At 35.7% G+C, this 72,089-nt stretch overlaps 2 protein-coding genes and 1 long non-coding RNA gene across 5 annotated transcripts; all 3 read right to left on the reverse strand.

Annotated features, from left to right (window-relative positions):
• Positions 1-19,814: 19,814 nt before the first annotated feature.
• On the reverse strand, positions 19,815-22,416 carry LOC113688900 (L-idonate 5-dehydrogenase-like). 2 transcript variants are annotated; one of them, XM_027206721.2, is made up of 6 exons: positions 22,105-22,416; positions 21,549-21,616; positions 21,176-21,412; positions 20,674-20,964; positions 20,380-20,567; positions 19,815-20,274 (listed from the first exon to the last, which is right to left on the reverse strand). In XM_027206721.2, the coding sequence occupies exons 1-6, from the start codon at positions 22,208-22,210 to the stop codon at positions 20,082-20,084; spliced, it is 1,083 nt and encodes a 360-aa protein (XP_027062522.1). In that variant the 5' UTR covers positions 22,211-22,416; the 3' UTR covers positions 19,815-20,081. The 2 variants fall into 2 exon arrangements, with proteins under 2 accessions (XP_027062522.1, XP_071906880.1); XM_072050779.1 differs by lacking the exon at positions 21,549-21,616 and having other exon boundaries at positions 22,105-22,409.
• Positions 22,417-24,288: 1,872 nt separating this feature from the next.
• On the reverse strand, positions 24,289-26,349 carry LOC113689302 (zinc finger BED domain-containing protein RICESLEEPER 1-like). Its single transcript, XM_027207093.2, has 3 exons — positions 26,125-26,349; positions 25,122-25,339; positions 24,289-25,021 (listed from the first exon to the last, which is right to left on the reverse strand). The coding sequence occupies exons 1-3, from the start codon at positions 26,347-26,349 to the stop codon at positions 24,289-24,291; spliced, it is 1,176 nt and encodes a 391-aa protein (XP_027062894.2).
• A 13,076-nt stretch (positions 26,350-39,425) lies between these two features.
• On the reverse strand, positions 39,426-42,484 carry LOC140007709 (uncharacterized). Of its 2 annotated transcripts, XR_011815068.1 has the most exons (3): positions 42,177-42,484; positions 40,086-40,227; positions 39,426-39,958 (listed from the first exon to the last, which is right to left on the reverse strand). It is a non-coding gene; the product is annotated as an uncharacterized lncRNA (long non-coding RNA). The 2 variants fall into 2 exon arrangements; XR_011815067.1 differs by having other exon boundaries at positions 40,086-42,484.
• Positions 42,485-72,089: the final 29,605 nt, after the last annotated feature.

Raw genomic sequence — 72,089 nt, forward strand, 5'->3', positions numbered from 1 at the left:
ATGAAAATTTTTACACAACTAATTAAACATATAAACATCATATTCAAGCCATTAGATCATCAAAAATTGGCCTTAAAATAACCGAACAAGGCAGGGGCAAAATCGAAAATTTCTATCCCATGAGTTCCTTGAAGTTTCTACTAATTATACGCCATTAATCCACCATTTCAAACACTAAACCAACATTATAAATATCATCAACCACAAAATCAGCAACAACCCAAGAGTGGGAGTTCATAGAGCCCACTTTCCAATATTTTCCAACAAACACAACCACCCATATGGTTAAAGGTGTTAGACAACCTCTATAAACCAAGATTAGAGTGCTGGATCATTACCTAATTTAGTTGAAGACCAAGGCAGAATTTTCGGTTCTTAGAAGCTCCAAGAAAACTGTGAATAGCTCCTCCTTTTGATAGCTAGATGAACTCTCCAAGTGACAAGCTAAGTGATCTTCAATTTTGGTGTGAATCTATGAAGGTTTTGTGCAAGAATTGAGGATGAAAAATGACAACTTTGTGTTGTGTTTTGCTGCTAAGAATTCGGCCAAGAGAGAGACTAAGAGAGAGAGTGTTTGGTCCAAATTTAGCTTCTTAAGGAAGACACAATGTGTGGTGCACAATCATCCCCAAAGTCAATTCTCAATAGGGCACGTTTGGGCTCGATTTCTCTCGCATTTGTTTCACTAGTGCATTAAACCTCTAATGCACTTATATTCATACAAGCATTAAACCTCTAATGCACTTATATTCATACAAGTATTATCCACTCTTAATTGTCCCAAAATAATGGCCCAAAGTCCCTCAATTAATCGCGCGCGTGAAAACGCGTATTTCCAATTTAGACGCAATAAAGTGAAACCTTCAAGAAATTCTTGTAACGATCGTACCACTAACTATCATTTGAGTACTTAAACCTAAAATTACCTATTTTAGAACCATTGTACATATCTCCAAATTTTCAAGCTTATTGTACTGCTAAATGGCTAAAGTTTTATAACACGTTTACACTATTTACATTAATCGAGCTTTCAAAAAAATTAATTTTTGAAACAAGTCACTTTAAAAATATAATGGAGTCATAACTACATGTATTTAAGTCCAATAAGGCTAGAAAATAATAATCGAAGCAAATATTCGAGTAAATAATTAAATGAGCCAAAAATAGGAGTCGAAAAATAATAATTTTACGAGTTCTCACAACTTTGGTAAAACAAATGGAAGTGAGCTCCTAAGAGTTCCCGTACACTTCTGGAATGTATCTTGTGAATATTCGGGATTTACTTGAATGTTATTGCTTTATCTCTCATGTCAGCTTTATTGTTACTTGAATTACCTGCTTGTATATTTTTTTTTTCTTTTCTTGGCCTCACGAGCATCCGCTCACCCCGTTAGACTTGGTTTCTTTAACAGGAGCTGAAATGGAAGGAATTATGGAGAGGTCAACTTGATGGCCTTTGATTAGAAGTTTGAAAGTATTCATTTACACAATTTTGGAAGCTGTATATTTTAGGATGGTACAATATTTTTGGTAGTTTTGATGTAAGACTTGAACATTTAGTAAGGAATTGATATTTCTCTATATTTTCGACTTCTAGTATCGACTAGTTATTTTAAATTTGACTTAAATTTGTACCGAGTTCTGGCGAGAGTTGGGCTGGCGTCCCGCGGATACCCTGGGGTTCGCCCTTGGGAGAAGTGGAGGCGTCACAGTTGGTATCAGAGTTAGGCAGGTGTCCCACGGATACCCTCGGGTTCGCCCTTGGGAAAAGTGGGACCGTCACAGTTGGTATCAGAGCTTAGGTTTCAAATCTTTGTAGAGTGTCCTAGGTTTAAAAGTTTAGGATGCCAGACTGTGGGACTTGATTGTGTATTAAGTGCAATGTGATTTTACCTTAAGTACCATTTTGCTCACAAAACACTATAAGACTTTAATCTTCAAGTTAGATTGGGGGAGAATCAAGATTAGGAAATTTAAATAATTAATTGTTGAGTTTGAGAGTTAGGAACTTTGCTTCCTTTATCCTTTTGCTTGCCAAACATTCCGAAAAGAAAAGTTGAACCATTTGAACCACTTTGGACTCCACCTTGAACTTGAAAGTGAGACATCTTTACATTCTTTTTAGTTTGACTTATTACCCTAACTTGTATAGGGATTTTCATCTTGAATTTAGTAAGGAAAACTTGTACTCGTAGGAAGTTCTTGGCTAAGAATTTAGAAAGTGGCTTAGGCTTTTGAATGGAATTTGAAATTTATAATCATTCGAATGATGTGGCCTGGTATTGTGAATCCTTCTAGTTTTGTTCCTAGCTAGACTTATGATTTTTCTTTGGATCATGCCTAGTCTAGTAGAGGTGGTGCTGCCGTGAGACCTTTTGTATTTTGCCTACATGTACTCATATATTTGTGACACTTTCTTACCTATGACCTGTATTTGATACTATTAACTCATTTTATGAACATTAACATGTGACATGAATTCTAACTTATGCGAATAGTTATGTTTTGATTTAAAGTGTTCTCGCAATGTGCACCTGTTTTTCAATTCATGTGCTTATGCATTCTTCTTTTATTATGCATTTAGAATCTTGCTAAATGAATCGGCGAGGACGTGGATGGAGGCGTGGGCGTAGGCTTCGGCAACCCCGCACTCCCGAGAGAGGTAAGGGATCCGTGATTGGACCAAACCAAAACCCTAGAAATGAAGAGGGTGACCAAATGGCTACGGCCATTAATCGCATGACCAATATCCTTGAGCGCTTAGTTGAGCGCCAGGGACCTGAACCAATCAACCAACCTAGGGACCAAGAAAATGGTGAAAATAGAGCCCTGGAGCGATTCCTGAAGTTCGCTCCACCTAAGTTCCATGGAGGATCTGATCCCGAAGTAGCGGAAAATTGGTTTGAAAGGATGGTTAATATTTTCACTACTTTAGATTATAACGAGGAAAGGCAAGTAAATTTTGCTGTTTTCCAATTTGAAGGGGCGGCACGCTCGTGATAGAATGTTGTTAGTGCAAAGTGGGAAAGAGAACAAACTCCTTGGACTTGGGTAAACTTTGAGAGGGAGTTTAATGTCAAATTCCTCCTGCCAATTGTACAGGAAAAGAGGGAGGACGACTTTATAAAGTTGAAACAAGGATTATTAAGTGTGGCCGAGTATAAGGAACGATTCACCAAACTTTCTAAATTTGCCCCTGAATTGGTAGTCACTGAACGGAAAAGGATAAGAAGGTTTATTCAGGGGCTAAATGTAGAAATCCAAGAATCCCTAGCGGCTGCCCAGATTACCACTTTTACGGATGCCTTGGATAAGCCACAGAGGGTAGAAAATGCTAAGTCTCAATCTAAGACTTTTCATGCTAGAAAGAGCGGTAACCCAAGCGATACCCCTAAATAGTTTGAGAGGTCTACCCAACCCCTTAAAATAGAAAAAGGGGCCGGAGGAGTGAAGATGCTTGAAAAATCCGAAGAAACTCCATCAAGTAAAGTTCCGCCAAAAGAAAATCAGGGTAGGCGAGGTTAACAAAAAAGGAAATTTCAAACTAGTCAAGCCGTGACTCCCCATATAACTTGTGGATACTGTGGCAAGATTAACCACACTGAAGCCGACTGCTAGAGAAAATAAGGAAAATGTCTGAGATGCGGTAGTATCGAGCATAAGTTTTCGAATTGTCCTAGAGCTTCTAAGGGAGAAGGAAATTCTCAACAACCTGCTAAATTCACTACAAATCAGTCGAGTGCCAGAAGTAGTGATTAATACTGATGATTGTAAGAGAAATCCAAATAGTGGAAACTTTACCAGTGGGGATGAACCTAACTTTACTCGACAAACAGGGATTGTAGTTTTACCTTAGTATAGACTAGAACTTTTGGAAGACAGTAATCGTTTGTGTAGGGGATGCTATCCTTTTGTTGGGTATTGCGACTTTACATATTTTGATCTTGTTGCTTCCCCTTTTTCTTTTGAAACGATTTGATGAACTTATTATAATTTAGTGTAACTACTATGATCTTTTATGGCATATAAAAATTTACCTTACTTTTAATTGATTTTATAGTGTATATGGATATGTAATCAATTGCTACAAGCCCTTAGACCTATAATAAGATCATGAATGGCACCTGAGAATATTTAAGTTCAATAAGCGTGAGTTTTGAAAGTGACAATTAAAAGTGGTGAAAATTGGTCACGGGAGGAGAAAGTATTTGGGATTATTTATAAATCAAGGTGTGAATTTCGAGGACGAAATTCCTTTTAAGGAGGGAAGGATGTGAGGACCCGAAAATTTTCTTATTTTTATAGAATATTATTGGGTTATTTAAATAATTATTCACTCATTTTCTCCGAATTATTTATTTCGATCATTTTAAATCCATTTAGATGGAACAACGTCTCTTTTATGTTTTTAAAGCGTTTCGTTGGAAAATTCACTTTTCAAAAAAAAAATTCGTTTAGTTTGGAACAACGAGTGCACATTTTTCGAGACTATACTTGAATCGGGAGTGTATTAATATTGAAAAATTAAAAATGATTAATAGTAGATTAAGAAAAGTTAATTGAGGAATTAATACTCGACTCATATAAGAACTCACAAATTTACCTATTTTAAACTCCTGTTACGAGATTATTTAATTATTTATTTCGCCAATGGTCCCGAATATTATTTTCTATTCTTATTAGACCTAAATACATGGAATTATAGTTTCATTATATTTTTAAAGTGACTTGTTTCAAAAATTAATTTTTGGAAGCTCATTTAGTGAAAATAGTGAAAACGTGTGTGGAAATTTTAATCGATCGAGGGTACAATAAATTTGAAAAATTGGAGACTTGTACAATGGTCTTAAAATAGGTAATTTGATGTTTAAATACTCAAGTGATAATCATTAGTACTATCGTTATAAAAATTTATTGGAAGTCTCGCGTTATCACGCTTAATTTGGAAATGCGCGTTTTTACGCGCGCGATTAATTGAGAAATTTTAGACTATTAAGAATGAATAATATTAGTATAAATGAAAGTACATTAGAGGTTTAGGGCACTAGTGAAACGAACTCGAAAGGAATTGAGCACGAAGCGCGCGTATACGCGCACTATCCTTAGTTGACTTTTGGAGCATTTTGGGCCACACATTATTGAGCTCCTCATGGGTGCATCACACTAGATCAAAACCCTTCAATTCCTCAACTAAAGTGGCGTGCAACATCTCTTCTTTTCCCTCCATTTCAGCCATGCATCTCAAAGAGCAAGAACCAAACTTGCTTCATCAATTTTCCTTCATCATTTCTTCACCAAATCTTCTCCAAATCACACCAAAATTTAACTACACTTAACTAATCACTTGGAGAGCACTTTGAGCTAGGAAAGGAGGCTGCTCTCACGGTTTTTCTTTGGCTCAAGAAGGCCAAAAATTTCTACCTTGAATATCTAGTGAAGTAAGTGACGATCCAGCTTTAAAATCTTGATTTATGGAAGTTCTATTGCACATATAAGCTCATGCATGTAAGTGGGTAGCTTTATTTATGTTGGATTTTGGTGTGTGGACTCTATGAACTCCCACTTTGGTTGATGAACTGATTTGGTGGTTGATGATGATAATTATGTTGGTTTAGTGTTTAAATTAGTGGTATAATGTTGGGTTATTGTTAGAAACTCCAAGATGGTGCAATGACCAAAAGTGACCATTTTGCCCCTGCCTTGTTCAAGCACTTTAATGCCAAATTTTGATGTTCTAATGGCTTTTTTATGTTTTTTACATGTTATATTAGTTGTGTAAAAAGTTTCATTGAAAAATAACATGATTTGATCACCCAAATGTCGGAAATTCGAAAGCTTGAAAATCTGGAATTTGAATCCCGTCACTGCCCAGGCAGTCTTCTTGTTTCAGCGATAACCTGTTGCTCCGATGTCGGAATCGAGTACCGTTTGTGGCATTGGAAACTAGATATCCCTAGCTTTCCGTTGGTATAAAATTCATGTCCTGGTTCTACTTGATCTAGCCAAACCATTCATTTGAAATCCACTGTTCTGTTTCGTTGCTTCCTGGAAGGCAGCTCATGAGCTGCAACTTAATGCTCACGAACGAGCTGGTTATGGACTGATTTTGAAAATGGTTTATTCTGAGAAAATGTAACCTTATGAGTCTATTTTTCAACACCACCAACCACGCTCAATTCTGAGTTGAATTGAGTGATTTATGATCAAAACTCGAATCTAGTCTGGTGAAGGAATACCTTACATTTGGACAGATTTGAACTAGCAATGATTTGGGACTTGTTATTCGAAATTTCTTGGTGTAAATCACCTATCAAATGTACCTTGGATATATTTTAGATATTACCTACTGGAATGAATCATGTTTGAGTCATTTCTTGGCCAAATGTTTGGAAAACGGCAAAACGAAAGCTCAAAGGCAGCTTAGCCTTCGAACTTCTTGCGATTTCAACGGTTTTGTTAACCGACTTCCCGTTCATATTTTTCTATGAAATTTGGTAAGGGAGTGGCCCTTATATGGTGGTATATTCATACCAAATTTGGTGCCGTTTTGAGTCCATTTTGCTACCAAACTAAAGTCCCAAAGTTTGGAACTCAAATCTGGAAACTAGCTTAAGAGTTTTGTTTTTCCTCCAACTTTGAGCGACCGTATCTCGGTGCTCAAAACTCGGATTCTTGATCCGCTTGTTCTGTCCTAAACTTTACTTGCAACTCTAATTGAGTTATAAAGTTCGGAAGCTGGTTAGCAACGTATGAATTTTACCGAATTTCCAAAGTTAGCAAAAAACCAACCCCAGCACAATTCTGAGCACCCTGAAACTGTAAATTTAAGCCCATTTTTTAATGCCTTCCACTTAGATTCATGGAAATGTATCTTCTAATAACTTTTAGTACTTTCAAAAAGATTTCCAACGGTACCAAGTTTTCCAATTTTGGACCTACAAAGAATGAGATACGATTTTTCAAAGATTTATGTCAAAACAGAAATTTTTCGAATTCCAAGGAAATGGAGTTTTTTAAGTACTCCTTATTCCTTCGATATTATTCAAATATTTTATCCTTGATTTCCATGATGTAGACTTAATTTCTCTTGTACTTTGAAACCCCGCTTGAGAGTCTCAATTTAGGATAATTAAGGCTCGTTTCACGAGATTTTTCTAAGATTGTACTATGATACGATCTTTCTCAATAGTGGGGATATTTGAATGATAGTCTATTATTATTTGTTCAGGCGCACACGAGAACCTTCAAGAGGATTCCACGGTGGACGCTTGAACTTCAAATTGAACCTACTTACTCTTGCTACTTGGTGAGTGTCAAGTATGTGTTAAATGCTTATGTGATTGAGATATTAGTTGTACAAGTATTATACATGATACGTAAACTTGCCGAGCCGAGTGTGTACTTTATCGCACTCGTTCTCATTTGAAATGAATAACTCATGCTTGAAATGCTGAAATATATTAAATGCTTGGATATATCAAATGCTTGAATAACATGAACACGTTTAACTCGTAAGTTCTGAGCGGAAGCATGTACCACACCGGTTCGGGTGGGAGGTGCCTCTCATACCGTCTCAGTGCTAAAATCGGTTCCCTGAGCGATAGCATGTATCACACCGATTCGGGTGGGAGGTACCTCTCATGTCGACTCAGAACCATAAATAATGATTGGTAATTGTACATGAATATGTTTAACTCGTGAGCTCTTAGCGAATAGTATGTACCACACCGATCCGGGTGGGAGGTACCTTTCATGTCGTCTCAGAACCATAAACCTTTCTAAGTCGATTGGAGCGATGTCTCATCGACCACTGAGCGATAGTATGTACCACACCAATTCGGGTGGGAGATACCATAAACGTATAATCGATCACTGAGCGATAGTATGTACCACACCAATTTGGGTGGGAGGTACCTCTCATTCGACTCAGAACTATGAGCAAAGCATAAGTCAATTGGAACGATGTCTCATCGACCACTGAGCGATAGTATGTACCACACCAATTCGGGTGGGAGGTACCTCTCATTCGACTCAGGACCATAAACGTATAATCGATCACTGAGCGATAGTATGTACCACACCGATTTGGGTGGGAGGTACCTCTCATTCGACTCAGAATCATAAATGGAATAAGTAAAGTTCTACGGACTATTGGATAGGACTTTGGTAAAACAAATGGAAGTGAGCTTCAAAGAGCTCCTGTACCCTTCTGGAATGTATCTTGTGAATATTCGGGATTTACTTGAATGTTATTGCTTTATCTCTCATGTCAGCTTTATTGTTACTTGAATTACCTGCTTGTATGTTTTTTTTCTTTTCTTGGCCTCACGAGCATCCGCTCACCCCGTTAGACTTGCTTTCTTTAACAGGAGATGAAATTGAAGGAATTATGGAGAGGTCAACTTGATGGCCTTTGATTAGAAGTTTGAAAGTATTCATTTGGACAATTTTGGAAGCTGTATATTTTAGGATGGTACAATATTTTTGGTAGTTTTGATGTAAGACTTGAACATTTAGTAAGGAATTGACCTTTCTCTATATTTTCGACTTCTACTATCGACTGGTTATTTTAAGTTTGACTTAAATTTGTACCGAGTCCTGGCGAGAGTTGGACTGGCGTCCCGCGGATACCCTGAGGTTCGCCCTTGGGAGAAGTGGGGGCATCACAGTTGGTATCAGAGCTAAGCAGGCGTCCCACGGACACCCTCGAGTTCACCCTTGGGAGAAGTGGGGGCGTCACAGGTACACTCACCAGTTCTAACAAACCACTTCAAACGTTTTCATCCCAAGGTAGGGTTTTGATCACCGTGAAACCCTAAAAAAACCAAAGTAAAACAATTGAAATTTCCACATCCAAAACTAAGTAAACGGAATGCACAAATGAGGCTCGACTACTAGTCGTATGCCTATTCAAATGACTACAAATACAAAGAGATAAAGGTGTGGTTTCGGAGTAAAATTATAGCAATTGGTTCTACAACATGAACAACCCTCAAAACCCTATATTTCTATCAAAATTAACTCACACTTGAAGGAACCAAACGATTTAATAATTGGACAGCACCTCCCCTTAAATTCTCTATTTTTCCATCCTACACTCAACACCAAACTCATCTCAAATCAACCACAATTCCATATACAAATCATAGGCTATAAAACATACCTTTCGGCATAATATACGATTCTTATAGCATTTCGAAGCCAATACATATACCTACAGTTCTTATGAACACGTCCAAAGCCAAATCATACATTTTCATGGTCAAAAATCGAAATCTCAGAGAGGACAGAAAACTATCCGTGAAACAAGGCTTGTGGGCAGTCAAGTGTATTTCGGTCATTTCATAATCTACAGTGCTCCGATTGAGCTGAAATTTTGTAGGCAGCTATTAACACCATTTTCTACAACTTTCATGTTTTGAGCGAGAGCTGATTCAGCCTCTAACATAAATGAATATACAGTGCAAAAACAGGGCAGATTACTACCAATTAGAAACCCTAATCTGAAATTCACACACCTAAGCTGAAATTTTCTTTGGGCAAGTTAAACTAGCCTATAAAATCTCAAAATATCCCATAACAAAGCTATCAAACAGTGGCCAACTATTGAACATCACATGAGGGCAGAAATTTTACTCTAAAACTGAAAATTACCATAATACTACTTTAAACCAAGAAATCTCTCTCAAAACTACGTATTTAACAACTATAAACCACTACTATACAATTATTAGAAGTAAAAGAGGGGTTCTTGAAAAGTTACCTTAGAAATACTAGAAAGATGATAACTTTGTACTTCCCCCTCAAAAATCACTCCACCAACACCTCTAATCCTCCCTAGCTAGCACTTTGTATGGAGTACTTTGTGATTTAATCAGTTGGAACTCAAGATTGAGACAAGAAATTGAAGAGAAGGATGAAGTTTCTCTTTGGTTTTTTCCTCTCCCTTTGTTCGGCCAAGCCAAGAAGAAATGAAGAGGGTTTTTGGTAAAAATTGGTTAATTAAAAGGTAAGATGGTCTTGAGTCAAAGTCCAACTTCCAATGATTTTGTAACAAATGGTACTTTAGGGTTTCAATCTCATCCTTTTGTCTACCAATACTAATTAATATAGCTAACCTCTAATCATCTCCTAACACCTTGTAAAATAAAATTCCTTTAAAAATTTCAACTAATCGCCAAAATTTTTATCACACTTAGCGCACTAGCGGGTCCTACGTCTATAATGCACTTCAAACTTATCATGAACTAACTTATACTAGAAAAATTATTTAAACCTATACTCACTTATAAAAATCTTTGAAAATTTAATATAGTAAAGTAAAATAAAGGAAATGCATGCAAAAATAAAATAAAATAAAATAAAATAACTTAGGGGAGTTTTACGGGTCCTCACAGATCACGAGTCATGTGTTTTAAACACTCACTATCAATGAACCACTTTAACTTTTTGGTGGTTTTCTTTAAGCATATATACACATAAATTCACGAAATAATATGTGGTATCTTTTCATTTTTGAGTCCATGAGAGTTAGTACTACTTCTAACCATCCACACAGATCTCATGTCTCTCCATACATTTTTTCTAACATAAAAATCATTTTTCATATGTCCAAATTGACAACAATAATTACATACAATGTTAGTGTCCTTCACACAAGTAGATTTGATAAATTTAGTTCCTCTTCTTCTATAAACAGTAAACTCATTTGCACCAAGAGTAAATTTTTCTTTTTGTGTTTGAGAAAAATTTTGCTTTTCACCTTGGAGGAACTCGTTCAAATCATCCATTCTTTTTTTAAAATCATTATGTTTTATCTTAATCTTTTCACAAAGTTTTGCTTTATCATCAAATTTCTTTTGCAAATCCATATCAACCTTAAGCTTTTTCCAAGTCATTATTTTTCTTTTTCAATCTTTCATTTTCTTGAAAAAGTTTTGAGTTTTCATAAAGTAATGCATTGATTTTTATTTTCAAATCTTTATTTTTTGCATAAGAATCTTTCAAATTTTCATGCAACTTTACAACAAACAATTCAAGATCATTATCATGTTCATCATCATTTTCAAGAAAGGAATTGCATGTTGATTTCTCATCATCACCTATGGCCATGAAGGCCATTTGAGCGGATTCCTTTTCTTCTTCAATCTCTCCATCAGAGTTGCATTCATTTCATGTGATTTAGAAGTTATTGAATCTTTGTCTCCTTTCTCCTTTGCCTTCCTTCTTCTTTTTCATGGGACATTCATTCATGTAATGTCCAAATTTGTCACATTTATAGCATTTTTCTCCTTACTTTTTGTTAGTCTCTTGCTTCCCCTTTCGTCTTTGGTAGTTGAGTTGTTTAGGATTGCTGTTGTTAGATCCTCCTCTTCTAAATCTCCTCCTCCTAAAGATTCTCTTGAACCTTTTGATGAGGAATGCCAAATCATTATCATCAACTTCAACATCTTCACCATCGAAAGAGAATGAGTCATCCTTCTCTTGAGAAACTTTTAATGTAATGCTCCTTTTCATCCCTGCATCTTCTTTTTCTTGAATCTTGGATTTGAGTTTTAATTCATAAGAGGTTAGAGAATTTATAAGTAATTCCATAGACATGGTACTCAAATCTTTGGCTTCTTCAATGGTCGTCACCTTATTATCTCAATCTTTGGATAAAACATTTAAAATCTTCCTATTTTTCTCACTTAAGATATATTCCTTACCTAACACTTTTAAATCCTTAATAATGTCATTGAACTTACAATACATCTTATATATGCTTTCATGAGGTTCCATCTTAAAGGATTTGTATTTAATGACCAAAAGAGAATTCGTTTCCTCTCTCACACTATCACTACCCTCATTTATCTCCTTCTATTTGTCCCAAATCTCCTTAGCCGTTTTACAACCTTTGACCCAAGTTGACTCATTTGCATTTAATGCATTGTACAAAATATTCATGACTTTTGCATTCAATGTGAGATTATCTTGTCTTGGTCGGTCAATTCTTGCCTATTTTTGGGTCTAGGTCTAGTAGTAGCTGCATCTATGGTAGGGGCCTCATAGGGTCTCTTATTTACTATATATCACAACTCAATATCTATCGATTGTAGAAATATCTCCATTCTATCCTTCCAACTCACATAGTTTACCCCATTGAACATAGGAGATCTAGTGATGGATTAACCCTCTAAAAATAATGCATTATTGGTTGCCATGGATCACTCCTAAACCGATTGAGTTTAGCCTCCAGGAGACCAAATTCTAATACTAATTGTAAGGTCCAAGTGCAACATAAGAGGGGGGTTGAATTAGGTTGATTAAAATCGTAAATTGGTTTATGGAAAATGAAGTATAATTTAAATTTACCAAGTTTTCGAGGTGATCAAACACTTACATGAAGGACAATCGATAGAGAGTAAATAAGCGATAGCAATGAAAGCTTAAATAAATAAATGAAAAAGAAAGTGCAAACTAAATGAACTACCAAGTTGCTCCCAACTTGAAATCCAATTCTTCACTAGAAAGTGTCTTCAATTTGATGAACACCAAATTGTACAAGGAAGGATCTCCTTTTGCTCACTCCAAACACTTCTTGGTTGAGTCAAAAGATTTTACTACAATGTTTGTAAACCCTCACTAAGCTACACACTTGAGTACCTACTCACAATTGAAAAGCTATATTTTTTATCTACTACACAAAGAGTATAATAAAAATTAGGTGAGTATTTTTGTTCAAAATCACTCTTGGAAGATTGTATTCAATGTGTAATTCAATATCTAACAACTTCAGATTTAACGGTATTTATGTGTCCAAAAAGTATTTTTTTTTCTTCTCCAATGGTCAACCGTTAAATGCAGAAGAAATTAGCCATTGGGAGTATCGGACATCTGGTGCACTTCTGTGCATCCGCTAGAGTTTATCAATACCTATTGGACAGCCCATGAAGTTTGTGCATTCCAACATGTCCTTCCTCTGATAGAGATCATAGAGCAAAACATTTTTCTTCAATTTTATTGAACAGCTGATCCAGGTGATTTGCATCCGACATTTCTGTCCGATAGTTTCTCTTGACTATTGGACGTCTTACAGTTTTGCGGAATGTCCAACAGCTTTAGTCTGAAACTTTCTCGATAATTATCGGATGTTCAATCTAACGATGTGTGCATCTGATAAACTCAGCAGCGTTTTGCTCCTTTTGGTATAAGTCTTTGCTTCTTTTGTTTGCACTGGACACCTATTTTGGACAATTTCTTAGGCAAAATCATTAGTCTAAATCATCAATTTGTTTGGTTATCATCAAAATCAGGGATTAAGTTCAACACCAGTTACATTTCAAAGTTGCATGACGAGTATTTTTTCTGAATTGATTGAGAATTGCATTGAAATTTTTATGAATGATTTTACTATCATCCCAATTCTTTTGATCACTTGTCTAAAGTTTTGAAATGTTGCATTGACACAAACTTGGTTTTGAATTATGAAAAATGCCATTTCGTGGTCCAACAAGGCATAGCTCTAGGACATGACATGGTTCCGTTGCTGGGACTTCTCCAAATATGAACAACCACTATGAAGGTTATTACAAAGGATGCCTTATTCGATGTTGGAGATGAATGCGAAATGGCTTTTGACAAGTTGATTCGGCACCAATTATACAATCATCAAATTGGGACATGCCTTTTGAATTATGTGTGACACAAGCCAATATGCTGTAGGAGCTGTACTTCGGCAGAGAAATGGAAATAACAATCACATTGTTTACTATACATCAAAGACGCTAAATTCTACCCAATGCAACTATTTTACCATAGAGAAGGAGCTTTTAGCTATAGTGTTTGCTGTCGGTAAGCTTTGATCATATTTGTTAGGGTTTAAAGTAATAGTTTTTTTTTATCATGTAGTCATCAGGTACCTATTGGTGAAGAAAGAATCCAAGCCAAGACTCATATGATGGATTCTATTGTTGCAAGAGTTTGATCTAGAAATCAAGGACCGAAAAGGAGCTGATAATTCTGTGACAAATCATTTGAGCAGACTTATGTCCGAGGAAGGACCATTTCCAATTAAGGAACCCTGGTTTGATGATATTGTGAATTTTCTAGTTACTGGAATGTTACCTCATGATATGACTAAGGCAAAGAAAGACAAGATAAAAAATGATTTTAACTATTACATATGGGATGAACCATACCTATGGAAAATAGGTTCTAATTAGATTATTCACAGCCTAATAAAGAAATTCATTCCATACTTGCCTATTGTCATAACAATGCATGTGGTCGAGATTTTGGTCCTAAAAGGAAAGCTAGAAAAAATTTAGACAGTGGATTTTATTGGGAAACTCTTTTTTAGGATGCTTATAAATTTTACAAGAGTTGTGAAAAATGTCAAAGGGTTGGTAATTTATTCCATAGGAATGAAATGCATCAAACTCCTATTTTATATTGTGAGATATTTGATGTATGGGGAATGGATTTTATGGAACCCTTTCTTAGCTCTTTTGGCTTTGTTTATACATTGCTGCTTGTGGATTTTGTTTTGAAATGGGCAGAAGCAAAAGCTACTCATACTAACAATTCTAAGGTTGTTGTAGGATTTCTCAAGTCTAACATTTTCAGTAGGTTTGGAATTCCAAGAGCCATAATTAGTGATCAAGGTAGTACCCATTTTACAACTGAATTATTGGAGCACTAATGCAAAAATATGGCGTACATCATCGAGTAGCACAACATATCATCCACAGACCAACAAGCATGCTAAAGTTTCAAATCGGGAAAGTAAGAATATCTTGGAAAAAATGGTTAAACCTAATCGAAAGAACTCGAGTTTGTGATTGGAGGGTGCACTTTGGGCATGCCGAATAGCATACAAAACTCCATTTGAAATGTTACCTTACATGTTGGTATATGGTAAGTGGTGTCATTTGCCAGTTGAAATTGAACATCGTGCTTTTTTGGGTAGTTAAGCAGTGTAATTTAAATGCTAGCAAGGTTGAAGCAGAAAGGAAGTTACAACTCCAAGAGTTAGAAGCTTATAATAATGTATAAAAAGGAGATTGAGTTAGAAGCTTATAATAATGTATAAAAACCGGACTAAGTACTTTCATGACAAGTTATTATATTGCAAGTAATTTTTTATTGGTCAAAAGGTATTGCTCTCTAACTCAAGGTTGAACTTTATGCCAGGTAAATTAAAATCTAGATCGATTGGGCCATTTGTTGTATGAATATTTTTCATCATATTGTTATTGAAATTCAAAGTATAGAGACTAACAATTAAGGTGAATGGTCATAGACTTGCGCCTTTAATTGAAGATTTTGTTGCCTATACTATGAGGAGATTCAACTGATTGATCCAATTTACCAGGAAGATTGATGCACAAAGAGTTAGACCAGCCAAAGACGTAAAAGAAAGGTGCTACTTGAGAGGCAATCCAAGCGTTTATATTTAATTTTTGATTCATTTTGTGGTTTTCTACATGTCAAAAAATTTAGGTTTATTTCATTTCTTTTCGGCAGAGGACGTTTTATTGTAGGTTGCAGGTGTACTCTGTGATGAGTGGAAGAGCCATTTTTTACTCACAATTTCATAGGTTGAAGACTTTCCCTTATAAGACGTGCCCACACCTAATTTTGTGTAGTATTTTAGAGCATGAACAGCATCTCCAGAACACTGTCATATAAGGCGTGCACACGTCTTATGTTTAGTTTTGAATTTGAGATAAAACATGCCCACACCTTAGTTTCATATGGTTTCCTAGCAACATGGAAAGATTTTCCAGAACACTCCATTCAACAGCACGTGCCCACGCTCTATGTTCAGTTTGAATTGGAGATTTTAAAAATTGAATGATCAGAAGAGTCCTACTTGTACACTGCTGCCACGCCTTAGAAACAAAAGTATTTTGAAAAAAAAAACAGAAACATTTTATCTTATTTTATCGAAAAAGGAGATTAAAGTGACAGAATTTTGTTGGCATTGGAGGATGAATGGTAATGCATAATCTATATTGTTCATCTTGCGGATTATTCACAAGCTAAGCACAGTAACTCTCTTGAAATGTAATAGAAGACTTTAATCAATAATTTTTTTTTCCCGTGGCCCTGCACTCCAACCTTATTCTTCTCAGCTTATTACTCGTTTTGGGAGTTCTATAATTGTAAAGGTACATTCCTTCATTAATAAAGGACAATGGAAGTGCCTTGGGGTAGGAGATTTACATTTCAAGTGCACAACTTAATCAACTTAATACCTCTAACCGTGGAAAAACCTAAGTACATCCAGATAAATATGGTAAGCTGGATTTTGGGTTCTGGGAAATGTACAATTTGTAATCTAAGGTGAAGGGGCCTCCTAGACATGGTGAAAATGTTGAGTGAAAAAGGCTGGTTTGGTAAAAAAAAAAAAAAAAAAAAATTATGTTCCTAGATTTAATTTTAATTATTACTTTGGTTATATTGTGGTAGAAGACTACTTATTAGAGATTGATTAAGAAGTTAGGGCTATAAGACTTACACTCTCCGCTTGCATTGTCACATATATGATGAAGCAATAGATCGTTTTTTTTTCTTATTATGCCCCCCATTAGCACTCTCGTCTTTATCGTTGGAATGACAAGTTAAAGTGGTTGAGTAGGGATTGGAATCATTCTTGTTTTGTTGGACAGCTAAGAACAATTTTAACTAAACCCCGGCAATCTTAGTGAAGTATGACAAAAGATTGCTGTAACTTTTTATTTTTCGATAGTTATACGTCTTGTTTCCTACCTCTAAGTGTACTCAGACATAAAGGAATGAAAGTTCTGAAAACCTTGCCTTTGGACTTTACTTTGGTTTTAGACCATCTCTTCTCTCCTCTATGGTATTTATTATAGTATCCTTTTGCCAACCAAGATTGTAGTTATTTCGTTGTTAACCTATAAATGCATGTTATAATAGTTTATGTTTGTGCAATCATTTGTTCAACTTCTAGGAAGTTATGAAAGTTGTGACAAACTAATACTTAAGTTTGTCATTTCTTCTTTATATACCATGTTATATCTACTTTTTCTTGGACTAGGATTTCTTTCCCCACTTCGCTGTTGATTTCTAAGTAATAGCTGATAAGGAAGATGATTTAAACTTTTTTTATCCTAAGCGATTTCAGGTTGAGCTTGTAATCAGGGGAGAGAAGATGACGGTAGCATATGACATTATTATTTCAGGAGACAGATGAAAATGCCTAAATGGTAATTATTGTCTTAAGGATGTTTTGTTGATAGTATAGGCTGCTTCTTCCTATGGCACCAAATTGGCCTTTCTATTACGGACGTGCACTTCGTGTGGATGATGTTGGGTTAACATGAACTATGTTAAGTTCATTTTTTTTTCCCTAAAAGGTAGTGATCCGGTGGTGAATACATGCATAAATAGAAAACTAGCTATCATAAATTTGATGACAGGGGATTAGGTTGGTTTGATGAAAAGGTTTAGGACTTTATGCTCTTTCTCGATGATAAGCTTTGTTAGTTTTTGCTTAGGCTTTTATGTTTTTTTTTTAAATTATTTTTAATTGATAGTTCTGGTGTTTTTTATGTTTAATATTTCCTCATCCAAAGGAAGATTACTCCTGCTTCAATAGTGGCTTTTTTTTCGGTTTTGGTATTTCTTTCATAGAAATAAACTTCCAGAGCTTTTGTTGTGTTTGACTGAATTCTCAATTTCGCTTATTCATATGATTTGGATTTTAACCTACCCCTTTTTTTTTGGATATATTGCCAAGAAAATTAAAATAAATGATAAAACTGAAAATAATGCAGTTATTAATCATGTGAAAGTCATATTATGTGTTATTAATAATTTATGTGTTATTAATAATTGTCAATCATGTTTATATTAAATATGTTCTTCCATTTAGAAAAAATGCTATTGATAATCGTCAATCATTTTTGTCTTTAACTGTGTTCTTCTACTCGCAAAATTATTGAATCTTTATGCTCTACATAATTCTTGCTTTCTATAGTGCCTGGGAATAATTTTTTTATAGTGAAACTTGATAATGTATTTGCAATATTTTAGGAGTGAGTGGAAGACAATAAGTTGCACGCTGCCTGATACATCAACTGCTGAGTCCTATGTATTATTTATGGACTATATTCGATATGTATCTTATTCACTTACTAACCAGTGGCGAAAAATGAAAATAATAAAAAAAAAATCTACAAATATTATGTACAGGATGATGAATAAAATATTCACCAGAGAAAGGGATGGGAAGCACCATGATTATGTAATTGTACCTGATTATTATTTGGGTACAATTTGCCGATGAATAGTTAAATACTCAATTGATAATTAAATTTTTAATTAGTAGTTCTGGCTGAGAATCACATTTACTTGGAATTGTTTGCTGCCGCTATATTGAAGAGAAATGTCATGTTTAAAATAATACAGGAATTAACCCTGACATTAAAAGGTTCCGCTTTTTCCATTTTTTTGTTTTAAGTTCCCATATTGTGAATTTGTTGGCTTTGGTTGGTTTCTTTATGGCTTTGAAAAAAGTAATAGTTTGGAAGGTTGGAGTGGCATTCTTCGACTCCGCAAAAATAAACGGCTCTGCACACTTGGGAACAATCTTTGGCTTTTCCTTACTTTTTGTCAATGATTGTATCCAAGACTTCTTTATTTTATTTTTTTTTGTGCTGTTTTTGGCTTCTAAGTGGTGTTTTAGATGGAATTGAAATAACCCCCAATTACTGAAATTAAGGGTATAGACAATTTGATAAACTAAAATTTGGTTTTCCCTAAAATATGAGATGATCAAATAAAGGACTACAATTTGGACTAGTCCTTGGAATCTATAAGCAGCATACTCCTCTATATGACGAACTACCTGAGAAACAATATACTTTAGGCTGTCAAAATTGGTCCTATGATAATTTTTGTGGAGATTATTGTCAACTCTTGGTAAGACATTGTGAATAAATTTTGCTCAGCTTTTAGTCTTAAGTTTTTAATTCGTAAGGAATCCTTAGATGTTTCTTTTGATACTGCCCATAGATATATAGTTGCATTACTACTTCTTGGTTGATTTTGGGTTGGCAAAGACACCCAGTCTATATTGCCCTACAAATGTGTTGATTTTATGCCAAGTACTTGGGAGTATTTGGTAAGTATAGAACACGCAATGAGTGCTGTTTTTTTTTTTTCCTTATCTTGATGCTTTGTTCTATGACAAAATATGTGTCATGTGCAATTTTCTAATACACTCTTCTTTGTAAATGTGAATGATGAAGAGTACGGGTAGCTCTAGCCTTGGATACTATTGGAGTTATGATTTTGAATTTTCTTCCCCTTTGTAAGATTTTTTAGCAGGGGAATTAGAAATAAATCCATTTTATATTTAGTCATTTATTTGTATTTACAATTAATTATCCTAATAAATCCATTTTCTTCTACTTTTATGGTTATGTCTTTTAATCTTTCAATACCAATTCAATTAGTTGAGATGCTATTTTGGATTAACGTAACTTTGTAGAACTTATTTCCTGTTGTCAAGTAAAAGACTTTCATTAAACATTTGGACAACACATCATAGTTTTTTACACTAATTTTGATATTCCGTTTTGTTAAAATTGCTCTGATGTGTAACTGGGCATGACAGGGCATTCTGCAATTATCCGCCGTGCAATGGTGATTTAGAATTGATGACGAAAAAATCTATTGTCAAAGCTAGACAAGCATTTACAGATGGAGATCTGATTGTACCTTTCTTGCCTCATGTTGTAAGGTAAAACTAGCATTTTCCTGGCAACGCCTGGTGACCTTTTTCAAGCCATGGATAGTGCTTATTTCACAATCGAGAAGGACGTTTCTTGCACATATTACCAATATTACAAATTGTATCCTAATTTACAGCAAGATCTTTGAAGGCAATTGCAACTCTGATAGCAACTTCAATATCTTAATCGCAGAAATCTGCTGTTATTTATTTAGCACACAGAAAAGGGAAGGACATTCAGATAGATTTGGTGGCTGGCTGGCCATGAAGCCCTGGGGAAGAAAAGCCAGCCAGCTCTCTCAGTCTGACACTTTTAACGCACAATTTGTCAAAGCTATAGATTAAACATGACCTTGATGGCATTACCACCCCGGGCTGTGGTTTCAAATGCTTTCTCCACATCCTGCTGGCTAAAGCTAAATCTGTGAGTTATGAGAGGCTTCACATCTATCTTGCCAGTCCTTAAGAAGTCGATGCAAAGTGGCCACGTATTCCTGTACCTGAATATGCCTATAACATCAACTTCCCTGATCAATAGAGAACAACGACAATTATGGTCTGAATATCTAGAATATGAAAACCAGAAGCTTTAGAAAGGGAGCATCATGGAAACAGGAAAGTTATCAAGTTACCTTGCGGCAGCTGGAGTAAGAGGGATACTCATTTGGCTCTGGGCAAGCCCCACGAGGCATACTTTCCCGCCGGCACGAGTAGCACTCAGGGCAGTTGTCATGGTCTTATCCACACCAACACAATCAAAGCTGACATCAACACGGGCACCGATTGCGTTTTCAATCTGAATAACTTCATCCTGCACATCCTGAAACCACAGTATATTTGCATAAATTTAGACAATCTGGAAAAGCGAGACACAAATTAATTTATGAAATCTTATGTGTCAATGAAGTTGCACAGATGCTCAAAACCTCAATCTTCGTGGAAGCTAGGATTGTTCCATCTGCACCAAGCTTTTTGGCAAATGATAAGCGGCAATCATCTATGTCAACCATGACTATTTTGGGGGCTCCAAAAGCTCGAGCTGCCAGCATACTAACCAGACCTATTGGACCTGCTCCCACGATCAATACTTTAGTCTCTGGACCAATATTAGCACGCCGACAAGCATGGACTCCTACGCTCAAAGGTTCACACATCGCCCCTTCTTCTAAGCTTACATTATCGGGTAATTTGAAACACAAGTTCGCAGGATGGAGGACCTGGTTCAGCAAAGAAAAAGGAAATACATTCTACTGAATCGATGACAAATCAAATCTTCGACTATTAATAATCCAAGTTTCCCCGTCACTTTCAAGCTAAGCAGGGCAGAAGAGATAATTAAGCTCGATGAATCTCTAGTTTCAGCAATTGAATTAACTTGAATAGGATTAGGATTCAAGATTCAGAACAAAAATGCTATGCTGAAGTTACCATAGTGGCTAGAGAACCATTAGTTGGAGGAGAGCCAAAGAATTTCATTTCTGAGCAGAGATTATAGCGGCCAACCCTGCAAGAATTGCATCTCCCGCAACTAATGCCTGGTTCCAAAGCAACACGATCGCCCACAGTGAGAGACTTCACTTGGCTGCCTACTTCTTCTACGACACCAGCGCATTCATGCCCGATTACCATAGGCTTTTTTACCACAAAATTTGCGCACCTCATGTGCTGGATGGAACACACGACGAGAGTAACCATACTATCAGCTTTTAATAATGTTAAGGCGAAGCACCAAAAAATGCAGTAGTCACCGTTATATACTAGCATATGTTTAAACTTCCAAAACTTGAACTGTGTGGTTTACCTTGAAGTGATGGACATCACTTCCGCAAATCCCAACCGCTTTGATGCGAATTTTGGCGTCATGAGGGCCTAAATTCCGTAACTAAACCAGTGAACTCACATGAAAATAATAGATTGTTTTATGCTCAATTGACAGTACTCATCATTTTCTTATATAGATTGAATTGCTTTTTTCATAGCCATCGATAGTTGTGGGAAGTATGCAATAGCTTTATATATCAAGAGCAGAACGCAGTCAGTCACTGGGCTACCTAATGGAACCACTAAATCTTGTTAGATGATGCTTCATGCTATCACGTGAAGAGCGATGACCTCAAACAGTAGAAACAAATTGTATAATTTTGTAATTCACAATTAATATTTCAACTTGATTTATTAACTCTGGTACTAAAATTTGAGAGGACAACTTTGAGGTGACGAAGAATTTCTGAGTAGTGAGACAGTTCCGACAACTATGATGCAGTGGATCAGGAAATAATACAATGATAACTCAAGATAATACAAATTTCAAGACATTACCAAATAAAAAACTGAGAGAAGAAGGAAGAAGAAATTACCAAGTGGCGGGAGAGTGTAAGGTTGAATTCGAAGCGTTTTTATCCCGACAAGCCAAGCTGCCATGTTTTCTTTTCCATCTTCTTCGGTCTTGTTTTCACGAGACATTGGATCTCGTTCTCTTTGTGTACTAAGTATACACAAGGTTCTTGATGGTGGTGGTGGTGCTGATCAAGCTTATCAAGTTTATCATTTGAACTCTCATTCTTGTCGATACTCGTCCTGGATTTAGCTTTTGTACGTTTCTTCTTACTTTACCCGCTGGATTTAGCTTTTCTCTATACTAGTCATCCATTCCTTTTCTCCGCTCCGCTGATAGAATAGTGCATATGCCAAGTAAGCAAATCTTGGTCCCAAGGGCAACCATTTCTCTGCTTCTACATTGACTTAATGCACTTGCTGACTGGGATACCATTTTGGACGTTGATTATATGGTGGAAAGTGGGATGAACTTCCCACCATGGGCAGAGCTACTACAATCGCTACAACTCAATGTGGGAGCATTGTCCAAGCCGTGTGGGTCCAACTAAGTTAAGGCAACCGGCTATAGTAAGTAAATTATGTAGCAGAAAAATAAAAACTGTGGGGCTTTCTAAAGGATAACAAGAAATGTAGATATACATTAGACTCAATTGATAAATTAATCATCATCTATATTGTTGAACCATGCGAATTAAATTAACCTTTTGTGATCATTATCACTATCATTAGTATTTATCAGTTAATAGTAATGGATGTTTTTGTTGAAACCCATAGAGTGTTTATAACTAAAAATATAGATATAGGTTTATATTTTTTTTCCCTACTTTTTTTCTAAATTTTTTTCACTCTTTTTTAACTTTTTATTTTTAATTAAAAATATCAATTACATTGGTGAGTAAATATTGACTTCCTATTAAAATAATAGTCAATCACAAAATGAGCCTATGATATCCATCAACTCATTCCAATTAAGTATTAAACTTAATCAAACGAAAAGTATCACTATGAATAATTTTGAAACTCATTCCTGGAGGAACCTACCTAACAAATGCCTTCTAAGTACATGAAACAAATTGACTTATGCTAAACTTGATTGATGGCACAATTTGTGTAGACAAATTTTTTTTGTGAAAATTCATGAAATATGCGATGCAATCCCCAAAGCATGATCAATTGTAAGTAAAGAAAAAGAAAAATCAATGAATGATTGCCTAACTGATTCTCATGTTAATACCTAAATATTTTTTTAAATCTAGTAATATTTCATTAGTTGACACCTGTCACAATCATCATTTGTATCATGGTACAAATTTTCTTTGGTTATTTACCAATGTAATATGTTTTAATTTTTATTACAATGAAACCTTATTACTCATGTTTAAACAATATAGGGGGACTTCAACTCCTACATGCACATATCCAAAAATTTAATTTTCATCAAATTTTTAATAACATTTTTGTTGATAATACTAACATTTACCGCTTTCGTTAATTGCCATATAATGTAATCACATCTAAATTTCTAATTCTTCCATTTATCATTACACTCCACTTAATTAACTTATCTTTCTACAATATTTATGAGTCATTAATTTTTTCGTTTCAAGTACAAAATGGTAGCACTATATTTAAAAAGTTCACTATTTTCTTTATTCCCAATCCTCTTTTCTTTCATGTTTCTTTGATACCATTCAATTGTCCAAGAGTTAAAAACACTTTCTTGGGTGAAAACAACTTGTGAATGATGCAACTTTTGAACGAAATCAGCTTGGGAAATCAGCATGTGAATGAATCAGCTTGCACCTTGCAACATCAACAGCCACCAAATCAGGTTGTGAATGATTCAGGAAGTTCAACTTCCTCAAATGTGATTGATTCGACCGCATCAAGTGATTCCTACAAAACAAAAGTATGAAAGTTATAAAATTCTTGAAAATCAGATATAATGAAACTGTAACAACAACAAAAACCTCCAATCAATTACTTATGCGAGACTTATTCTTTAGGCCATGAAGACTGCGGATCCAATCGTTGCCGCAAAGCAACATTTGCACCGTCTCAACTGACATAGAAGCTCATTGATCATCAATTACTCTACCTCCGGCGCTAAAGGTAGATTCTGAAGGCACAGTTGTAACAGGAACGGAGAGTATATCGGCAACCATCCTCGACAAGATAGGAAATCTCAATCTTTCCCCTTTCCACTAAGCCAAAACATCCAGATTCGCATTTGCATCACAAGCATACCTACTTTCCTCTAAATAAACAACCAAATCTGATTTTTCTGGTGGAGCCCTGTTAATTTCACTAACATGCATGTGAAACTTTTCTTTACCAGTTAAAATGGCTGGTCCAATTATTTTACTAGCTTTCTTACTAGAAGAACTAGAACCTTCATTTTGTCTCCTTTTTACAACCTGCCTCTGTTGTTGTTCAGAATGGGAAACAATGTGACAATCAATATATTCATTGTAAAACTCATAAAGAATGTCTCTAATTTCAGCCACGAATCTAGGAGTTGCATCCTCACCATAAATCACCAGAAAAGCATGATTAATAAGAAACATTTTGTATCTCGGATCCAAAATTGCACCCAAAGATAGCAGCACATTACTTTTCCCCCAATACTTATCAAATTTAGTAGACATACTTCCAGCCATAGCTCGAATATGCTCATAAGGGTCAAGAGCTTTTTTATTTAAAAGCTCTTTAATCCTATAGAGCTCCACAAGAAAAATGTTAGCTGTTGGATACTCGGATCCAGAAATCATATCAGTGATTTCATGAAATATTCCTAGAAATTTGCACACTTCTTCCACTTTCATCCACTCAAAATTAGTAGGAACATGGTGAAATCTGGAGTCAATGTCTGCATATCTTGGAAAGACATCCTTGAACTCTAAACCCAAAGCTAACATCAAATATGTGATATTCCACCTTGTTGGACAGTCCAAAATTAGCTTTCTAGAGGGCAACTGAAGCTGTTTTTTTAATTTTAGCAAATTCAAGAAGCCTAGATTCAGAATTGTTTAAGTACTTTATCCATTCTCTAACAACATCAATCACACTACCAAGTTGACCAAGACCATCTTGCACTAAGAGATTAAGTATATGTGCACAACATCTAACATGAAAAAAATTTTCTCCAATATTTAATCTCTTTCTTAGAGAAAAATCCTCTCTAAGTCTCCTAATGCACATATCATTGTATGAAACATTATCAACAATTATGCTTGAAACCTTATTCTCAATCCCCTAATCAATAAAGCACTTACTTAGAGCATCAGCTATAATAACTCCAGTATGAGGAGGAGGAACATTGCAAAAATTCAACACACGCTTTTGTAACACCCAATTAGAATCAACAAAATGACCAGTCACAACCATATATTGAATTTTTTTTACCAGATTTTCACAAATTTGTGGTAATACTATTCCTACCAGCACCTTTCAACAATGATTCACAACCATATATTGAATTTTTTTTACCAGATTTCCACAAAATTGTGGTAATACTATTCCTACCAGCATCTTTCAACAATGATTCAACAAAATGACCAGTCACAACCATATATTGAATTTTTTTTACCTGATTTCCACAAATTTGTGGTAATACTATTCCTTTTTCAATTGTATAAGTACTAATGCAATCTTCCTTTACAGTCTACCGATTAATCTTTTTATAAAATGGAGAAGCCGCTTTCATGAATTTGTTGAAAACTACATGATCCATCATAGAAAAGGTGTGCTCATGTGCAAGAATCATATGTGATGCAAGCTCTCTTATCTTGGCAAGATCATACGAGAAATTTGTAATGGAAGTGAACCATCACTTAGGCCTTCGGTGAATGATAGCACTTGTTGCTTCTGTTTGTTTTGCTCCCCAATGGCCAGCTTTCTTTGTAGGCAAGAATTCAAGTGTCTCTTGTGCTAAGATGTGGCTCCGGTTGCACTCTTGGCAAAAAGTTCCTTGCAATGGTTGCACTTCACTTTGACTGTCCCATTATCTAGCACTACTGTTGTCATTTCATCCCATATACTGGATTTCTTCTTCCTTTGCTTTTCTCAAAAGGACTAACTCCTTCATCTCCATCTACTTTCTGTCCTCCTTCATTGCTCTCATCTTCTATCATTTCTATCTCTTCTTCACTCATCTCATCAGCTTTTCCTTTGTTATAGTTCAATTGTTCCACGTCTTCATTATTTTGCTCCATCACAGGACTTGATGATGAACCTTGAAATGAATTGAATGGAGAGCTGTACATTCCTTAATCAAAACACATTCAATAACCAATACAGATTCTGATTAGCCAAAATAGAAATTTAGAATAACATTTCTAAGAAATAAGGTACAAAAGTAATAAAATAGATTCCAAGAAATAATCTCCTTTCAAGCCAGTTTTAACATTTCTTTAACTTGTTCCTATCTCAATTCTCAAGCTTACATCCAGATTAATGAAATAACAGAGAAAAACTCTTAAAAATGGCAATCCAAACAAAAAGTTAGTTTTGTTGAAATGAAGAAACTAAAATGAAGAAAGTTTTCTTGAATTTATATTTGCCTTGCAGAATCTTCTAGGTTCAAGTATGCTTTCACTGTCAAGCTAAATCAAAAGTGCAGAACAGGAAGAAATATCACATGCTAAAGAAAAGAAGATGACTAGCTCTGTTAAAGTTTTGTCCGCTATTTGTTATATGGTTTAAGACCACAAGATTCTCAATTAAAGTATTTTACTTATATGTATACATATAGGGTTTATACAAGGATACATACTTACATATATATGTATATACACTGGTTACAGCTGCCTTTACCTAATTACCATGGTTATAGGTTGAAATTTTAAAAGCAACAAAAAATATGCAATGGGGCAAAGGCTTGATTACTTTGACCAAGTTTAAGACTTGGTCAAGGCCCCACCAGAAAAGGCAACTCGAGTGCAAGAATATCCTTTCCAGGATAACTCCATTTAGCATTTGTTATTTGTTTGCCCACATTACACTCAAACTATGAAGCAAAAATATTTTACCACGTCTATCCGTTCCCCTTATATACTAACATTCATGTGAATGCTCCACGTATGATCATATCATCTAATCTAATAAAAGCAGTCGATTTTACCCAGCAGCAGTAATCTATCCATCTATCTGCGAGTAACCACCGCCACCTATGTATGTACAGAGTACCATTTCCAGTGATGATAGCAAGCAATTTGATGAGAAACAAGAAAAATGAACAAAGACAATTTCAAAAAGGCCCAGGTGCAGAAGCCTCAAATGATGATAGTAGCAGCAATGCACCGAGGATTTAATCATATAATCATGTTGATCATAGGAATTACACAAAGCATAGACTTGGCTCATCCATATTTACAGTAGAGAGTGGAGTGACATTCCATTTAATGGGGACTACAATTCACTTACATATCCCATGATACCAACTTTCATCACAATTATATAATAATAATAATAATAATAATAACTCGGAATAAGTTAAAAAAACACAATCTTCAGCTGTTGTTAGACTATCCGCTTAAGTACTACCCAGTCCCTTTGAATTTGAGCAGCAGCCCAAAAACACCCAATTCTTACTTGCACCCAAGACACAGAATCTACTACTCTCTTTTCCGTCTTCACCTTCCATCCAATCCAAGCCAAGCACCATTTTTGGTACTGCTCCTAACTATATATATTTGATACTGATAAAGCAATAATGCTTAGAAAAAAAAGCAAGAAATTTGATGTGACCCATTAGTTAAAACACAGAGATAAACCTAGAAGCAGGAAGCCATATGGGATACGGGGCTATCCACTATTAACCAAAACCCACACAGCCTCTTAAAACCAAAAATAAATTGCAATGACAAGAAATGGTTACCAGATTATGCAGCGAATCGGGATATGGTCGTAGACCCTAGCTCTACCGAGGTGGCTTCGTATGGCCACGGATTCACGAGAAGTGGTGGTGCGTCCCTAAACGGTGCTCGTAAACTCGGATTGAATGATGGCGGTGAGATGGCGGACGGATTGGTGATAGAGGTGAGATGATGGATGGAATGGTGAGTCGGTGACGGTGGTAAGAATGGAGAGTGCGGCTGCGGCTGCGGCTGTGGAACGGGAAAAGGAAAGACCGAAAGAGGAAAGAAAAAATTAGAGCTAGAAACGGGAGAATGAATTAGGTTAAAGTATCAAATACACAATGAAATGACGCTAATGCCCCTACTATTCAAGCCTGTCGAGCTTAAACGAGTCAAGCATAGCTCGGCTCGTCTATTAAACGAGTATCCAGTTGAACTCAAGCTCGGCTTGTTTCTTTCAATAAACGAGCCGATAAGGGCAATGAGCTGAGTCGAGCCCTTATCGAGCTGAGTCGAGCTCGGCTCGTGAGCTACCCGATTCGATTAACATCTCTAGTGAGCAGAACTGGTCACTTTCCACCATAGCCAAAACCCAAAAATTATGGTTTTCTACAATATGGTATAGATGTATCTACGGTTGATTCTATGGTAGAAAATGGGATGAACTTCCCAATGTGGGTAGAGCCACTACAATCACAACAACTCAATGTGGGACCATTGTCCAAGCCATGTGGGTCCAACTAAGTTAAGGCAACCAGTTGTAGTAAGTAAATTATGTAGCAGAGAAATAAAAAACTGTAGAGCTTTCTAAAGGATAACAATAAATGTAGATATACATTAGACTCAATTGATAAATTAATCATCATCGATTGTTGAACCATGCAAATTAAATTAACCTTTTGTGATCATTATCACTATCATTATTATTTATCAGTTAATAGTAATGGATTTTTTTGTTGTTGAAACCCATAGAGTGTTGTATAACTAAAAATACAAAATATAGGTTTTTTTTTTCCCCACTTTTTTCTAAATTCTTTTCACTCTTTTAATTTCTTCTAGTATTTTTAAAATTTTTATTTTTAATTAAAAATATCAGTTACATTGGTGAGTAAATATTGATTCCTTTTAAAATAATGGTCAATCACAAAATGATCCTATGATCTCCATCAACTCATTCCGATTAAGTATTAACCTTCATCAAATGACAAGTATCACTATGAATAATTTTGAAACTCATTCCTTGAGGAACCAATTTACCAAACACCTTCTAAGTACATGAAACAAATTGACTTATGCTAAACTTGATTGATGGCACAATTTGTGTAGATAAATTTTTTTTGTGAAAATTCATGAAATATGTAATGCAATCCCCAAATTCATGAAATTGTAAGTGAAGAAAAAGAATAGTTAATGAATGATTGGTGTTTAATATTATATTACTGCATATGATATGTTCTAGGTGTGTAGAAGTAATCAAAATTAGTTTTTGTAAAGGATATATATGATGTGGTGATTAGTTATTTGGTAATTAATTTCAATTGGCTAATTACTAACATAATTTAAGTTCATAGTTTCATTAGATTTAAAATTTAAAATTTGTATAGTTGTCATTCATCCAAAACTGATAATAAATATAATATCAATATATAGAATATTAATCGTTAAGCGAATCCCTTAACTTTCTTTTATTTTTTTGTCCCTCTCCTTCTTTCTCCTTATTCCGAAAATTCAAGCGAACTTTTCAATTGTGCCTAACTGAGCCTCATGTTAATACCTAAATCTTTTTTTAAATCTAGTAATATTTCATTAGTTGACACTTGTCGCAATCATCATTTGTATCATGGTACAAATTTTCTTTAGTTCTTTTGTTTTTGTTTTTGTTTTTATTTAAATAAAAAATTTATTTACTAATGCAATATGTTTTATTTTTTATTACAATGAAACATTATTACTCATTTTTAAACAATATGGGGGACTTCAACTCTTGCATGCGCATATTCAAAAATTTAATTTTCATCCAATTTCTAATTACATTTTTGTTCATAATACTAATATTTACCGCATTCGTTAATTGCCATATAATGTAATCACATCTAAATTTCTAATTCCTTGATTTATCTTTACATTCCACTTAATTAACTCGTCTTTCTACAAAACTTATGAGTCATTATTTTTTTCTTTTCAAGTACAAAATTGTAGCACTATATTTAAAAAGTTTACCATTTTCTTTATTCTTGGTCCGCCTTTTCTTTCTTGTTTCTTTGATGCCATTTATTTTTTATTTTTGGTGGGTCCCCTATATCTGGAGAGTTTCCAAAATATCTCCAATTATTGGGCCATTTTATGATGACCAAATTTGTAAAAGGGCTTCCCCTGTAATATCAAAAGTTTTTTTTTACCCAACACATGAATTGCATTCGTATTTGGTCCCACCAGCAACTGCCCTTTCCTGTTCATAGCATAGCTTTAGGCTGTCTCCCTCTACTCGGCCCTACCAAGCACTATTGGCCTTCTCATATTGGTTCTACCCACAATGAGCAGAACTGTTCACTTTCCACCATAGCCAAAACCATGTATCTACCATTTTTGTGGTAAAGTTCTGACCATCCAATGGCAGGTGGACAGACAAGAGAGAATGGAAATCGAAGTTGTGTGAAGTGGTTTCGAGCACGAAGTCCAAAATGGTGAGAGATGAAGGGGCCCACAATAGCGGTTAAATAGAACACCAGGAAAAGAGAAGTGACAGGTTGGTTTGATGTAGGAAAGGACATGGAATTGAGGGTGTGTAAGAAGATGTCAGTTCAATGTATGGACGGGGAAATAAATCTGTTTTGAGAAAACCTGGTATGGAAAGGATGCAAAGATCTTAAGTGGCAGTTGGAGGAAATGATGGTGGCAGTCCAAGATTTAAAAGGCTTAAGGGGCAGCTAAAGCAATTGAAGGGGGCAGAGTGAAATAGGAATGAATTCCTAGCAACCAAATTAAAGGCATTTTTTTAAGTATACTTACATATGTATGTAACCAAAAAATTTAATGGGTCATGTAATACAATAGTCTATAAAATGGAAGGGCAAATGTGTACAAAGGATGATGTAGAGGAAAGAAGTAGGATCAATGACGAAGGCAGGAAAGACAGGAAAAGAATAAAGGCACGCAGGAGTGGCATGGAGAACATAGGAGTCAGGCGAGCAAACAAGTTACAAAAGTGAAGTTGTCATGCAAAGTGTAGAAAATGGAAAAATTGAATGTTGATGACATGGATGTAGGTGTTGGTCGTGATTAGTGGAAAAAGAAATGGGAAAAGTGAAAAATGGAAATGGAATTACCGGATCAGTAGAAATGTATTGAAATGGATGGATTGTTGAGAAAATGAAAAGAAAGATTAGTCGATTAGAGTGCAGTTTTTTTTTTTTTTGTCGAACTAAATGATATTTCTAAATAGATGTATGGTACGAGATTTGATTTTTGTACTATTATGTTGTACAGAGTACCAATGTGGCATACGAAAGGTAGCAGTTGAGTGATGTTAGACCACCAAATTATTGATGTTAATTACATCTTGTAATATAGTTGAAGTGATCGTGGTGGAGAAGTTTTCTTAAATTTTCAGTGGGCTTGAAATTGGAATTAGAACATTGCACATGACTATAAACGTAATTGAATTAGCCGAAATGGAAAGATATGCTTAAGTAGAATAAAAAATTTATGGTTGAGGGGTCGATGTTGTGACTGCCCCATCTTCCCTTAAGGTGAACCAAAGAGATTAGCGGACTACCTGCCCAACTCTCACCAGGACTAACGGTGCAGTTAAACACGATCTAAAACGTTCCGGAAAAATAAAAGCACGCTCAAAATATACAAAATTGCAAGATAGCAAAACGAAAATCAAAACCGCCAATGAATAGTAGGTGCCATGTCATATAACTCGGGAAACATTTCCAAACCAAATAGGATACATGAACAGGGTTAAACAGTGTTATACACATACGTTTGTAATTTACGAAAAAAAAAGGAAGATAATTAGATCAAAATACATTTAGGGTTTTCCAACTATCGAGGAGCTTTACAAAAATATATTAAAACTAGCTCAACTCGTGCTTCAAACCATCATAGTCCCCCAAAGTGGTTCCCTGTAAGAAAAACAAAATTTAATGGAGTGAATTTACGCCCAGTGAGATACTTTCACTCAAGCAAAGAAGTTCAATTATGCATGGAGTCGATCGATCACAAATCATTCAAAAAGAAAGCTAAATAAAGTCACATATCAATAACAATGGTAAAAGGATACAGACGGCTCTCAAGAGCCTCTTTCCTCGCTCGCCATACTTGATCGTATCTCATTGACCCTCCGTCAATGTACAAAGGGTAACCAAACGTAGACTCCACTTTACTTCCATTCCTTCCACCCAACATACCCCTACCAGGCCCGAACTCCAAACAGTAGAAATTGGCAATACTCGAGTATACCGGAATCGAGAGTCTCATACTACAAGATTCCATATAAACAGTCCCCATGGCTTGTCAATTTTCTCGACCAAACCCTTGCCGGCTCGATACAATTGACAACCAATGGGGTTGAGCTCAGTGACAATAGTAATGATAGTTGGATATTCTTCCAAACGACCCCAGTTCAAGTATGTTCGTGTATCATTCAAGTAACATAGTAAACAGTCATATAAGACATAAAGGGTGAGAGTGATCAAGTACACCCTCACCTCAATCAATGTCAATAATGCAAATAAGCAGTCAAGTCATTGATTCCAAGTGTAACAAAGCCACATAGTAACAATAAAGTGAGTAGTACACTCACCAAGCAAGCAAATGAAATTTCATACACTTCCGCCCAAAGAGCATCTTGAATCACCGTCTTGCCCTAAACCATGCAAACAAGCACAATGAGACTTGAATACGAGTCATAAATCGAATCCACATACCACTAAAGTAAAATCATATGGAACGTATAAGTGCAAAATCAAACTAAGACATGTGCGGAAACGAAGTTTGGGTTGGAAAACAAAAGGCAGATTTGCTGTTGCTTAGCGGAATTAACACAACTGAAGCTACCCTTGTCGGATTGAGGTATAATTTACACCGTTTCGAAGCTAAGAGAAAGGGCTACAATGTTGAAGAAGGCCACTCAGTCCAGTTTGCAATGTATCTAGGTCAAATTTACCAAAACAACTCCAAATTTTCCAGTTCGAAGTTTACTATGAAATACAACCAGCAGTCCTGATTCATTCAATCATATCTCAGCACATACGACTCCAATTCAAGTGATTCCAAAGCCATCTGAAAGGTAAGATACCAGGCTATAAATGTTAAGAAGACATCGACAATCAAATCAGTAGTATTCCCAGTCAAACTAACCAATTACCACAGCTGATTATTAGTTTCGGGTAGAAACAGGGCAGCAGGGGTATTTCAGTCTTTTCATAAGCTACGTTACTCCGATTGGCCTGAAATTTTGCAAGAAACTATAAAACATCATTCTCTACAACGTTCATGTTTTAAGTTAAGGCTAATTCGGCCTCTAATTAGGTCCAACAGTACTGGGCAGAACAGGAAAAAATTGAAACCCTAATCTGCAATTTTCTGCACAAAGTGGAAATTTTCCGCAATTCGCTACAATTTATGCACTATAGTTTCATTCTAGACTATCCCAAGCCATCATCCATGGCCACACACTATCAAACATATAAAAACATAAAAAATCAAGAATAAATATAAAATTCACCAAACTCAATTAAAAGTCATAAAATATCACCTAAAACCATCTCTTTAACTCATACAAGCCACAAATTTACCATTATCAAGAACAAAAGAGAGGTTCCTTAGCTACTCACCTTGTAACTCAAGAGAAGAAGCAACTAAGCACCACTTTCTTCCAAACCACTTCCAACAACAACCTCACAAACACTAAACTAAGGGTTTTTATGGAGAAATTGAAAGTTTAAACGTTGATTTGCTAGATTGAGCAAGATTGGAGCAAGAAATTTGAGAGCTTTTCCTTTCTTTTCTTCCTTATGAGGGCCGGCCACTATAAGCTTGAAATGAAGATGATTTTGGGTCAATTTTTGGTTTAATTGGTAAAGTAGTGAATAGTAGTCAAAGGTAAGATTAAATCACCAAGTGACACTTGTCACTCTCATTAAATGCAAAGCTATCCTTTTGTCTCTCCCACACTAATCCATTTGGTAACTTCTAATTATCTCTTAACACCTAGTAAAATAAACCCGGTATACAAAACTTAATCTAATTGGCCGAATTTTACCGAACTTTCCGCACTAGTGGGTCCCACGTCCGGTATACACTCTTAATTTCTCAAAGACTAACCGATATTAGAAAAATAATTTAAAAAAATATATTTACTCATAAAAATTATCTAGAAAATTTTCTAATAAAGAAAATGCAAAAAAGCATGCACTTAAATAGAATAAAACCTAGAAAATGAGAAAATTTACGGGCTCTCACAGATGTACTGATTTAATTGGAATTAGAACGATGCATATGACTATAAATTTAATTGTATTAGCCTAAATGAAAAGATATGTTTAAGTAGAACGAAAAATTTATTGTTGGAGGGTCGATGTATTGATTTGAAATAGGAAATATAATGATCCATGGCAAAATTGCATGATAATCTATTCAATATCAGTAGCAAAGAAAAGATTTGTAATTGTAAAAAATAAGTAAATTGTGTACTGTCTAATGGTATGACTTAGCAATCTTAATTAAATGCATGTACCCATTATGTACCATTCATATGGAAAAAGATATATAGTACATTAATTATTAAAAAATGAAGTGCAGAATGGAAAGTCATGGCTATTGAATAAAACATCTGAGCCGTTGAAAAAGTAAACGCCACGTGGTGGACGCATAACTCATTTTATGAGGACCTGATAGAATGCAATGGAAAAAGGGTAAGTGAAAAATAGAAAAATTCAGGCAACTTGCCACTGACTAAGATGTATATTGTTCTGAATTTGGTGCAGGAGTAAGATAAACGTCAATAACGGAAAAAAGGCAAATGTTCAACCTTAACGCAGATCACCTTCTTGATGAGGAAAGGATGAGCAACGGAAGTGATGTTAAGACAGATAGGGGAGAAGAAGCTGAGGTTATATCCCAGCCAGAAGAAGCAATACAAAATTGCATCAACGATGATATACTGGGGGATGAAGTAATGCAATTGACATTTGAGACCGAAGAACAAGCATATGACTTCTACAATATGTACGTGAATATCACCGAATTCAGTGTGAGAATAGTAGATGTGAAGGCATTTACGGATAAGTCAATGTAGTATAGGAAGTTGGTATGCTCTCGCGAAGGAAGAAGGATAATAAGTACAACCAACGCATCGGCAGAAAGAGGCGAGAAAGACTTGAAACAAGGGTAAACTGCCAAGCATGTATTAGAATTAAGTTTGACAAGAAGAAGGAAGTGTACATTGTCACAGACTTTTGTGAAGCATCACAACCAAGAATGGTTGCAAAATCGAGTGTCCAATATTTACGATCTTACAAGAAAGTTACGGATGCCGATTATGCACAACCCAGTGCAATGACAATGGCTGGCGTAAAAACAAGCTAGGAAATGAAATTCTTCGCTATACAATGTAGTAATTATAGGAATGTTGGTTTCGTTCTGAAAGATCTGTACAACCGCATGGAGGTGGATAAGAGAAAAGACATTGAGGATGGAGATGCGGAGTCAAGCTAGCTTATTTTTGTGGCAGAAAGCTAGGTGAATCAAAGTTCTTCTTTGACTACAAGCTAGATATAGAGGGAAGGTTGAAGAATATATTCTGGGTTGATCCAACATTATTGACCGACTATGAGTGCTTTGGAGCTGTGCTAGTGATGGATTCTATATATAAAACAAATGACTATCACAAACCACTCGTTGTGATAGCGGGAGTGAACAATCACTTTGGCACTGTTGTGTTTGGGTTAGCTCTGGTATCGGAAGAGACCATTGAGGCATATGAATAGGTGTTGATCTCGCTATTGAAGTGCAACAACTTTAAGAAGCCCATTTCCATTGTCACAAATAATGATAAGTCAATGAGACGTGCCATTGAAAATATCCTCTCGGAATCAAGACATTGGCTATGTTCATGACATCTTGCTAAGAATGCCGAGTCAAATTGTAAAAAATGTTATCCCCTCATGGAAATGTTTGGAAAGTTTATGAAGAAGGCTGTCTCGGTAGAGAAATTTGAAGAAGTGTGGCATGCAGTTGTGTCAGCTTGTGGCTTGGATGGGGCAAAATGGGTTGGAATGATGTTTGGTAGGAGGCATATGTGTGCTAAAACTTTGCTAAGGGGTACATTTTTGTAGACATACAGAGCACTCAGAGATGTGAGAACATGAACGCCTTCTTGTTGAGGTACATTAATAGGAGAATGCGTGTGTATGAGTTTGTAAAGATCTACACATTTGCGCTTGATTATCTGAGGGACAAGGAGGCCGAGGTAGTGCACAACACTAAGGATATAATTTTGAAGCTATCTACCGAGTGCAACCCATTGATCGTCACGCATCCAGGATTTACACAAGGAAGATCTTTATAATCGTTAAAAAGCACTTATCCAATCAGGGTCTTTATGACTGCTTTGATAGAGTTGATACCATGAATGGTTGTGTATTCTCACTATCTAAGTACAAGGACTCAAGAACCTGGTATGTAGAACTAGATAAAAAACTCAACACATGAAATGCTCGTGCCAAAAAATGGAGTGGAAAGAATTGCCATATGCACACATGTTCAGAGTAATAGGCATCGAAAACATGCAAAAAATTCCTGCAACATGTGTAATGTCATAGTGGATACGATGGGCAAAGCTGGAAGAAGGGGATTGTGATGCTGAATTACCAAAAGGACTCTATGACGAAATGCTACAATCGACTAAGTGTGGCTCACTTATGAGTTCCAGTAAAGGGTTGTGCTTCTTTGCATTTCACATGGGAGATGGATTTCGTTCAATTAGGGCAGTATTGCACAACCTCACGCATAGGTGGTGAACATCTTATATAGAGAGAGGGTTTGGACACCCAGTTGGAGGAGAATCCAAAAAATCAAACACCAAGGATCGTATTCGTGGAATAAGGGACCAATTTAAAATGGTAGCAAAGAGAGATCACACAAATAAGTATAAGGCACGGACAAAGCGTATCAGATATGGCAATTGCGGGTATTGCTTAAATTAACACGCATGAGGACATGTTAACATGCTCCACAAGTTTTGTGTACTGAAAAAATTAAAATCGACATGTAGAAGTACATGCACATAAATTGTTTTAATTCCTTGCATAACTATACCAAGGAGTGTTTTCTAACCTATTGATTGACGCAGACTCAAAGATGGGCAAAATGCTCGGACTTGTCCGACAGACTTACACGTTCAAAATGGAGATGAAAATGCAGTGGAATGCCAACTTGATGACATTCAAAACTATCCCAGGCAACCTGCTCTCCATGAGTAGGCATTTGTGAAATACGTCAAAAATCAATCTTTTCAGGACATACCTTTTATTGGAGAGCAATATGAGCATATGCATAAGCATTACAATCAAACAGCCTGGACTAGGAGCTCACAAACACAGGCACATCAGGGGGATGTCAGCATTTTAGGGCATCCACTACAAGTGTGTTGGAACACTTGTGTACAATGATTTGTTATTTAACCCTAAGCCATCTACATATAAGATGGGAGTCGGCTCCACTAATTTCATATACACCTCCAACTACAGGATGTAATAAGTCAAAATGTATTCCAGGCTATAGTATCAACGAGCACAATGTATCGTCAAACAGGGTGAGCATGAATTTGATGTAGGTTTGAAGTCCTTATTATGTGTGTGTGTATATATATATCAAATGTATGCATGTATACATATATATGAAAGTAAATTATGATATATGTGTGTATGTGTGTCATTATGGCCAAAACATGTGGGTGGGTATGGAATATGATCATCTACCATCCCAGCAACAGTCTAACATGGTCTGGGGCCTGTATTAACATAGCGCTTTTATTATAATCATCCAACATGCCATGACGAGGGACTTCCAGCAAGCATGAAGTTGTGCATGCATGTCCATTGAACAGTTACAGCCGTATACTTTACCTATTCCAGTGTTGTCATTAATTGTGAACTGAAACACTGTAATAATTTGGGGAAGACATTGCTATTGATTAATTGTATCCAGTTGTTATTGTAATAGGCCAAACTTGCAGATTTATGGACAAGTTCTTAAGGAATCTCATGAGTAAGCCATGTAAGTGTCACTGCCCAAATCAGTTGTAGCCCAATCCACCACACATGCTTTACGTGCGTGTGGTGGTATGCGCCCGCATTAACATGCCAGAATATTTGACATAGCATTCATGCATACATATGTAAGTAGTTATAGTAATTAGTAATAGTTATAGTAACAAGTAAGTAGTAATAAATAATAATAATAGCCATGTTAGTAATTAGTCTTTATTAATTTGAATTAGCAATATTGAATTGTCAATAGTAATTAGTAGTAATAACATACATAGTAATTAGTAATAGTGAATAGTAATTAGACGTATCAGTGAATAGTAATTATACGTATTAGTTAGTAATGTAATTTAAGTGACTAATATACAATATTTAGCAGGATTTAAAAGGACTAGCACTCAAAAATTCATAGTAACCCCCATTGAATAGTAATGAGTCATATTAGTCGGTTATAGTAATTTGAATTAGCAATAACGAATTGTCAATAGTAATTACTAGTAATAATAGTGCGTAGTAATTAGTAGTAATAATAGTACGTGGTAATTAGTAGTATTAATTGGTAATAGTGAATAGTATAGTAATATTGGTAACTAATAAGCAATAGTTAATTGGATTTAGGAGGGTTGGTATTCAGAAATTCTTAGTAATAATGAATTGTAATTTGTCGTATTAGTAAGTAATAGTAATACTGACTACTAATAAGCAATCATCACTAGGATGTAAGAGAGCTACCATGTAGAAATTTATTGTAATAGTAAATAGTAATTAGATGTATTAGCTAGTAATCGTAATTTGAGTTACTAATATGCAATATTTAGTAGGATTTAAGAGGCTAGTATTCAAAAATTCATAATAACCCTTATTGAATAGTAATTATTCATATTGGTTGGTTATAGTAATTTGAGTTGGCAATAATGAATTGTCAATAGTAATTGGTAGTAATAATAATCCATAGTAATTAATAATATTAATAGTACATAGTAATTAGACGTAGTAATTAGTAATAGCGAATAGTACTAGTACCTATTAGTGAATATTAATTACATGTATTAGTTTGTAAGAGTAATTTGAGTTACTAATACGTAATATTTAGCAGGATTTAAGAGGGTTAGTCCCCCACAGCCCCCTAGGACGAACCAGAGGGTTTAGCGGGACGCCTGCCCAACTCTCGTCAGGACTCATTTACTCACTCGAACCAAATCATGATTTTCAAGCCAAAAAATTTCTTAAAACCAAGAAAGTACTTGAATAACAACAACCACAATCCTTAGGCAATAGTGTTAACTATTACAATTATAATATTTCAAATACAAATAAAATCTACACTTTCAAATATCCAAAAGTTGCCCAGGGAATCACACTAACTCTAGACAAAAGTTGGCTAGTCTAGCGCCTCAAATTCTTCACTTCAAATTCCTGTTAAGGAATAACAATTTAAAGGAATGAGCAGATGCTTAGTGAGGCCAAGAAATCAAGCAAGCAAGTAGAGCAAGTACCATAATTCAACTCAAATAGTTCATGTATAGAATAACAACAATGGTTTCAAGTAAAACCACAAAAGGACTAAAATATGTTCATTAAGAGGATACAGGAGCTCTTAAGAGCTAATCTACAAGCTTGCCATGTCACGATCTTGGATATCATTTTCTTTTGTTGACACTCCGCCAACCACACAAGTAACAAATCTATAGAATTCACTTGACACGAATCCCCATCCACCGTTTTATCCCCTATCGGGCCTGAAAGTCAAATAGAAATAGTGATGGTAATATTCAAGTATACCCAAGCAAGAACAAGTATGATCGATGAGATAACACTCTAATCCATTTAATCAAGATGGAGGTACTGAGATAGGATAAAAAGCACCTCCCACTCGGATTGATTATGGTACATACTGCCGCTGAATACTAGGGTCGACGAGATAATCCTCCAATCGATTTAATCAAGATAGAGGTACTGAGATGAAATGAGAGGCACCTCCCACTCGGATTGAGTGTGGTATATACTGCTGCTCAACACTTACAAGTCAAGTACAAGTATAAACACAAGTACAAGTCAATCAAGTTCAAGCAAGTACAAGATCATTCGAGAAGAAGAGAACGAATGTAATAAAATACACCCTCGCCTCATCAAGTTCAATATTTAACACATAACACATGATATCATTCAAATCAAGATATCAAGAAATATACACTTGACACTCACCAATAGTCAAATAAGCAAAACAAGAGAAAACTTTCACAAGTTCTCCTCGGGGTTTCTCTTGAATTCCTCTTGAATACTTGAGATATACACAATCAACGATTACCTATAATCGTTCAACCAAGGCCAAACAATTTCCCCTTAACCCTTCACTCAAGCATGCTCAAATTCTTGTCGAATTAAGAGAGAAACTCTCTTCATTTAACCACTAAGATAACACTCAAGAAAAGCTTTAAAAGTGCTCTATTTGTAAGTCAAAACATGGCAAGAGTTTTCGATTTAAAAGTTAGCCAAACCTCTCAAGAGTTTAACAAAACATACATGGGAGGGAAAACCACTTTTACTTCCTTAACTCCTAATCTTTTGCTCAAGTTTTGATATATATAAATGAGCGTTCAAGTTTACTAAAACTTATGAAGTCAAAACTTCACCAAAACCATCATTTATTTCTTAGCAAAGACACCAACAAATCCTCCAAGTTTTAAACATCAAGCAAGTGAAATTTTTCCACAAAACTCTTGGCATGATGCTTCACTTTTCACCCCTTTTTAATTCAAACTTGTTGCTCCTTTTAAAAGCACATTCGAGAGCAATTGATTAGCAAGTTATGTTGAGCAAAATTTCACTTTAAAGCTAGATCAACTTGAGTGAACCATGAGAGTTCACCACTAAAAACACATTTAAAAGGCCTAATAACTTTCAAGATTTAAACCACTAGTTCTTGATCCAAAACGTCAAGTTTTCTTATTCAAGTCAAGAAAAAACTCATATACATAATAAATCCATAATCCAAGTGTGAAATGGAGTACAAGTAATCAAGAAAGTTAGGTTTAAAAACCAGAAAATGTTTCCAAGACCCTTCCAAGTTTTTTGTCATTTCATAAGAAAAATTCCAATTTTTGTAATGCTTTTTGAAAAGTCATAACTTGAGTTTCGTAAGCCCAAAAATCATAAATCTTATACCGTTAGAAAATAGACTCAAACGACTGCAACTCTCTAGAAGACACCTTCATAAAATTCAAACCCATAAATTAGTCAAATCTCAGTTTCAATTCACTGCTCAACTAAGTGCAAAAACAGGACAGTCTTGAATTTTCAGCCCATTTTGAAATTTTGCTGGTATTTATTGAAAGTGAACCAAACCATGGATTTTACATGGTTAAAAGAGCCATGAGTCTTGTTTCAAATGCAATAAACGAAACTCAATTCAGATTTTTCTACACTAAGATATAACAGATTTCCCAAAACTTCTCAAAGTCTCCTGCGGGAAAAAATTTTCAGCAATCCTTGACTCAACTTTCCCATTTAAACTCATGATTTTGGTTCAAATCTAACTCACAGTCAAAGTTTAATGTCCAACATAGTTTGTGGAGTAAGATTTTCCCAAAATTTCTTGAAAATAAGGGCTAATAGCACTCAAAAGTTTCGGCCATCAAGAAGCTTTCAAAACAGAATTTTTTCACCAAAATTTGCAGCAAAATCCAATCAAGATTCAAGCTTTCTAAGAAATATACACACAAGCCACAATATCAAGTTTTAAAACACCAAAATCTACCATAAATATTCATCATAAAAGCACAAGAATGAACTCAAGTCATCTACCTAACTTGCCATGAAAATATAAGGAATTTTCCTCAAATCATCTACCTAAATCAAGGTTTCAAGAAAACCCATCAACAACCCATCAAACATTCAATTTTTCTAGCTACAAATCTACTAGAAAGTTGAAGGAAAAATAGGGTTTCAAACCAATACCTTTTCTAGCAATTTCAATCAAGCAACAAGTCCAAATTTCCTCCAAGAGTTGCTCCCAAGCAAGACTTTCTTCCAAACTCAAGCAAGATTCCAAGAATCATCCAAAGTTGGGGAAGATTTGAAGCAAAAATGGAGGACAAAAAGTTGAGCTTTTCTTCTCTTTTTTTTTTCCTAGCTCTCGGTCCTCTCTTTCTCCTTTGCTCTTGATTTTGGTTGTTTCATTTATTTACATTTTTTAAGGTAAGAAAGGAAAAATTAAATGACAAAAAAACTTGATCAAAAGTCTCCCTTGGTTCCTATGGTGACACTTATCACCTTCTAAAGTTCTTTAACTCCAAGTGTCCCAACACTTGTAACCTTCTAGAGCTCTCTAACTCCAAGTATCCCAATTCTCTCTTATTGCACTAAAGTCCTCTCTTTTTTCTAAAATTTCTTTTACACCCCACTACAAAGAAAATTTTCATTTTACCCCACACATTAACTTTCACATGTAAAATTTAATAAAAGTATTAAGGCAAAATCATCATCAAATCAATAAATAAACAAATAAATGATCAAATAAATAAAATACCATGTATTTAAATTAAGTGAATTGACAAATTTTCTAGGTCCTCACAGTTAGTATTTAGAAATTCATAGTAACTCCTATTGAATAGTAATTAGTCGTATTAGTCAATTATAGTAATTTAAATTAGTAATAACGAATTATCAATCGTAATTAGTAGTAATAATAGTGCGAAGTAATTAGTAGTAATAATAGTACATAGTAATTAGACATAGTAATTAGTAATAATGAATAGTAATAGTAATATGGGTAACTAATAAGCAATAGTTAATGGGATTTAGAACAGTTAGTATTCAGAAATTCATAATAATAGTGAATTGTAATTTGTCATATTAGTAAGTAATAGTAATATTGGCTGCTAACAAGCAATCATTGTTAGGATTTAAGAGAACTACCGTGCAGAAATTGTGACAACCCCACCTCCCCCTAGGGCGTACCCTAGGGTTTAGCGGACCGCCTGCCCAACTCTCGCCAAGACTCACTCACTTACTGAAAGAAAACAACTTACAGCCATAAAAAGGAACTAGAATAATAATTTCCAAGTTTAAAGTATACATTAATATTTAAATCCAACTCCAAGGCTCATACATGCCCAAATACATTAAAATCTTTACAATCCAAATTCATCCAACCCTAGTCTAGCACTAGCGCGAGAACAATCGCAAAAATTCAAAAACTAGACTACACTAGTCTGTACCAGTCTCACGCCTTGCTCGCACCCCTTGTAAGGAAAACAAATGGTGTGGAATGAGTTAAAAGTCAAGTGAGATTCCAAATAACAAGTTAACTATTTTTAGAAGTACAAATATCAACGTAGATAATTAGCGAGTATAACAAGTCAAGAAAATGAGCAATAACGTCTCAAGTAGTAAATCTCAAAATGAACGAGTGTAAAGTGTTTTGTTTTTCAAAAAAAACAAGAATTCAATAAACAATAATCATGTCAAAGTATAAGGATACAGATGGCTCTCAGGAGCCAAGTTCCCATTACTTCACCAGAGCTTGATCAAGTATTAGTTGACACTCCGTCAACTTTCAAGTAAAGTAACCAATCCAGTAGTACTTCGTTTAACTCCAATCCGTCCACCATTCAACCCCCTTATCGGGTCCAAACACCAACTAAACACTGATGGTAATGTTCGAGTATACCGATTAGTCGAAGAGATAACACTCCACTCGACAACACTAGATACCCATGGTTCGTTATCTAATTAACCAAGGTCTTGCCGACTCGACTCGATTAACTAGCCAGTGGGGTTTGGGTCCCCAAGAAGTCGATGAGATAACATCTCCAATCGACTAAATCAAAATGAAAGTATGGAGACGGGAATGAGAGGCACCTTCCACTCACATTGAGTGTGGTACATGCTGCCGCTCAGCACTTACAAGTTAAGTACAAGTATATCAAATCAATTGCAACAATAAACAAATATAGATCATATTAGGGTAAGTGTGATAAAATACACTCTTGCCCGATCCAACAAATTACATATCATTAAATCACATGACTCAAGTATTGAAAACAAGTGTCCGATTCAACCAGGTATTTGGAAGCACCCACCAAAGATGTAGTGCGTTTCAAAATCACGTTAAGGTCCAACTCCTTGGTTGGAGTCCAAATCTGTGATAAAATATCATTTAAGAGTTTAAAATCCACTAGAATTCGAAACATAGGAGTTTCACTTCAAGAAAATCAAGTAAACGAAACTTGTTTAAGTAGTAGTCACATGACTTCTTCAACTCTAAAAAATTCATGCTCGCTCTTTCAGTTTCGGTAAGGAAGCGATTAAAACTTTAGAATCCCCATTTGAGTCGAAAAGACGAGGAAAATGTATTTCTATTTTTCCAAGGGTACGAGTTTTGGCCAAATTCCAGCTTATATACCTCTACGAAAGAAGACTCGAATACCCTAGGCAATTCAGGTGCAATTTGACCTCAATTCTTTGCTCGAGTCGCAAGTATATCTGCCTAACCTTCGAGTGAAAATTTGGGCGGCATGCCCCTTGTATTTAACTATTTTCTCTAGCCATTTATGGCTTTATTATTTTCCTCAAATCAGCCCTCAAAATGACACACAAGTAATGTTACCACCATAGCCCTTCAATTAGGCTCCAAAATAATTCAATTACATCACAAGTCTTAACAAGGCAACCAGAAATCAAGTTTAAAGGCAAATAGCTAAATGGCAGATTTGACGTCACTTAGCGTATCGGTCACAACCGAAACTACGCTTATTTGATTGAGGTAAAATTTATACCATTCGAAATTAAGACAAAGGGTTACAACTTTGATGAAGACAACTCAACCCAGTTCACAGTTTATCTAAGTCGAATCTACAAATTACAGAACCAAAAGTTCATGACTAAATTCAAACGGCAATAACTCAGGCTGCACAATTTCGTTTCAGGTGTTTTTGGTTGCATTGGAAAGTTGAAACATAGGGCTAAAACTTTCATGTTTTGGCCAAAGGCTGATTTGAAATGGATCAAGGTGAAAAAAATGCAGCCAGGATGATGAAATGTCAAAACTGCTCGCAAAACTATACCTATGGCAGTCAAGGGTATTTTTATCATTTCACATGCTACAGTGATCAGATTGAGTTGAAATTTTACAAGCTGCTATAAAACATCATTGTTCACAACTTTCATGTTTTGAGCTAAGCCCAATTCGCCCTCCATCATGGCTGAATGAAACTGGTCAGAACATGGTAGTACAAAAACTTAAAGTTGGAATTAATGCATTCAAGTGATAATCTTCTTATTCATGTATAAAACCACTACTACCACTCCCTATCTAAGTTTATTCACATCATATTCTAGATAAATAACACTAATAAAAATAGAAAATTACAAACCCTAGCTGAAAATTATAAGTTAATAAGCCAAACCATGAAATTTTTCATCCAATCCACCACAATCAAGCCATGCTTTGCTTAAATTGCAAAATAAGAAAGAAACAAGAGAGGTTTCTAGTATAATACCTCAAAATCTTCAAAATAACTTGTGATAAAAGAACTTTCTTCCTCCCAAAAGTTCCACTAAACTCACCTCCAAACTTTCCCAATGATTGATCGGAGTAGAATCAAGTTTTACGGTAATTTTCTCAAGAATCAAGCAAGCTCTCAAGTTGGAAAAATGGAAAATTTTCTCTCTTCTCTTTTTCCTCTCCTAAGTCACGACCAAGCATGAAGAAAATGAGGTGTTTTTGGTTCTATTTTACAAGATGAAAACTAAAGATAGTCTTGGTCAAAGGTCTTGGTCAAGACCTTGGTTGGATTTTTGACAAATGGCTTAATCACAAATATTTTCACCAAAATATCTCTCTTTTCCTTAGTCAATAATGGTGGCTGACTTAAGGGTTAATTAAGAGCTAATTAGCTCAACTAAACAAGGAGATTAAGGTAATAAAGTGGTGGTCAAGTGATGCACTCAATCAGTAACGAACGGTACACATCGGTTCAACCCGTTTTTCCTTATTTCGCACGTACTAGGGTTTTCACTTACAATTCAGTAACTTATTATTATTACTTCTAATCATACACTTAATATCATCTAAAACTCACTCTAAATCACTAAATTTGATACACACTCCGTACCGAATAATTACACTACGAAAAGACATAAAACCCCTAGTTTACCTTAACGATGAAAATAAAGGGAAAACCCTTGGTTTTATGATTAATTGTAACTATTGAGGAAGTGAATGAGTAGTAAAGCTATTGTAAAATAATGGATTCCAAATAAAATAGAATTTTTAAGAAAATATGAGGGATTTTACAAGTCTTCACAGTCACACTACCAAAATGCACACAAAAACACACACCAAAACTCAAGTATGCACAAAAACCCTAATTTATGCCCTCCCTTTAGAAAAATTATAAATTGAATTATAAATATCAAAAATTTATATAACTTGGCTTGTTAAAAACCAGACTTCAAATACTAAGAATCTTTAGAAGTCACCCCAAAGAGATTTAGTTCATAAGTTGGCCTAAATTGAGCCATAAGCTACTACAACATTCCTATGTTTACTTGTGCAGGGCAGAATTTTCAGTCAACTTTGCCAATTTCCTAGAATTTATAGACATTGAATCAAACTCTGAATTTTACACCGTAAGAAGCTCTCTGAGTGTAGTTTCAAACGCAACAAACAGAACTCAATTCCGACTTTCCTATACGAAATTATAGCCAATTTTCCAAAGCTGCATAGAGCCTCCTGCAAAAATTTCTAGATTTTCTAACAACTTGAGATTATGAAACTTTTCTTAATAAAATTCACTCCCTTGGCTCAAATTCAACCACTAAAGCAACCAAGAATCAAAGGCAAGTGAGTTCACATAAGGGTTATAAAGACAAGTGAATTTTCGGGGTCTCACAGAAATTCAACGTAACAGTGAATAGTAATCAGGTGTAGTAGTTAGTAATAGCAATTTGAATTACTAATATGCAATATTTAGTAGAGTTTAAGAGGGTTAGTATTCAGAAATTCACAGTAACCACTATTGAATAGTAATTAGTCATATTAGTTTGTTATAATAATTTGATTTAGCAATAATGAATTGTCAATAGTAATTAGTAGTAATAATAGTACACAATAATTAGACATAATAATTAGTAATACTGAAAAGTAATAGATGTATTAGTGAATAGTAAGTAGACATATTAGTTATTAATAATAATTTGACTTACTAATATGCAATATTTAGTAGGATTTAAGAGAACTAGTATTCAAAAATTCATACTAACCCCTATTGAATAGTAATTAATTGTGTTAGTCAGATATAGTAGTATTGGTTATTAATAAGCATTATTTAATAGGATTTAAGAAGGTTAGCATGCAAAAATTCATAGTAAGCCCCATGACACACACACACATGCAATTTGAGTTAGTAATATGTGTTTGCAAATAACAAACAGAAGACTAGTAATTTGTAATTAATTATAACTGTAATAGTAAATAGCAATTAGTATGATCGTTATAAAACGTTATTTTACAGAATGTGTCTCCAACCGATTTAGCAATTCACCAATGAAGCGATCATGCGTGGGACACACACGTATTTATAGGCAACTAACATAATTTAATGCATGTACACACATTATTACCATCTCCAGCATTATACTAAAGCCTTTGCCTTTCTTGCTGCTTGAATCAACATCAGTTTCCACATTGGTGTTTCAATTGTTCCATCATTATGGGATTGATTAAGATAGAACATATGGTGCTTATTACTCCATACGAGATTCTATATAGCGAACACAATTAACGATGCATCAAGTTGCTGCAGTTGCAGTCAATTACCAACCGAAGGTAGACAGATATACATGGTTCAAAGGACTTGTAGTTTAATATGACTAGACATATGATGTTAGCCATGCGCTATAACATGCGGTAATGAACAAATGATATGTTATAAATGCCAAAGGACGACTCATGTGTTCAACCGCACAGTCCAGCACACTACTAAAGCAACTTGATTGACTGTGCAAATCCAACGTCATTGACCTGTTGTACCATTATGCTGCACCCCTTTCAAATTAATCCACAACTACATGTGGTCCCAACATATCCCGAGACAAAGAAATTCATTCAAGACGGAATGCATCCCTTGAACCTGATTGTCATCCAATGGTTTATAGAAAGGGCAACCGTATTTATCAAAAACTACCCAACTACACTTAATCCACCTGTCCACCTTGTCATTGCAAAGACTGATCCAACTGATGCCGCTAATAAGGAGGTTTTTCGCTCCTTGGCTAGGCATCATATAGGTGACATCCCCAGTATTCCCAAATGCCGCTTTGCTGGTGTGATTTTGTATGATTTCTATGTTTTCAAGCCAAAGTAACTTGTGCGAAACATGGACATGATATGTGCTCATAGTTTTGCGAATAGTATGTGCTGTTTGGAGCAGACTACGACAATTGGATAGTTAGAAACTACTTTGATGAAAATGGATACAAAGCTAATGCAGGAATGCAGATTTAGCTTGGAAATAACAATCCACAGTTTGAAATTGTATAGTGTCGTTACATTTGGGTTACATGATGACTTCAACCCCACAATTGTCATTGGCCTCGCAAGAAACAATTACAAGGGTTTCTTGACCAAGGCAGTAGACCACGTTCGCCTATTTCCTCATATGGCTGCCAGCATGACGATTGATTGAGAAGTTTTTGGGGGGTTAAAGGATGACTAGTCGTCTAGTGTTGCATGCCATTATAGGTTTCAGTTATATTGAAAGTTTAGAAAATGTTAGCATCTACAAATAAATGGTCACGTTATGGCCATTCCCTTTCCTTTTCATTCACTATCACAATGAGCAACAGTAATATTGCTATTGTTTGTGCCTTCAGGTGCTTGCATAATTCTTTTTAAGGTTAAATGCAGAAAATTTCCATGAACTTTCATAGCTATTGCACAATACATCCCGAATTACGTTTATAGACACTTTGCACCCAAACTCCACTAAAAAGTAACGGATCTTTATACACCGTTTAATTTATCACTCAAATGACAACTTTATCCTCAGACAATAACTGAACAGACAAAAGCACCCGTCATCCCAATTAAACCCATTATGTTGGGTGGAAAGTACAGGGCAAAAGAAAGTCTGAACTCCTTTTCACTTCCAAAATTCTTGAGTTTGTCAAAATTTTGTTTGTTTCTTGCAATCGAGGAAGATTCAAAGCGGAATCACTACAGAGGGTGACTAGAAGTGAAAAAATAACGGTTTGAAGATTCTAAAATAAGGTGGAATCTTTATAGAAACTTAGCAAATCAAGTACAATGCAAATCCCTAATTTTTTCTTTCTTTAATAGACTTTTTACCCATTTTTATGTGGATTTGAATGTCCAAACCTGCAGTTTGGGTTTTAGAATGTGTATTTTTATGGTTGTGATGGAATATATTACACGTGGTCCTTATGTTGGTTTATTGTTAGGCTGATTGCGACCAAATTTTGTTATTTGTCCTTTTCATGCAATAATTAGGTTGTTTATAGGTTTCTTTACAAGATTCTATTGTGTTGAACATGGGTCGGTGTCTGGTAGTGTGTTTTAACCTTATCATTACTAATTATAGTATGTTAACCAAGTTCGACAAAGCTGCGTTTGTGGTCCCTCACTTGTATTATTATTTTTTTGTCGCATACCAGTGTGATAATCATAGTTGGAAAATATGTTCTCATTTGAAGTCCATTATAGGGGCCATTTTGTACATAATTCAGGATTAACATATGTGGATGGGAATATAAAATATTTCAATGATATTGATCCAGATTATATGTCAAGATTTGAAATTTAAGCGATTTTAAAAGGACTAGAACTGCCCATAAACACTCAAGTTTGCTATAAAGTGCCGGATGATAATTTGCCTTACTAAATAGTGAAGCAGTAGTCATGGAAATGTTTGGAATGTTTAAGGGTGAACCATACATTTATATCTATGTTGGAGAGGTAAATGATAATGGGGATGTAAAAAATAATAATTGGGATGAGCATTATGATAATGACCTGTAGGTAATAGCAATATGAATGCTAATCAAAGAGCTTGGAATGGTAATGGTGGTTTAGGGGCCGATGGGGTGAATGATAATTTTGAACCAGAGGTTGATCATGATGTGAATGAATCAGAAACAGAATCTGATGAATCATACACACCTGAAAGTGAGCAATCTCCTGAATGTGACTCAAATTTTTATTATTTCTTAAATGGGGACACATTAAGTGATGGCTGTGATATTGGTGATGATACTACTAAGGTAACTAGTGGGTTGGATAACAATATTAATTTAGGACAGTACCAACAATATGCTGAGTTAATTAGTGATGAGTATAGACCCTTTGTTAAGGCTAGGAAAGAGGATAAGTTTGTTCAACATGAAAATATTGTTGATGCTGAAGTACTAGAAACTGCCATTCAGTCTTTTAATGATGAAAATAGAGAACAATTTCCTAAATTTAATGAGGAAAGACACATGGTTGATCCTAAAATTGTGGTAGGCCTCCTTTTCATAACCATACATGCGTTCAGAAAGGCAATTCAAATGTATTCTATCCTTAAAGGTTTTGAATTAAAGTTTCAAAAAAATGATAGCAACAAAATCATTACAATATGTAACAGAGAATGTGGTTGGAGGATATATGCAAATTATTATAGGAAAACTGAAGCATTGCAAGTCAAAAGCATAAAAGGCATCTCTCATAGGTGTACTTGGTCTTATAAGAATGTTAGTGCAAATTCAAGATGGTTGGCTGAACACTTCAAAAAGGAATTGGCTGATGATCCTGACCGGAAACTTAAGGGATTTTGAAAGACAATTAAAAAAAAGTTCAAATTAAGAGTTTTGAGATGGAAGGTGTATAGGGCCAAGAAACATGCACTTTCTGAAATGTTGGGAGATTATAAGAAACAATATTCTAGATTTAGATGATCTGAAACGAGTCAGTAATGTTACCTCTGCTACTTATGATTCCATCATCTGTGAGCTTGGGGATGCTGAATTTCAAGACTAACAGCGAAGCTAATTGCTGAAGCTGGCCAGAAGGCTACTGTCTTGCTTCCAATTTTTCTTTGCAATCTCTAGTGCCCATCCCATGGTCTCATCAGCAATAATGCATGTGATATTATCACTATCAAATTGATTGATTTATGTTCGACTCCAGGTTCACATCACCGGCATGACTGGTAAATTGATAGTAAGTGTCCACTTGTTGCCCAGGTCATTTCTGTCCTCCTATGGTTCTAATCTATCATGACCTGGCCTAATTTTTATCAACCTCTCCTGTTTGTCTTGATATCACTTATTTGTCTGATTATGCTTGTGTTTGTTGTAACATGAGGTATTTGATTTGCAATACGGTGTTCTTTTGGTTGTATCCATTGTTGTTTCCATTCTTGTAAAATTACTAGCATCCTAAATCGAGCCAGACATCTGAGTTGGAGTTCTTCTTCTTCACTCCCAATGAGAGGCAACAAATTTTGTTGAACAATATTTCATGGAAGGGTCTTTGCTACCACCCATGCTTAAGATTGTCACCAATTCGTGCAAGTGATTCCCAATGTTATAAATTGGCTGGCTCAGTCTGGTACTATGAGGACCCGAAAATTTCTTTATTTTCTAGTCATTATTTTATTCTCTTGCATACCATTTCTATACCTTTCTTTGTTATATTAATTTTTGAGAGATTTTTATAAGGTAATTAAGTTGTTAAGACATTTTTCCGGTACAAGTTAGTCTATGTGACGTTAGTAGTATATATTGGACGTGGGACCCGCTATTATGATTAATTATGGAGGAGTGTGTACTAAATTTAGTGGTTAAAAGTGAGTTTTAGATTAAAAAAAAGTGTGTGATTAGAACTAATAGTAATAAGTTAATGAATTGTACGTGAAAACCCTAGTACACGTAATTTAAGAAAAATCGGTTTGAACCGACGTGTATCGTTCGCTACCGATTGAATACACCACTTGACCACCACTTTATTACCTTAATCCTCTTGTTATTATTTCATAAATATCATCCCTTAATTATCCTAGAGAGAGAGCCGAAATTATTGATCAAAAAGAAAGGAAAAAGAAGAAAAAATTTGACTTCCAATCAAAGTGTAACACTTGTTAAATTTTGACCCAAATCAATTCCTACCTTCTTATCTTTCTTGGAGCTTCATTTTAGCCTTCATTTCTGCACATTTGGCCTTGAGTTGAAGAGAGAAAAGAGAGGAAGGAAAACTAGCAACTTCATCTTGAATCCATCTTGTTTGAGTTGGAATCCAAAATCCAAACCAATTAAACTTTCATTTTAGTACTTAGGAAGCTTTATGTGGTAAAAGTTGTGGAAGAAAGTGGTGTGGTTCTCACCTACAAGCACTCTTTGGAAGGTATCTTGGCTATCTTCCCTTTTCTCTTCTTAATCTTGCTAAAGTTTAGATAGAAACTCTTAATCTTGGGTTATGACGGTTAATTAGTGAGTTGTGCATGATATGGTGGAATGTTTAGCTAGGGTTTACATTTTCAGTCTTGATAATGGTTATTTACCTACTAATTGATGTTATTGAACTAGTAATTGATAGTTTCGATGATAGAGTACTAGTTAGATATGAATTTCTAGAGTTAAAGTTCAAATTTTCAGCTTTAAGGTTGAAACTGCCCTGTTACTGACCTGTATGTACGTCCATGTTAAAGGCCGAATCAAATTTAGGTCAAAACATAAAGGTTGTAGGAAATGGTGTTAACTATCTTCATACAAAATTTCAGTTCAATCGGAGCACTGTAGCATATGAAATCACAAAAATACCTTTGACTGCCAAATGTACTGTTTTGCAGATAGTTTTTTGTTTTCCTCAGAGATGTCACATTTTGATATTGAAAATGCATGAATTGGATGTTTATATCTTCATAAGAAATGTAGTTCTCTGTCTTAGCTTTGAAACGGTATAAAGTGTACTCCAATCCGATAAGCATAACTTCGGTTGTGACCGAAACGCCAAGAAATGTCAAACCCGTTATTTTTTTATTTGTCTTAAACATTAGTTCTGGTCGCATTGCTAGCATTATTTTGTAATTGAAGGACATGGAGTCCAGTCAAAGGCTATTGTGATAAGATTATTTGTGTGTGATTTTGGGGCTGAATTGAGGAAAATAATGAAGCCATAAATGGCTGGAAAATAAGTAAATACAAAGGGCGTGCTGCCCAAATTTTCACTCATGAGTTAGTTGGATGTACTCGCGACTTGAGCGAAAGGTTTTAGGGTTGTTCATGTTTTTAAGACCAACTGCTACCTTTTTACTTCAACGCCACATTATTATTTCTTTGCCCTAATAGTTAACTTGACTAGGCACACAATATGTAGTCGAGTCTTATTTGTGCATTCCGTTCCTGGATTTGTGGATAGGGGAACCATAATTGTTTTACCTTGGTTGTTGTTAGAACGTGACTGTGATCAAAGCCATCCATTGGGAGAAAATTTTTGAAGTTATCTTTGTTTGAACTAGTGAGTGTACCACTCCCCTGATTTGTTGCTTAACTGGTTGCTTTGTACTTGAAATCTATAACTTGAATGACTATGAACTCTATTTATTATGAATGAGATGAGGGTGTACTTTATCACACTCGTTCTCTTACTTGTGTGATCATTTACTGTGTGAATTTGAATCTGTTATCCATGTCTGTTCTGACGTCGTTTGGAGGCTTGTATCCAACGACTCTTCTGTGACCTCTGAGCTCAAATCCTGTGGCTAGTTACTCAAGTCGAGTCGGCAAGGATCTGGTTGATTAGATAACGAGCCACAGTAGTCTGTTTCTGGAAAATCTTTGGGTATTGGAGGTTTTAGATTTCTGGTATACTCGAGTATTACCACCTCTGTTCTGTATGTGGTGTTCGGGCTCGGCAAGGGATATGTTCGGTGGACTAAATTTAATGTCAAGTGGGGTCTACGGTCATGTTTGTGTCTTCGAACGTTGACGGAGCGTCAACGAGTTGAGATCAAATACTGCAATGGGAATTTTGACTCTTGAGAGCCACCTGTATCCTTTCTATCACGGTGTTTGTTCATTTCCTTATATGTTGTGTATATGTGCCTTGAGAGTGAAATACCATGATTCTTGACTACTTGTACTTGTGGTAACTCATTGAGCGTAAACTCTCCTCATTTCCGTTATCTTTGTTTTTCTTACAGGGTTCAATATTTTAAGAGTTATGATTTTTGAAGAAAGAGTCGAGCTACTATAGACATTCTTTTGATCATGCTCCTCTGTAACCGAAACCCTAATTGTAATTTTGTATACGTATGGTTACTGTGGCTTGTATTTCAAGTTAATTCGTTGAAGACTCTGATATATATATGTGTATAAGTGTTTAATCAAGGGTTTCAAGCGTATTGGTATGAGATTGTACGTTTCTATGGTTATTTGAACTTTCTTGTATCCATTCAGAAAATCGAACGAGTGCGAACCTTGATCGAGGAAGAAAAAACATTTGGTCAGATTTTGACGTGGCCGCGGTCCTTTGCGTTTTCCGATGATTCATTTTCTCAAAATTTCTTGTACCATTTAGTAAGGTTTATGAATGATTTGATCTGTAGTTCTAGCGAGAGTTGGGCAGGCGGTCCGCCGACCTTTTGGTTCACCTTAAGAGGAGGTGGGACCGTCACAGATGGTATCAGACCTGCTTCGCATGGTTTCTGCGCGGAATGAGCTTGGACCGAGTGGTGTTATGGTCCTGATATCATGAATGAGTGTAAAGGATTAAGTGCTCTTTTGCGTATAAGCTATGGATCGTGAAATGTTATAGGTTTCAAACCTTTATCATGGAACTTGGAGATAATAGATATGTATGTCGGTAAGAATCTCAGATGTAGATGATTTATTTTTGGGACTAGTTAGTTCAAGTTGTGAATTATCTTATTTTGGATTCTTGTACGCGAATACTAAAGATGAGAGCCTAGGTTAGAAATGACTTAGGCGAACTAGAACTTTGATTCTACGGAATTTCGTGTGATGTGTTAAGGTATCATTAAGTATGATTAACCCTGTCTACGATATAAACTGTGTTATTCTTGTTGGTTATGGATGGAGCTCCTCCTAGAGAGGGAGACACATCTAGTTCTACCCATGAGGGAGAGTTCGTTAGCTCGATTGGAAACTAGGTTAGACCTCCTGTAAGCCATGTTTGATTCCATGTGAGGGGCAGTTAGGAAAGCTCAGATGCTTTTGTACTTCTGCCCTAGCTTGTATATTGTACTTTTGAATGACCCCCTACTTTCATGAGATTACTTTTGTTTGTATCTGACTATTACTGTGTGATATATATACTAAAGTTGTGTTAACTGTTTGATTTTTGACTTGTGTGTATTGTTGTAACTTGTCCATGCATTGATCTCTCTTTCATATTACCTTCGCGCTTCAACTTTAGATTGATTAAATCGAATGGAAGGTACTCGTAGTAGACGAGGCCGTGGGCGCGGATTGAGGCAACCCATGAATGAAGAGGGTAACCGTGAACCGGTATCTGAACAAAATCCTAGACCGAGGATTGACCCTAATGTTCAAGTAACCGCCGCTATTCAGCGTATGACCGATCTATTGGCCCACGTAGTGGAGTATCAGAGCCAAAACTCTATTTCTCAACTTGAAAACCTTGGAAACCATGTAGAGGGTGAGGATAGAGCTCTCGAACGATTTCAAAAGTTCTCTCCACCATAATTTATTAGAGGACCATACCCAGATGTGGCCAAGAAGTGATTGGAGAACGTGATTGACAATTTCACTACTCTGCATTATACTGAAGAGAGACAGGTAACATTTGCTGTCTTCCAGTTGGAAGGAACAGCCCGTTCTTGGTGAAATGTGATCAGAATGAAGTGGAAGAAAGAGCGAACACCAAAGACTTGGGTCAATTTCATGAGAGAGTTCAATGCCAAATATTTTCCTCCTCTAGCTCAAGAGCAAAAGGAGGATGAGTTCATTAGGTTTCGTCAGGGAGTTCAAACAGTGGCAAAATACGAGAGTCACTTTACTAGATTGTCTAAATTCGCTCTCAAACTTATTGTGACTGAGCAGAGGAGGATACGACGATTTATTCAGAGGTTGAACGTTGAGATTCAAAAAAAATTAGCCGTAGCCCAGATCAATATATTTAGTGATGCTGTAAAAAAAGTCATACGAGTTGAAAATGCGAGATTTCAAGTTAGAACCTTCCAAACGAAGAAACGGGAATGGCCTGGAAGTAGTTCGGGACAAGAGGATGAAAGTACTCCTCCCAAATTTGGAAGGGGAACTGGAGAAGTAAGACTTCCTAAGGAGTCAAAGGGAGTCCAGGCCAGAGGTGATCAGGTTGGGCGAGAATAGAGTGGTGCCTCACGGGGAGGCTCGTCTTTTACATCTCGTGGTCCCTGTGAATTTTGCAGAGGGCCAAATCACACGGAGATAATTGTTGGAAGAAAGAGGAAAAATGCCTACGCTGTGGGAGCGCCGATCATCACATTGCTGACTGTCCAATTCAATTGCGAGAAGGGAAAGGGACCCAACAACCAACCAAGACTAACCTTGGACAATCAAAAAAGGAAGGGACTGGATCAAAAGTACCGACTCGGGTGTATTATCTAGAGCAATATCGGGTCCTTGACTCGTTTGAGAATGTAGAAGGTATGATTCCCGTATTTCATCATTTAATTAAGATTTGGATAGATTCTGGTCGTAAGAAAATTTGGAGAACGAAATTTCTTTAAGGTGGAGAGAGTATGAGGACCCAAAAATTTCTTTATTTTCTAGTCATTATTTTATTTTCTTGCATACCATTTCTATTTCTTTTTTTGTTATATTAATTTTTGAGAGATTTTTATAAGGGAATTAAATTGTTAAATCATTTTTCCAGTACAAGTTAGTCAATGTGACGTTAGTAGTGTATATTGGACGTGAGACCCACTAGTGTGATTAATTGTGAATGTGTGTGTACTAAATTTGATAATTAAGAGTGAGTATTAGATAGAAAAAAGTGTGTGATTAGAAATAATAATAATAAACTAGTGAATTGTAAGTGAAAACTCTAGTACACGCGATTTAAGAAAAATCAGTTTGAACCGACGTGTACCGTTCGCTACCGATTGAATACACCACTTGACCACAACTTTATTACCTTAGTCTTCTTGTTATTATTTCATAAATATCAGCCCTTAATTATCCTAGAGAGAGAGCCGAAATTATTGACCAAAAAGAAAGGAAAAAGAAGAAAAAATTTGACTTCTAATCAAAGTATGACACTTGTTAAACTTTGATCCAAATCAATTCCTACCTTCTTATCTTTTTTGGAGCTTCATTTCAGCCTTCATTTCTGCACATTTTCCATGAGTTGAAGAGAGAAAAGAGAGGAAAGAAAGCTAGCAACTTCATCTTGAATCCATCTTGTTTGAGTTGGAATCCAAAATCCAAACCAATTAAACTTTCATTTTAGTACTTAGGAAGTTTTGTGTGATAAAAGTTATGGAAGAAAGTGGTGTGGTTCTCACCTACAAGCACTCTTTGGAAGGTATCTTGGCTGTCTTCCCTTTTACTTTTCTTAATCTTGCTAAAGTTTAGATAGAAACTCTTAATCTTGGGTTATGACGGTTAATTAGTGAGTTGTGCATGATATGGTGGAATGTTTAGCTAGGGTTTACATTTTCAGTCTTGATTATGGTTATTTACCTACTAATTGATGTTATTGAACTAGTAATTGATAGTTTCAATGATAGAGTACTAGTTAGATATGAATTTCTAGAGTTAAAGTTCAAATTTTCAGCTTTAAGGTTGAAACTGCCCTGTTACTGACCTGTATGTACGTCCATGTTAAAGGCCGAATCAAGTTTAGGTCAAAACATAAAGGTTGTAGGAAATGGTGTTAACTATCTTCATACAAAATTTCAGTTCAATCGGAGCACTGTAGCATATGAAATGACAAAAATACCCTTGACTGCCAAATGTACTGTTTTGCGGATAGTTTTTTGTTTTTCTCAGAGATGTCACATTTTGATATTGAAAATGCACGAATTGAATATTGATGTTTTCATAAGAAGTGTAGTTCTCTGTCTTAGTTTCGAAACGGTATAAAGTGTATTCCAATCCGATAAGCGTAGCTTTGGTTGTGACCAAACGCCAAGGATGTCAAACCTATTATTTTGTTATTTGTCTTGAACATTAGTTCCGGCCGCATTGCTAGCATTATTTTATAATTGAATGACATGGAGCCTAGTGGAAGGCTATTGTGGTAAGATTATTTGTGTGTGATTTTGGGGCTGAATTGAGGAAAATAATGAAGTCATAAATGGTTGAAAAATAGATAAATACAAAGGACGTGCTGCCCAAATTTTCATTCAAGAACTAGTTGGATGTACTCGCTACTTGAGCGAAAGGTTTTAGGGTTATTCATGTTTTTAAGACCAACTGCTACATTTTTACTCCAACGCCACATTGTTGTTTCTTTGCCCTAATAGTTAACTTGACTAGGCACACGACTTGTAGTCGAAACTCATTTGTGCATTCCGTTCCTGGGTTTGTGGATAGGGGAACCATAATTGTTTTACCTTGGTTGTTGTTAGGATGTGATGGTGATCAAAGCCATCCTTTGGGAGAAAACTTTTGAAGTTATCTTTGTTTGAACTGGTGAGTGTACCACTCCCCTGATTTGTTACTTAACTGATTGCTTTGTACTTGAAATTTGTGACTTGAATGACTATGAACTCTGTTTATTCTGAATGAGACGAGGGTATACTTTATCACACTCATTCTCTTGCCTATGTGATCGTTTACTGTATGAATTTGAATCTGTTATCTATATCTATTCTGACGTCATTTGGAGGCTTGTATCCAACGACCCTTCTGTGACCTCTGAACTCAAATCCTGTGGCTAGTTATTCGAATCGAGTCGGCAAGGGTCTGGTCGATTAGATAACGAGCCACGATAGTCTGTTTCTGGAAAATCTTTAGGTATTGGAGACTCTGAATTTCCAATATACTCGAGTATTACCACCTCTGTTCTGTATGTGGTGTTCGGACCTGGCAAGGGATATGTTCGGTGGACGAAATTTGATGTCAAGTGGGGTCTATGGTCATGTTTGTGTCTTCAAACGTTGACGGAGCGTCAACAAGTTGGAATCGAATATTGCAATAGGAATTTTAACTCCTAAGAGCCACCTGTATCCTTTCTATTGAGGTGTTTGTTCATTTCCTTATATGTTGTATATATGTGTCTTGAGAGTGAAATACTATGATTCTTGACTATTTGTACTTGTGGTAACTCATTGAGCGTAAACTCACCCCGTTCCTGTTATATTTATTTTCCTTACAGGGTTCAATATTTTGAGAGTTATGATTTTTGAAGAAAGAGCCTAACTAGTGTAGATATTCTTTTAATCATGCTCCTCTATAATCGAAACCCTAATTATAATTTTGTATACGTATGGTTACTATAACTTGTATTTCAAATTAACTCGTTGAAGACTCTGATGTATATATGTATATAAGTGTTTAATCAAGGGTTTCAAGCGTATTCATATGAGATTGTATATTTCTATAGTTATGTGAACTTTCTTGTATCCATTGGAAAAATCAAGCGAGTGCGAACCTTAAACAAGGAAGAAAAAACATTTGGTCGGATTTTGACGTGGCCGCGATCCTTTGCGTTTTCCGATGATTCATTTTTTCGAAGTTTCTTAGACCGTTTGGTAAGGTTTATGAATGATTTGATCTGTAGTCCTGGCGAGAGTTAGACCGGCGATCCGCCGACCCTTTGATTCGCCTTAGGAGGAGGTGGGGCCATCACAGGTACAATATATTTCCCATTATCTTAATCCAATGAGCTCAAAGGGTCTGGTTGTTACTTGTTAGTGTAAATTTGGAAATCGAAACAATCTATGCTCGCATGTGGGTTACAAGATTTTAAGGTACAAATTGTTAGTAAGAATTCAATATGTTCCTTAACAAAATGACATATGGTTGGAATGTTCTGAAGTATCATTGTTATCATCTTTGGGCTCCTTAGACCAGCAAGAGATCCAGTCCATGCCAGCCGATCTGTCCAGTGGGGCATGAGAACTGAAATTGTTAAGGATCACATCTCTTAGTATTTAAATATCCTCAGGCAAAATCGTGAAGTGTAAAGGGGTTGGTCTTGAGAACTCAATTGTTAAATTTCTTCTCTGATTACTTGGCATTGATCAACTATCATGCAAAATTACATGATTGTAAAAACAGAAGTGCGTGCGAAAATCTTTTTATGGTTTTGCCCAAGAGCAAGATAAGTAATTTTCCTTAAACAAAATATTCTAGATTTAGAGATTATTATGTAACCATTATGTTGAAAAATCCTGTTTCTATAGTCTATGTAATGACAGAAGTTGTTCCAGCCTCTATCAATCCTATATTTCAGAGAATGTTTGTTATGTTTGGTGTACAAAAGGATGGGTTTATCAATGGCTACAAACTAGTTATAAGTTTAGATGCTTGCCATCTCAAAGGAAGATTTGGAGGATATCTAATGCATGCTGTTAGGAGGGATGGAAATAATCAGATGTATCCTATAGTAATGGCAAGCATGGAATCTGAATGTAAGGAAAGCTGGCGTTGGTTTCTAGAACTTCTGGTTACTCATATTGGATCACCAGCTGACATGAATTGGGTATTCATTTCTAACAGACAAAAGGTAAACTTGCCATTAAATTTTTTCAATATTCATATATTAGTTTATTACTGCTATACAATTAAACCCAATCTGATTGATGGTGTTGCTATTTTATAGGGTCTGGTAGAGAGACATTTGATGTGTTGTTTCCTAGGGTGGAACATGGGTTTTGTGTTAGGCATATGTATGCCAATTTCAAATTTAGGTTTAAAGACAAAACTCGTAGAGACATCATGTGGCTACTGCAAGGGCATATGATGCAGATGGTTGGACACAAAAGATGAGAGAACTCCAGGTTGCTTATAGGGAAGCTTATGACTAGTTGAGTGCTATTCCAACTAATCTTTGGTCAAGGTGCATGTTCAATCCAAGATCAAAGTGCGATCTTTTGAACAACAACATCAGTGAATCCTTCAACCAGCCTATTAAGGAGGTAAGGGAGTAGCCAATTTTATCTATATTTGAAACGATTAGAAGGCTTATTATGTGTAGAACCAAGAAAAGAGAGAATTCATATCTAAGGTCAAGGAAAAAATTTGTCCAAGAATCCATGACAAGGTGAAGGAAATTAAGGCACGAGCAGTAGAATATTAAGCTGTTCAAGCTAGTCAAGGCATATAGGAGATCACAGGCTATGCAGGGCACAAAATTGTTAACTTGAATGCAAGAACTTGTACTTGCAGAGAATGGGATATAACTGGTGTTACTAGTGTACATGCATGTGCAGCAATTATAGATTCTAATAACAAACCACCAAACCTTGTTTATCCATACTATAGTGTAGAGTACTATTGTAGAGCTTATAAGGGTATGGTGATTCCTATCCCAGAAGATAGTCTATAGGTTCAAACAGGTGGATTGCCCATTCAACCACCAAAACTAAGAAGAGAACCTGGCAGACCAAGAAAGTTACGAAGAAAAAGTGAAGATGAGCTTGCGAATAGTGATGTGGTATCCAGAAAGGGTACTATAGCTCACTGTAGCAACTGTAATATGCCTAGTCATAATAAGAAGACATAAAAGCAACCAAGACAAGTTGTGTATGATGCCTTAAATTGTGTTTAATAATTTCCTTACTTAGCTTATTTACTAATTTGGTTACTTTTGTTGAATGAAGATGCCACTCAAACAAGAAGGGGCGGAGGTACAGCTCCTTTAAGAAATGTTGGTGGAAGACCGAGAATGATTAATGTGGACACACAAAATGCTAATGTCAATATGACTAGTGGTAATGGAAGGAGTAATAGAAGGAGAAGAGGTAATGGTAGGGGAATGGAATCATCAGCTAGAGGTTGTGGAACAGGAAAAAGAGGGAGAGATGCATTTTCAGGATGTCCTCCATCGCGTTTTGGATTTGGAAATTGAAATGGTATTGGCATGTCTGATGGCAAAAACTTCATCCCATCTGATATGGTGATCTAATATTATGGCCCTGTTTCGCAAGTGAATTTTTTGGATATTTATCTAAAACTTTACTGTAATTTACTGTAAAAATTTTTTAAAAAATTTTTGAAGTGCGTAAATTTTTAAATATTTTGAAATATATAGTTTAAAAACTTTGAAAAATTTTTTAAGGTTACTGTAGCTAAAATTTTTAAAAACTTGTAACAGACAAACTTGGCAAAAAATCAAGTGCCAAACAAGGCCTATCTTAGGCATTATGTATATTTCCAGATTTTGTTATTTTTTTAACTTATACTAATGTCTTTCTTATTAATAACAAGTGGCAAGGGTGGCTATGCAACCTCATAACACTTCTAAAACCCGGACAGTTCAAATGGTAAGTATTTCAGCTATATTTTTGTACATTTTTGCTTAATTTTCGCTGCATTTGAACTAACTAATGTCATGTGTAATTAGTGGACAAATGACCCCCTAACTGGAGGCTCACAATTGAGCATTAATACCAATGCTAATGAGGGTAGTATACACACTACGTAGGTATATATTATTACTGCAATTCATATACAATTCACAGGCAAGATAAAGTAAATATACATGACCAATATCTTGTTTTTATTTGTACCAGATCCAAAAGCATTCAATAAGATTTGGTGATGTTTTGTTCTTCAATCAATCTTCCAGCACTAGGACATGTGTGCATGAGACTCTCGAGTACCACCTAATGAAGGTTCATCTAACTACTAAAATGATAATATAGCTCGTAAAGGATATGTTCCTCTTTTGTAATGGAAACATACTTTTAAAGTGTTTAGACACCAGATATGGTCTTTTTTGTTTGGTTGAACACTAGAATATGATATTTTGATACTTGTATTAGTAATGTGGAAGATGATCTTCCTAGTAGTTTATGTAGTATGCTTTATAGTATTTCATCAATGAACTATGGATTGGTTTATGAAGTTACTGCCTTTGCTCTTTCTATTATTATGCTGTTTATTTTTTCCACATTGCTTTCTTTTTTTCTCTAACATGAAACCAGCACTATGGTGCTGTTTACAACAACCATAATTTTATACTATCTTAAATGATACATGTTAAATGGTGTTCATGGCAGGAAATACACTTATTCCTTTTTCTTTTCTTTCATTATTGCAATTACAACTACAACAAGCACTACTACAATTAGAGATATCAGCTTCCTCTCTTTGGAGTCGATTCTTATTCTTTCTTTAAGAGCCCTTTTATACTTGGCCATTGTTTTTTGTAATGATTGGATTATAGTTTTGAATTCTTCACATTTGGTCACTAGCTGGTCATTTTGAAGCATAGTAGTAACTCTTGCAGTATTCACTCTTTCATATGTTCTTTGTAGTTGCTCATTTAGTTGCTGCAAATGATTAATCCTTGCCTGCATTTCTTCCATTTGGCCATGAAAATATTCTCCAATTTCCATTCCTTTTTTACATGTTTCAAGTTCCATCCATTAAAATACCCGCATGCATTAGTATTCTATTTTTTAAAAAAATTCCAAAATAAGCGGCTGTTATTGCCTTTGGTTCACTGAAATTGTATGAGATTTGGACTTACCAAATAATTAGAACATCCTAACAATTTTCTTCTTGGATTGTGAATGGTCCATAAAGTACGTAGAGGTGCTATTCTTCCACACCTACATCTTGAGTTGAAGTTTGTTGCTTTATATGCATTGCTTGAACTACAACTATCTGGACTGTGTTCCATGTGTGTAGAAGAATTGTGCATCTATGAAGAAGAGTAAATACAAGGGAAAAATTATGAGGAGAAGTGATTAGAGTTGCAAACGAACCGAGCAGAGTCGAGTTTTGATCTAATCGAATCGAGTCTTGACTTAGTTTTATTGAATTCGAACTCGAGTTCGAGTTCGATGAGCTCACAATTTAAAGCTCGAGCTCAACTCGATTCGAGCCGAGCTCGAGCTCGAGGTCAAAAAAATAAAAAATAATTATTTTATTTTTTAAAAAATAAATAAAATAATATTTTTCTTAATAAATAATAAAATGTTAAAGATATATATGTAATTTTACTATTAAAATAAATAAATATATATATACTCGAGCTCGCGAGCCGACTTGCGAGCTAACGGGATTAATATTTTGAACTCGAGTTTGACTCGAGCCGCTCACGAGCGATTCGATTCGTTTGCAACCTTAGAAGTGATGATAGGTGGAAACATTTATTCATTGGGAAAGAGGGTAATTCAGTCAGCAAATTTCAACAGATAGAAAGTGCAAGCCACGCACTTTGTTTGACCATGAAATGTGTGAACGGTCGTTTTTTTAGGGTGCAAAGTGCCTATAAACATATTTCGAGGTGTATTGTGCAACAGTTATGAAAGTTCATGAGAGTTTGTTACATTTAACCCTTCTTCTTATGTGAGGTTCTTATACTATCACACTTACTATTAATGTTTTAAAATTTCCAAGGCATGCAAATAAATTGGTCAGTCTTTACATTCATTCGCGAAAGGCTTCGTTTTAATTTTTCTTGCATGAACAAAGTCCATGGTAACCGAACCAATACATAACCTCCGAATATTGACTTAATCATTGAAGTGGAAGATGCAAATGAAGTGAACTTAACATGTTGTCGACCATTTCTTTAAACAAAAATTTGAAATACACTGAGTTACATCTTAAAAATGAGAACAAAGACAACCAAACCCATACATATTACATAGGATTTAAACTTAGCAACTAATTTCCGCAGCTTTTCCAACTCTTTATGACATTATTTTATGGTTTCCACGCATCTTCCAAACAGAGATCTTTATTAGTATCTGCCTCATAGGATGCTCAAGCAGCTCCATCCTCAACGAAAGCAGCAGATTCATCACAGAAGCCTTTGAGCCCTGGACACTTTCCTTATAGTACAATTACAGAGTGTGATTCAATTGTTCTGCATCTTAACACACATTCACCATTTTTTGAGTAGAGGAAGAACATTCCTTTGTAACATACTGTTTCCTTCAGACAAGAGTAGTAAAAACGTCCCATGTTTATAGGTGATTTGTGAACTACCTTCACCACACAGTCTCCTGCAAAGGCAAACGCACAGTGTGTCAAGATCAAGCGCTTACTATTGCACCAAAACCTATAGCTATTAGCGAAGGCGCAATTTTATTTCCTTAACCACAATGGTAGCGCAAAGCACCATACCACGCTTGGCCAGCATAAGGGGCTGCACCCCTGGGTGCCACGGGTTGGGCGGTTAGTCCTTTCAAGCCGGGATCTGAGAGATGTTGCTGATTAGGCCAACAATCCCTCCCCCAGCAACAGCCAGGGAGACTCGAACCCGCGACCTCGCTCTGATACCAATTGTCAGGATCAAGCGCTTACCATTGCACCAAAAACTATAACTGTTAGTGAAGGCGCAACTTTATTTCCTTAATCACAATGGCAGCGCAAAATACCGTACCACGCTCGGCCAGCATGAGGGGCTACACCCCTGCGTGCCACGGGTTGGGCGGTTAGTCTCTTCAAGCCAGGATCTGAGGGATGTTGCTGATTAGGCCGATACAGTGGCCATTGATAGCTTACAACGGATGCATTGGTAGTGGACATGACCATTGTATGGATGCTCTAATTTTTCCTTATATAGTGCCCTTTTGGATAACTAGTGTTTTGGAATGGGTGTGTAGAAATCACACTCCATGAAATGAGATACCAGCATCCTATTATATGCATCCATCAAGTAATTTGCTTGCGCAAAAAATAGAAGCATCTTGCGTCAAGTATATGTGCTTGACCCACATATATTTAATTCCAAAATATAATTTGGTGCATGGGACCATTGGCATAACATTACAACTTCTTACCTTATGAAAAATAGAGTACGAGTAGCTTGCATATGTCAAAATCCGAAGAGCCTTCCCTTGTTGTAAGTTGCAACTAAACACATTTAGTGAATATATGCCCCACTATGAATGTTGTTTTAGTTTTATTGCACCTATTTTCCCAAGAGAAGATTCTCCGGAGCTAGCTAATGTTTCAGTGAACTAATCACTGGCCAAAAATTAGAAAAATAAATATCACAATTTGAATTTTTCAAAACAAACAAGTGACCCACGATTTTGGTTTTAGGATGGTTGTATATGTAAGGATTATATGGCTCAATATCATAAAATCAATGAATCGCCTGATAAGTTGGGCCCTAACACATGCTACACACAAATTATAAGAGCGAGAAACATGAAAAATGACCCAATTATTAAAATCTACCCATTACACAGTTATTACCAAATATAGAAATATGAGCCATGGCCCAATAACTGATATCTACCCACTACACAGTTACCACAAAACATGCACCCTCTCCTCCCGTCCCAATCGAGTGCTTAGCCTCATTATAACACCTGTATGCCCATCTTCTGAAGAATCTTTAGCCCCCTCTCCTTCAACAGGTTTCCATCGAACATGAAAAATCTAGTCGCAATTTCAATCTTCTCGGACTTGGAGTCAAACTGGTATGTTAGAGGAAATTATCTAGCCAGATACAGTTTGCTTCCAGTGTGAATGAGCTAAAATTCTTGTGGATGGTCAGTACCTAGTAGAGCAAGTCATCACATTACAATCAAAAAGCTCCATAAATTTCATGACGTACACACCGCAATCAAACCTAGGTATATTTAAGGAAGAAAGTATTAGCATCCAAAACCATGAACTAACTACACTATTTCTCTTATCCAAATCATGTAATTGAAATTACATATTCTCTTGTATAGGGCACCAATTTGCTATGTTGTATGCAAATCCTCCTATATCATAGACGTACATAGCACCAATCCGGTCACTAAAGCTTCCTGAATTTTGTGGCATTTGAACAATGCCAACTAAACAGAAATGACAAATAGAGTTAGTACCCAAGTAATAATTCGATTAACAACAATCTCATAATGCAAACTAGCGTTGCTGCTATACCACTCTCATGGCCATTTTAAATTGGGCATCCACCTTATCATATATAGGCATGGAGTTTAACACACCGATTGACTTGTTTGGATAATCTATGATAAATATGTACAAGTGCTTACCCTTTCAGTTGGGGGGAACACATATCTCCATTGTACCACACATAACATAACATTAGTTTCACGATTAGCAAAAAAATAACAATAGCATACATACTATCAAATGGAGAAACTAACACAATTCCAAACCAAACATCTCAGCATTCTAACCCTCTCATATTCGTATACCTGTTCACCAATTAGGAAACTTGAAAACAACGACTCAACTCTGTATTCCTCTTTACGTGCCTCTACCTAAGTATTAAGTGCGAGTAATGATCATTGTCAAAAGCTCACATAGGCAAACCTTACATAGGCAAACCTTAATTTGAACAGATATGACATAAAACAACAAACCATAATCTCTTCAATTTGGCCATGTACCAAAAAGTCAATGGGTAGAAACCATGTCTTGTGAGGGCCATTCTTTGATGACTTCCTTGTCTCAAGAGTCAACATGTATATATAGCAAGATATGACCTGAATATTTATGGTCAGGAGTTACTTAATGCTAAATTAACGATAAAGTGATATAGTATAACAAATCCATAAGTTGAGCGAAAGAACCCAACCTTAGACGTAACACGGTTCGTAGGCAAAACAGATTGCATTGCCTCTCTTGTTGTGTAATGCGACATTATTTGTATGAGTGTAGTGCTTTCACATTTAATAGTTCACAATTCAGAATTGGTTAGTGTCTTTTTTTTTTTTGCAACCTCACGCAATTGAATATCACCATAAAAAAATGGACTCTAACTACAACCACAAACTAATTTATTATAGCCACATACACATAACATGCCCTAAAGGCATATTTTTGCTTGTGATGTACTCGAATATTCTATATCCGACATTTGCATATTCTACCCCTCCGTCCTTGCCGATTCGAACTCCTATTTTTGTTGGATCATAATGCTGTTCCATTTCTCCAATCCTTTGAAACTTCACAACCTTAGACACCATTTATGCACAATGTCTAAGTAAAATGTTGGTCATAAGAATCCACAATTGCTACAGAGCCAAAGTACCAATTATGTTACCTGATGTATTGGCAATCATTTCCCTCTACTTTATCTTCCAACCATGGCACCCAACTCGTATGGAGATGGCCTTTTCCCTCCACCCCTTGAGTTCCCCATGATCCTACAGTGGGTCTCGACTATCACTTCGACTATATTGTTCGAGACTATAGAAAGGATTCCACACTTAACAGGAATTGGTTCCGCTATATATTGTCCAACATGTGTTATTCATCTTAAGTACCCTGTTACAGCTTACTCTATCTCTTGCTGGATCACCTATCCTAACCTTAAATGGTGAGATGATACCATTATCACAATCACCACTCTTCCAATCTTGCATCGATCCAAGTCTCTCTCCTTGGCAGGTGTCCTTAGTTTAAAGCCCCTCGTTGTTCCATCCTACTTATCGACTATTTAGAGATCCTTACTTGTTGATCCAGCAGCATTTTTCATTACTTTACCCCGTGCCACCGTGTTGCCTTTCTTGTTTGCTTCAATATGTTTCTTTCCAAACTTATGAATGTCATCTCCAATGCATGTTGCCTCTTCATCATCCGAAATATGTCAGTCTTAATTTTCCTGAATATTGCACCAATAACCGTCTGCTCCTTCACATAATATTCAACTGCTCTAACTTTCAACTAATGTTCTTCGTCTTCTATCACCACTTCAACTAGCAAAATTAGCACATTTAGTAATCACTCTAAATGATTTTCAGTCTTGTCCATCTTGCACTATATTCCCTTCTTTTCTTTACCTCAACTCCACTGAATACGCCTACACACCGAAGATCCGAGGCCCTCAATATATTCTATTTCATCTCATTCACTAATTTGAGGTGTCAACCTGAAGCATATAGGCACAATAGCCCTCTTTTTAGCTGCACATGTGCCAAATAATGTATCTGAAACAACAAATTCCCGTCAACTCTCATCTCGATGACAAATAACCTAACAAACACATTCATACTGATTTTCAACACAATTTCTTACTATAAAGAAACGCATGCACCCTCATATTTGCTTCCTCTATTATGTGACTAGTCATGCATTTTCTTTATGAAGCCGTCAACAACAAATTTAACCCAATTAATCTTGCTTATGTCTTCAACATTTGCTAGAGTAGGAATAAGTGACCTATGCGCACCATCTTTTGTTCCTAGACTCAAAAAGCTACCAATTAAGAAAAGTGAAAATTTTACCGTAAACTTCTTCACCCATGTTTGCAGATTGTTCAGACTTCTTGCCAAATATGTCAAGCCCACCTATCCCCCATGTTTAGTTCGCGTTCAATGTTCTTATCTATTATACTCACATCTTCCACCAGTTCTGCCCCTTTGTTTTTCAGTCCTAAGCAAAACTGTACAACTTTAGGCCTAACTTTAAAACTAACTCCATGCACATTAAGTGAATAATCTACTAGATCAAATTTTTCCACAAGCAATGACATGAGCTCCATCTTTATATCAAATTCTTTCATTTTCCATGATGCAAATAAAGCCCATGTGATCCACTTGTACCAGTTGTTTTATGTTCATATTGCCCAATACCTCTCGAACCATTCTTGGTGAACAGCTGCAATAATACCTCGCATGTTGCAATTCCACGATTTAGCCTCCCTCACACATGTTAAGTGATTTTCATAGTTTTATTTTGACCATTTTCCAACGTAATTACCTATTCACTTGCAGTGCTATGTGATGCTCCTGTCCTATTTCCCAAAAGTTCACTTGCTCCTCTAATGAACAACCCAACCACAAAATTTATATTATTTTATTAGGTCAATCACAAATTTGTATTATAATATACAAGTGATTGGTCAAGATGACTCACGATGGTTCAGTTATATGATGCATGTAAAATTATTTAATATAGGGTGCATAACTTCAAGTCCAAAAAACCCGGGTTGTCTTGGTAGAATGATGCTTACAATTAAAAACGTTTCACCGATTGAAAGATAGCAACGATGACAAGAGAGCAGTAGCGGCAATTTTGACAACAAGAAAATGAGCGAATAGCAGAAACTTGACAACTCCGAGTTGAAGAAAAATTTGCTCTTGCTTTGATTGTGAAAAAATTCATGCCTTGGTTTTGCATATTTATAGTGCATGTGCCGTCCTACATTCATAGAGAATTTGGGCTGAAGACTATTCTAATTTGGATAAAATTAAACTTCAAATCCGCATGGATTGTTGTTAAGATATAGGAAAGAAGTGATTTTCATCTATAATTGAAGAGTGAATTTTGCAAGATTTATTAGTTAAATTCAATTTGTGAAGGAAGTAAGAAGTTGAATTTGACATTGACTCTATAATTTTCACTGCAGTCCTTAGAACTTTTAGTTTGTTGGTATTCTAAAGCCAATGAGAGATTAGATTTGATTATGAATGTCCAGCACATTCTTGATAAATTTTGCATACAACTTGGATGTTTTCTACGTGATTGAATCATATGGCAATTGGTCTCTCGCATAGGATATTTATTTTTTTTTAATTCATAAAATAATGGGCAGGAGCTATGATTGGTTTCAAAATTCAATTCCTTATAGTACAGGATTGTGATTTATGTCATTATTTACTATAGTTTATTCATCACATAAAGTCCAATTCTTCTAGAAATTGATTTCACAAGTTGTATAAGAGGATGGTAGTAGGTTTGTTGAATTAATTTGGAACTTGAATTCGCTGTTTACTTCAGTCATGGTCCAGTAAAGGATTGTGTTTACAATTTGCAAGGGCGAAGGATTCTATTTCAGCTTCAGAATGTCATGCATGCATGTTTTTTGCATCCTATAGAACAAAGAAAATTTTGATGAAATTACAATATGGAATCTCAGTTTGGGTTTTGATGTTGTTTTTCTTCTATTTGCCCTATCTAGAAGAACTCTATATCTCGCCTCTTCTTTGAACAGGAAGTGAATCCAATTCTTGATTTGCACTCCTTGGTCATTCTTTCAAAGATGATAGTATGCCAAGAAGAGATGCTTGCAACTCTCAAGGAGAAATGATTTTCCCTCTTTGTCAAAGTTCAGAAGCTCCTTAACTAACGGAACAATGTCATCAAAGAATGCCCCTTCAAGTGAAAAGCCACCAAGTTGATAAAGATCCTAAAGTGTGATGAATAACTCCCCGATAGGCGTGTGATGTGTGTTCATAAATGAGCACCAATATTTGAAGAAAGCTCATAGGATGTTCTAGCAATGATCATATGAGAAACTAGATACGTGGATGGTTTTGAATACTCTGGCATGTGTGAGTGCCTCCTTGTGCCTTCCAATGATGTCTTTGGCCCATTTTCAATAGCGAGAAAGAAAGACAAAGAAACATTCCATGTAGCTTTACCAAGGTTAAAGCTTATGAATGGAAGTGTAAATTTGGCTATCCCTGAATCTCCAATATGAAGCAGTGAGTTTAACATGACTATTTTCATTTTCCCTGATGCTGTAGAAAAAGACGATAGTGCTACGATATCCTTGGTCCACTTGCCTGTCTAATCTTCCAGATGAAGAACCCTTCATGAGGTATAAAAGATATAGCAAAGGCGTCGATTGCTAGTTTGTTGACATATAAAGACAAGTTCTTCGATTGGGATCCTCCCCGTTCGTCCATCAACGAGGTATGTGACTGTGGTGTGGCATAATCCTTAAATTGCATGGTTGTTGAAATTTTGCAAAAATATATATATTAGATAAAGAAAATAAATTCTTATAAAACTTTGAAATTG

This window comes from Coffea arabica, chromosome 5c, assembly GCF_036785885.1.
Source record: "Coffea arabica cultivar ET-39 chromosome 5c, Coffea Arabica ET-39 HiFi, whole genome shotgun sequence".
NCBI lineage: Eukaryota > Viridiplantae > Streptophyta > Magnoliopsida > Gentianales > Rubiaceae > Coffea > Coffea arabica.

Bases quoted from the DNA above. Each gene is read 5' to 3' on its own strand.
- LOC113689302 (XM_027207093.2), bottom strand. From the start codon at position 26,349: ATGTACAGCTCTCCATTCAATTCATTTCAAGGTTCATCATCAAGTCCT. The intron at 25,340-26,124 runs GTATATGGGATG...TTTATTGATTAG, and splicing joins GCAAAGGAAGAAGAAATCCA to GGGATTGAGAATAAGGTTTC. The intron at 25,022-25,121 runs GTACTTAAACAA...CTGTCCAACAAG, and splicing joins GTTGTTAGAGAATGGATAAA to GTGGAATATCACATATTTGA.
- LOC113688900 (XM_027206721.2), bottom strand. From the start codon at position 22,210: ATGTCTCGTGAAAACAAGACCGAAGAAGATGGAAAAGAAAACATGGCA. The intron at 21,617-22,104 runs GTAATTTCTTCT...TACGGAATTTAG, and splicing joins TTACACTCTCCCGCCACTTG to GCCCTCATGACGCCAAAATT. The intron at 20,275-20,379 runs GTAACTTGATAA...TCTATTGATCAG, and splicing joins CTTACTCCAGCTGCCGCAAG to GGAAGTTGATGTTATAGGCA.